General features: G+C 40.0%; 1 protein-coding gene and 1 pseudogene across 3 annotated transcripts; both read right to left on the bottom strand.

Moving 5' to 3' along the window:
- On the bottom strand, positions 5,549 to 6,160 carry LOC102176285 (annotated as a pseudogene).
- RTCA (RNA 3'-terminal phosphate cyclase) lies at positions 24,404 to 54,572 on the bottom strand. Of its 3 annotated transcripts, none has more exons than XM_018045820.1 (11): positions 54,267 to 54,572; positions 54,068 to 54,168; positions 52,203 to 52,346; positions 47,320 to 47,443; positions 44,283 to 44,341; positions 41,478 to 41,619; positions 40,996 to 41,120; positions 40,012 to 40,070; positions 30,498 to 30,592; positions 28,135 to 28,239; positions 24,404 to 24,777 (listed from the first exon to the last, which is right to left on the bottom strand). In XM_018045820.1, the coding sequence occupies exons 1-11, from the start codon at positions 54,309 to 54,311 to the stop codon at positions 24,676 to 24,678; spliced, it is 1,101 nt and encodes a 366-aa protein (XP_017901309.1). In that variant the 5' UTR covers positions 54,312 to 54,572; the 3' UTR covers positions 24,404 to 24,675. The 3 variants fall into 3 exon arrangements, with proteins under 3 accessions (XP_017901309.1, XP_017901310.1, XP_017901311.1); XM_018045821.1 differs by having other exon boundaries at positions 52,203 to 52,424; positions 54,267 to 54,571; XM_018045822.1 differs by having other exon boundaries at positions 52,203 to 52,361; positions 54,267 to 54,571.

The raw sequence follows: 55,063 nt of genomic DNA, 5'->3' as shown, positions 1-55,063 counted from the left end.
TAAATGTCGCTGAACCTCAGTCTCATCATCTGTAAAAGGGATGACACTGGTACCTACATATTGGGTTGTGAGAATGATTAAGTGTGAAGTACCCAGCTTTAGCACCAGGCCAGATAGTTGAGTGCTCAATAACTAGTAGCTATTATTAGACATTACACTGAAGTACCAGCTTATTCAACTACTGCCCTACAACCTTCTTTTGCAGATGAATCAGGTGAAAATTTTGCAGGTTTAACAGCTGAGTCAAAAGCAGGTAAGAACCAAGAAGTATTGGAAAACATTCAAGAAGAACTAACATTTCCTTCAGTTCAGTTCAGTTCAGTTCAGTCACTCAGTCGTATCCGACTCTTTGCGACCCCATGAATCACAGCACATCAGGCCTCCCTGTCCATCACCAGCTCCCGGAGTTCACTCAAACTCACGTCCATCGAGTCGGTGATGCCATCCAGCCATCTCATCCTCTCGTCCCCTTTCCCTCCTGCCCCCAATCCCTCCCAGCATCAGAGTCTTTTCCAATGAGTCAACTCTTCGCATGAGGTGGCCAAAGTATTGGAGTTTCAGCTTTAGCATCAGTCCTTCCAAAGAACACCCAGGGCTGATCTCCTTTAGAATGGACTGGTTGGATCTCCTTGCAGTCCAAGGGACTCTCAAGGGTCTTCTCCAACACCACAGTTCAAAAGCATCAATTCTTTGGCACTCAGCTTTCTTCACAGTCCAACTTTCACATCCATATTTCCCCCTAAAGATTTATGGTCTGTGAAAAGACTGCGAAGCTTAAGTATCAGGAAACATCTGTCTAAAAACATTCAGACTTTTGGATAGAAATTACAACTCAACATATTGTATCTCTGATCAAATGACTACTACACTTGTAGTAGCTTCTTCAGTTCAGTTCAGTTCAGTCGCTCAGTCATGTCCGTAGCTTCTTAGGTCTTATTTTATTTGCCTCTTGAAGGGAAAAGAGAAGGGAAAGAAATTCTATCTGAAATAAGCCTGAGATCTGTAACACTAGTAAAATGCTCTAAGTGTGTGCCCTTAAAAGTGATGATTATGAAATATTGTACTGTATATCTGGAAGGTGACATCAGTTTGCCTAGAGCACATTGCCACTTTTTAGAAGTGTTGTGAAATACAGACGCAGAACCTGGCTGAAAAAAAATGGAAACAAACTGTTATCTGTCTCCTGGCGGCAAGTTTCACTCCTTTACCCCTGCTCTATTCCTTCACTTCTTCCTCCTTTTCCCTGTGCTCTATAATCCTTTAGCTAAAGTCTGAGCCCAAGAAGGATCCCCAGTGCAGGAGAGTCGTCAATCACAGGAAACTCTGTATCAGCAGACATGTGTTCAAATCCCAGTCTAGCCACCCAGCTGCCTTCTTAACACCCTTAACCCAACTTGTATTTGCTTAATGTAAACTTTTCTGCTTTGTAAAATGAGGATGAATACGTAAAAGGGTTGTTGTACAGATGAAAAGAGAGAGCACATTTAAAGCATTCAGTACTGTGCTTAGCACACTGCCATCAATAAATGATAGGGAAACTAGAATTGAAAAGAGATACATGTACCCCAATGTTCATCATAGCACTGTTTATAATAGCCAGGACATGGAAGCAACCTAGATGTCCATCAGCAGATGATTGGATAAGAAAGCTGTGGTACATATACACAATGGAGTATTACTCAGCCATTAAAAAGAATACATTTGAATCCGTTCTAATGAGGTGGATGAAACTGGAGCCTATTATACAGAGTGAAGTAAGCCAGAAAGAAAAACACCAATACAGTATACTGACACATATATATGGAATTTAGAAAGATGGTAACAATAACCCTGTATGAGAGGCAGCAAAAGAGACACAGATGTATAGAACAGTCTTTTGGACTCTGTGGGAGAGGGAGAGGGTGGGATGATTTGGGAGAATGGCATTGAAACATGTATAATATCATATAAGAAATGAACTGCCAGTCTAGGTTCGATGCAGGATACAGGATGCTTGGGGCTGGTGCACTGGGATGACCCAGAGAGATGGTATGGGGACAGAGGTGGGAGGGGGGTTCAGGATTGGGAACATGTGGTGGATTCATGTTGATATATGGCAAAACCAATACAGTATTGTAAAGTAAAATAAAGTAAAATTTAAAAAATAAATAAATAAATAAATGATAGGGACTTCATTGTCATTCAGTTCAAGATATTCAACGTCTCTATAACTTTTTAAAAGACAAGAGGGGAAAACAAAATGCCAGACACTGACCCCAGGAATTCAGAGAGGTAGTTAATGAAATAATGTCTAAGACACCTATTGAATGATATGGGAGAGAGGTAACACACAAGTCTTGATAAGAGAAAAAACAACGCTCACTCACCAAAAACCTTCACCTGCCAACCTTCCTTTACATAACAGCTCATACTATGATCACAATAAAAAAGAAAATCAACATCCTTCACATTTAGCCCCCTCTTAGAAGCTGTTACTGGCCCTAAGACAAAGGTGTCTTTCCTGTCAGCCAAACAGGAATTGTACGGAAGTTACCCTAAAAATTCCTAGGACCTCAAAATGAAATACACATATACTGTTCTCAGAGCAAGTCATTTTAGAAACTTACTGGGACCAAAACCACACTCGCTTCAGACTAACCTGCTATCTGTGGGGCCCATACTTCCTCTTCTTCATAAGGATATCCGCTTGGGCTATATGGACCCCACATATTCTGAGTTAGTTACCTTTTCATTCTTCTGGGTGGCACAAGCCTGATGTACTCAGGTGAGAAGACAGAATTCTGCCCTATCACATGGGCAGACGTGGTGTTCAATTACCTTCTATCAGCTAGATTATAGGGTTAAGGAACTAGATCATATTACGGTCTCAGAGCGTTCAGGCATCGTAATGCTAATAGAGGTATGGATGATGGTGGACGGCTGCTTTGCCCTCGGAGAACACCAAACTGACAAAAAGCACAGGCTGAGCCTAAAAATCTTACCCCAAACTGCCCAGAAGCTCTTAGTAAAGCAGAAGTATAAAGCAATGAAAAGTAAAACTTAAGTGTAAGCTAATGAAAGCTGACAGCATCAGAGCCTGTTAGTGCCATTCTGCTATTTATAGTGCTGTGGCTCACTCTATCAACACAATCGTCGCTAAATTAGATATGACTAACGGTTTGGGTTGATCCAGCTTAATCGGGTCAGATTAATAAGCTAGCTGCACACTCCTGTGGGAGAACCATTCATCCTAAACTAGATGCTAATGTTTAATGTAATATTAAATTCTCTTTTCCCAAGTTTGGGCTGAATTATACTGTTAAATTCTTGCCTGGAGAATTCCATGAACAGAAGAGCCTGGTGGGCTACAAGTCCATGGGGTCACAAACAGTCGTACATGATTGAATGACTAACATACTGTTAAATTAACCTGTCTTTCCCCTCAGGCCTCCATAAGCCCGTAGCCAGTGGAGGACTCAGCTAGCTCAGGCTGTCATGCCAGCAACTTCTCAGGAGCTATAAAGCTCAGCTGAAGGGAGCACTTGACTCTAAGTTATAGATGCTAACCATTTCTGGTAGTGAAGGATGAAGAGCCAGGCGTCCTGGATTCAACTCCCTGTTCTGTCACTTGTTAGCAATTAGATCTTGGCCAAGTTTCTTAATCTCAATAAACTTGTTTCTTCATTTGTAAAGCAGAGCTAATACTACCTACTCTATGAAATGGCAACCCACTCTAGTATTCTTGCCTGGAAAATCCCATGGATGGAGGAGCCTGGAAGGCTACTACAGTTCATGGGGTTGCAAAAAGTCGGACACGACTGAGCGACTTCACTTCTTCACTTCTATAGCAGGGATACACAATCTCTGGGATCTAATGCCTGATGACCTGAGCTGGAGCTCATGTAATAATTATAGAAATAAAGTATATGATAAATGTAATGAATTTGAATCATCCTAAAACCATCTCCCTCCCTGCCCCCTGTCCATGGAAAAACTGTCTTCCATGAAACCTGTCCCTGGTGCCAAAAAGGTTGCGGTCGGCATCACAGAGTTTTGTTTTGTTTTGTTTTAAACCTCTGAAATTATTAGTATCATCCAAGACTCAGATGTTCAGTATTCCTCTTGAAATTACATAAACAAAAGCAAATGGAAAGAACCCAAGTCAAAATTCTATAATAAAAACAGCACTCCCTCACAAAAGCATGTAAAATTACAAGAATGTTATTTTAAAACACTGGCACTTTAAGAGAACAATAATCTCAAAAGCCACAAAATTGCCAAATTGTTCCCCAAAGTGCTAAGCAGATAAACATATGACCCTAATGAATGAGCTTGAGTTTTGTAAACAAAAGAAAAATTCAAATAAATCAGATAGTTCATATTGAAATACAAAGTGTCTTTTACCATCATGTCTATTCAATTTATAAAAGGGCAACCCATAATATAGGAAGATAAACCTGATTTTAAATGTGGTATACAAGTTTAAAAGTCAGTCTAATTAATTAAAAATACCTTTAACCGAGGATCTCGAGTTTCCTGAACAGTCTGTATTTACATAAATAGGAGAAGACATTTATAGCCAGCACTTTTTCCCCCAGAGCCTTTGCTGGGACACACAACAAAAAAATAATATGGCAGCCTTGTATTTTAAGCTCACGCTTTCAGGGATACATTCTCAGGTCTTTAACAAGGGAACTGCAAATAAAACTGCCATTACATGGTAATGGGAGTTAAAGAGTATAGAGTCTTCATATAAAGATTAGAACATACTTTTCTATTAGTCCTTCAAGGACAGACTTTCAAAATGTTTGATTCTAAATCCCATGCTGTGAGTAATCCATTACTCTTCACTTTGCAAATGTAACTGGGCTATGTGAAATCTGCTATTAACTGGTCAAGACTTAAGTTTCAGTTATGGATGAAAACTGTCTCAATTCAACTTTTATACCCTCATCATGGGTATGCAGGGTGCGTAGACAAAAGCTTTTTATTTATCAGCTAACTATATGAAAGATAAACACTGTAGTAATTCGTGTGATCCAAAATAGGCAAAAGCAAAAGACTAGCTTCCCCTTAAAAAGAAAAATTTTCAGACCTATGAAAAAGACAATACTAATTTTAAAAACTGTGTTTACTTAGAAGAATTCAGAATGTCAACAAAACAGCTGCAATTTTTTCTTTGTCTGTAATTACAGAGTGGTATTCAGTTAACAGAACAACAATTATTCGTATAAGCTGCATCAGAGACAACTGAAGATGAAACACTACCATCCCCATATATACCTAATTTACGCTGTGCACCAGCAAGAACCTGGTTCAAATTTCCATGCCTATCTACAACCCCCATACTGCACCAGGCAAGATAAGTGGTTACTGAAAATACCATCAGGACAGGGCTATCTAAAGACACATTTGGTACTGTGTTAACTATCCAAAAAAAAGACACTGCAGTTTAGAAACAAATCTTACACAGCCTTATATTTCGATGTTTTTCTTTAAAAGGATTGAGTTGTACACAGGGGGGTTAAACACGCTATAGACAAGAAAAAAAAACTGCACTAGAACCAACTTATTCATCATCATCATTTTCTTCTTCCTCTTCATCCTCTTCATCTTCCTCATCTTTCTCCGCTTCCTTCTTTTCCTTGCTCTTTTCAGCTTTGATGACTCCCTTTTTGCCGCATTAGGCTCCCTTTAATTCGGTACGCAGCAATATCCTTTTCGTACTTTCCTTCAGCTTAGCAGCCTTCTTCTCATGTGGCTGCTTGTCATCTGCAGCGGTGTTATTCCACGTCTCTCCGTTTCTTTGCAATAACACCAATGGAGAGGCAGGCCAGGATGGTCATGTTTGACTTTTGGACAATACTCAGAACAAAACAAGAAAAAGGCTGAAGGATGCCTCTTGGGTGTACTGGGATCCTTGAACTTCTTTTTTGTTTCCCCTTTAGGAGGGATATAAGTTTTAATTTCTCTTTCATAACGGGCCTTGTCTGCCTTTGCCATGTCTTCAAATGTTCCTTTCTCTGTAGCAGACATGGTCTTCCACCTCTCTGAGCACTTCTTAGAAAACTCTGAGAAGTTGACTGAAATATCCGGGTACTTCTTCTTGTGCTCCTTCTGGTAAGTTTGCACAAAGAATGCATATGATGACATTTTGCCTCTTAGGCTCTCCTTTGCCCATTTTTAATTATCTTTCCTTGGAGAGACAGAGAGTTGCCAAATGCCCGTCCAGTTCTCACTTGTTCTGGTACTGTCTCTATCCAGCATAGAGTTTTTGATGATTAAATGAGATAATCCACTTAAACTGTTTACAATGAATACCTGGCATATAGTAAGCCCTCATTGAATGTCAGCTGCAACTAACAGTAATAAACATCAGGCTACAGGAAGCTTTCTTGATAGTTGCTTTCTCAGAAACATACAGTTGACACATAGACTAGCCAAGGATTCTCAAGTTCAGAACTGTTGGCATTTTAGACTCGATAATTCTTTGTTATGGGGGACTGTCCTAAGCACTGTAGGATGTTTGGCAGCATCCTTGACATCTAACCACTATGGAGCACTGTCTCAGTTGTAACATCCAATGTCTCTAGACATTGCTGTGTGTCTCTGGGCAGGAGAGGGAAGCAAAATCAACTCAGTTTGACAACTACTGTGCTAGAGCAATTAACAGCTGCTATTCAGGGCATTGACGCTCCATCTTTGTCTTATCACTCTTGCCTAAATGTCCCATCAACTATGTCTGCTAGGTAACTCAATGATAAGCAAATCACATACATAAAAGGCTGCCTTAAAATGACTTCCTCCTTTGCTGTTAATTCTGTGAAGACACATAGTGTCTTATTATTTTTGCCTCAGTGGTCTCAGTATCCAGCACACAATGGACAATGAATGAACGATGAATGAATTATGAATATACCCTGTGCTTTTTTGTTTTATTAAACAACTCAGAGCAGCGCTCAGGTTTCCTCACCCTTGACTCCAGTCAAAACACGAAGGAGATAAACACTGAGCACACCCTGAAAACACTCACATACCATGAGGAAACATGATAAGCTGAGCCAAGCCAGGTAAGCAGGAGCAGGAGAGGGCAGGAACACCCTTGCCGCAGAGCTTCAGGGCATGGAATCAAACTGAACATCAGCCCATCTCCAGAAAATAGCACCAAGGGTCAAGCTGGAGAAGAGGGTCCAAGTAGGTCAGTGAGCAAAAGACTTGCAGCAAGTCCTGAGATGAGAGGGTTGAACCAGTGTAGTTACAGAGCAGAGCAAGGAACAGAAGCTCAGAATAATTATCTGAGAAATCCCATGGACAGGTGGAAGTGTATTTGGCTGGATATGAACATGTTTCAGACAACTTGTGACAGGGTCACTTCAGTTCAGCTCAGTTCAGTTGGTCAGTCATGTCCAACTCTTTTGCGACACCATGGACTACACCATGCCAGGCTTTCCTGTCCTTCACCAACTCCCAGAGCTTGCTCAAATTCATGTCCATAGAGTCAGTGATGCCATCCAACCATCTCATCCTCTGTCTTCGCTTTCTCCTCCTGCCTTCAATCTTTTCCAGCATCAGGGTTTTTTCAAATGAGTTAGTTCTTTGCATTGGTTGGCCAAAGTACTGGAGCTTCAGCTTCAGCATCAGTCCTTCCAATGAATATTCAGGACTGATTTTCTTTAGGATTGGCTGCTTTGATCTCCTTGCAGTCCAAGGAACTCTCAAGAGTCTTCTCCAATACCACAGTTAAAGCATCAATTTTTCAGTGCTCAGCTTTCTTTATAGTCCAACTCTCACATCCATACATGACTACAGGAAAAACCATAGCTTTGACTGTATGGACCTTTGCTGGTAAAGAAATGTCTTTGCTTTTTAATATGCTGTCTAGGTTGGTCAGAGTTTTTATTCCAAGGAGCAAGAGTCTTTTAATTTCATGGCTGCAGTCCCCATCTGCAGTGACTTTGGAGCCCAAGAAAATAAAGTCTGTCACTGTTCCTATTGTTTCCCCATCTACTTGCCATGAAGTGATGGGACTAGATGCCATGATCTTCATTTTATGAATGTTGAATTTTAAGCCAACTTTTTCACTCTCCTCTTTCGCCTTCATGAAGAGGCTCTTTTCATCAAGGGTCACTTAGGGTCTGAAAATGAAATGAGGCCCAGATTCCGTCGTCCATGGTTCCAGGTCCCCCTGCCAGCTTCATGTCCAGTACAGTTTTAATCCATATATTCTCTCTTCAGGTCAATAATAAACATGCTGAAAAAAACTTTTCCTTAGAAACTATTATTTCCCCAGTGGCCCATTAAATAAAGGTGTTTAATTCTGTAAAGAACAACTTAAATATGCTATTGAGTAACAACATGTATCACAAAGTTCAGCAAACAGAATTTTCAAGTGAAATCACTTGAAAACTATTTTCATATGAACCCCCAAAGTGATGCAACCATATCAGGTGATTGCACGGTATTTCTGAAGTACACAATGAGGATTCTTAAATCCCTGGTTATTTGTTACTGAGATATAAACTAGTAAACAAAGACACAGTTCTCTCAAGTCATGTCAGATATATCTACTGTCCTTTCCTTGCCCAGTGCTCCATTTTAATTCAGTTAAAATTTATTTTTTCGTTGGTTCTGTGTCCTTTCTTTTCAAAGGTATGTGGATTTGGATGTGATAATAAAAGCTTATAATCCAGGTGAGAAATTTCTTCTAGGGTCATATGCAGGAAAAGCTATATATTTCCTTTACAGAAATAGTGGGTTTTGGGGAGGAGATGAGAGGGGGAGGGGGACAGGGAATAACTAGTAACATGTCATGTCTCCTTTATCACTTTCGCCAGGAATCCTAGACCATAATTGGAAGAAACTCAGTTCCAGTGGTTCATTTGTGTTCTGCTTTTATACCTGGGGACACTTTCTATTCAAATTTTTATTCCTCTAAGCCTGATTTTTAATTTGTTCATAGCTCACCACTTTATTGTATGTGTTTATTACAAGTCTCCAAAAATATTTTGTGAAATGAGGCAAAACATGAACAAAAATTAAGCAATGGTCAAAATTTTATATTATGTAAATGACACTGTAAAATGAGAGACAAGGTTATCCTTAGTAATTATCAAATATAAATGAAAGGCAAGAATGTTAGACAGCATACAACATCTGTTTTTAACATTGAGTTTTTCTTATTTTTTTTAGGATTTCTGATAAAAATGCAGAAATGCAGAACCCTCTTGGAGGGTTAAATGCCTTAAGGCATTATCTGTAAGTTAGCAGCTTATTGAAGACTAGCTAATATGTGCACAGGATTTTATACAGGAGCAGGTCCACCAGGAAAAAAATATAGAAAGGGTAGGTAAGACAGGATCAACCTCACGTCTAATTTTTAAATGGTGCTGCTGCAGTCACAGTCACAAGGATCCACCTGGCAACACTTTATAGTTTTTGTGCTGTTGCTAAACACATCAATCATAGTGACTGCCCCACCCACTGCCCTCCTGAAGGGGCAACCCTGGGACCCACACTTTACCTCCTGAAGAGTTAGCCCTGACCAGAAGACAGTCAACTCTGACTCCCATCCTAGCCTATGATAAATACAAAAGACTTGCTATTTAGCCTAATTCAGCGGCAGAAAACTAAACACAGGGGAAGTCACTTCCGTAATTATCTTGCTTCTCCCAACATTTTCTCTCATTAAATTAGAATGGTCAATTCTGAGCTAAACAAAAATCTCTGCTCTTTAATTTTGCTTTCCATTTTTTGGGTAGTTAATATACAAACATGCTTCAGAATTCAAAAAAGACACCCTCCCTCCTGGGCCTAGAGCTTTTTAGTTGCCCAATGAAAGCAACAATATTGTCCATTTATAGCTAGCCTTCCAGAAATGTTCTATTAATTCTTAAAAACTTGAGTCTCAGAAGCTTTTTCAGTTTCAGGAAACTGAAAAAAACTCATTGTTTCCCTCTAAACTACTGCATTCAATTCACATTCCTAAATTCTATTTCAAAAGACTTGTGAGATTTGTTGCCCTTTCCCATTTTATCACTACTGCAAAAGTGGCTTTAATTTTCTCTCTCTTAATCTCCCTTCGTCCACATGGCCACCAGAGTAATCTTTACTGTCGTTGTTATTATATTATGAAATATATGTATTATAGATATGTACACTATAAATATATTATACATACCAAATGGCATAGATGGTATGTGTGTGCTTTTTAGAACAACATGTCACACGCCTACCACCAGCTTGAGTCACAGAATATCAGCAGCACTTTGGAAACCTGCTTTGCGCCTTTTGTTGCCTGTTTGTCTTTCCCTCCCTCTGCCCCAGGGTAATTACTTTTCTGAATACTGAATTCTCCCATTATCTTGAGATTTATTGTACCTCAATAAAGTAAATGAATAGTTTCGCATGGTTTTGAAGTTTTCATAAGAGAATTACATTGGATGTCTGTCTCTATGACATGTCAGCTATCTTTGTTTTCATCTCTCAAAGTTCCACTGTCTTTTAAGATATCTTGAAAGTGAAAATGAAAGCTGCTGAGTCGTGTCCAACTCTTTGCGACCCTATGGACTATAGAGTCCATGGAACTCTTCTGGCCAGAATGCTGGAGTGGGTAGCCATTCCCTTCTCCAGGGGATCTTCCCAACCCAGGGATTGAACCCAGGTCTACCACACTGCAGGAAGATTCTTTACCAGCTGAGCCACCAGGAAAGCTTAAGATACTGTCTATGTCTCTAATTAGCATTCAATCTTTTCCCTAGCTTTTGAACATATGGAAAATAGTCATAATATTTTAATGTTGTTATGCATAATTTCATTTATCAGTTCTGAGTGAGTTTCTACTGATGTATTTTTCCTAGACTTAAATTTCATATTTTCCTGCAACATTGACTGTCTGGTGATTTCTGATTGGACGGTAAACATTGTTTTTTGCCTTGTTAGGAGCTGGATATTTATATATTCTTGTAACTAGCCTGGAGATTGGTCTAGGCCATAGTTAAGTTAGTAGGAGACAGTTTGGCCCTTTTATATCTGTCTTTCAAGATTGTTGTGTGTGTGTGTGCTTAGTCGCTCAGTCATGTCCGACTCTGTGACCCCATGGACTGCAATCCGCCAGGCTCCTCTGTCCATGGAATTCTCCAGGCAAGAATACTGGAGTGGATTGCCATGCCCTCCTCCAGGGGATCTGCCCAACCCAGGGATCAAACCCAGGTCTCCTGCATTGCAGGTGGATTCTTTACTGTCTGAGCCACGAGGGAAGCCCCCAGTATTGTTAGGTAGGCCCAATTCAGTATTTATTCTAGGACTAATGATTCCTCACTTCTGAACCACGGCTGTTCTGAGTTCTCTATACCATGTCCTATGAATTATGAGGATTTCTTATTTGGCAGGAGGTGCAGGGGACGAGAATGGGCAGTGGACAGTACTTTTCATAGCCCCATGTGAACACCAAGTGTCATTTTCTTGGGTGATTCTTTCAAATCTCAGGTAGTTTCCTCCTGTACATGCAGTCTTCAGCAGCTCTCTGCATATCGGAAGGAAACCCTCTGCAGGTCTCTGGACTGCTCCGTGATGCTCACTCTGTCTCTTCTCCAGAAAACTCTAGTCATCCAGATTTCTTCAAGCTCTCAGTAGGTATCCTCAAATCAGAGGGTTCACCAGGCTACACCAGGGTCTTCCCTCCCTCTGCCATGGCCTGAAAACTTTCTCTTGGCAGTCATCTGGGGCAATCACAGGGTTCAGTTTGTTTTTTCTCTCTCAAAGAACACTATCCTTCATTGTCTAATGTTTAATATCTTGAAAATTATCGTCCCGTATATTTTTTTTCACTTTTTATGTTATCTCAGGCAGAACACTAAATTTACTTCATGTTGGATGCAAGTGGAAGCCAGATAAATTTCTTTTTATTACATAAATATCCTCAAATTTTAAAGTTGTAAGTCCCTCACACATAAAACTCTTATACAACTAAAAAGTTTTTAAATTTTATAAATCAATTATAATCAAATCCAAAAGAGAATCAGTAGCATTAAGGTGATTAATGATGTGATTTGGTTTAAACAAGACATGTTATTAATTGCTCCAGCATAAGTTTGCTTTAGTTTGGCTGTGGTGACTCACTTCTCCCATCAGTTCTCTGTATTTCAACCACTGAAAAATATTCATCTCATTCACTGTCCACTTTGTTAAGTCTACTCCTGCTTTCCTCGGTTTCTATGCAGTTATAAGTGCAACTGTGGATACTGAAATTTCATAACAGTATTTAGTTATAAAATGGGTACCCAGATGGCCATCAATATGCTTACCTTAATTTTTAAATAATCACTGAAGTGAGAAAACAAATTTTTTTTTAAATTTTAAATTATTGTGTAGAACATGCAGTTTGATACGCACTGATTCAATGACAAGTTGGTAGCCACACTGAAAAGACTAAAGATGTATCTGAGCCAAGAAAATTCTTCCAGGATAATCTCTACTTTATGTAAGGTGACTGACAATAAGGAGAACCTGGGACTGAAGTTACAGTGAGCTAAAAAAATACCTGCAAGAGAAAGGTGGGGGAACTCTAGGAGAACACCCAAAATACCTGCTAGAAAACAGCACAGGGTATAAAAGTGAACGTGATAGCAGATCAGCTACGAAGGAGGAAAACAAGGAGAGAAACTCAAGAGGAAGAAGCCAAAGAGCATCACTGATAGAAAACAAACAAACGAAAGAAGGGACAGGGAAAACCAGATTAGGATGTTTATGGACAATACAGGAGTGACAGAAAGAGCAGCATCTCCAGGGCAGGAAAGGAGAAGCTACACCAGCCGAACTGACAAAGGAAGGTCAGTGGAGCTTTTAGCAAAAGCCAGAGTACGGATCTAAATCACATACAGAATGCAACCAAGTTCTTTCACAGGAGGCAAGGTGGAGTTTTTCAACCCTGCACTGAACCAGCCTCTCTGGAAAAGTGACTTGCATCCCTCATATGACAAGAATTCAGCAAGACAGCAAAAGAGAACACTATATGGTGCTTCCTTTCTACAGAGACTTGAGCTGTTTTAAAGCCTTGTTTGTGGTTCTCTATATCTGCTTCTGGTTTCCTGAGTGCTCCCCTGGTTTGACCTATAACTTCTCCATGACCCTGGACTCTCACAAAAATTTTCCCACTGGGGACTTTTTAAATTGTGCTTCACTCTGGCCTTTTCACTGGTTTTCTTGAACCTGGTGACTCAGATGGTAAAGAATTCACCTGCAATGCAGGAGACCCAGGTTTGATCCCTGGTTCAGGAAGATCTCCTGGAGAAGGAATGGCTACCCACTCCAGTATTCCGCCTGGAGAATTCCATGGACAGAAAAACCTGGTGGACTATAGACCATGGGGTCGCAGAGTCGGACATGATTGACAGACTAACCCTTTCATTCTGGCCTTTTCATTGGCTTTCTCGAACCTGGTTTACTTTGTTTCTCCTTGATTCAGTGATGCCACCTGCCACCGCCCCCCCCCAGGGTGAGGCAAAGTCCTCCAGGAAACAGAAAGACTGATTATGGAAAAGGGAGAAAGAGCCATCAGAGTAATTATACTCCCAGTGGAGAAGTTCCCATAGAGACCTAAGAGATAGGTGGAATGCCAAGATCTGTTTAGTTGTTTGGCAAGTATGCATATCTAGGCGATCTAATAACTATGTAAACCAACTGAATGTTATCAAGTGCACTTGAAAAGTCTCAACTAAAGAGTGCTCATGCCTCAGAATCCCCACTACGCAGCAGGGGTCAGTTGTCTACACGGACCTAAACAATGCATTGGAGTGGACAAGTGGGTGCCAGGAAAATGAAAGAAAATGGGGAAAGGCAGGATTCTGGGCTCCTGGTCTTTGGTTGGAAAATCTTTCCCCTTTGCATTGTCCAGTGGTGACAGAGAGTGGGGAGAAACCTGAGACACATCAGGAATGAAACGAGACGCCATGCCCTGTTTTAGCTCAAAGGCTCCTGAGGACTCCAGCGTCATTCACTCTCCACACACTCCGCTGTGGAGGTGGTAACGTCAGGCTCAGTGTGACAGAACTCCAAGTTCTCTTCACTGGACACTCTTTCATGACAGAGTCTACTGAGGGCATTCACCGCATTTGTCTGAAAAGGTAGCACTTAGGTGGTAGGTCCAAAGATTGCCTGTAATTTAGGAGACCTTATAGCTTCACCATGTAGTCTCATTTCACCTGAAGAAATCACTGCCTTATTCTTCATTATTTTATTTAAGAATATACTAATTACTTAGAAATAAAATTCTGCCCAAGAAAGCAGAAATATTTTAATGGCTTTTATCTCTGTATTGTCATTTTTTGTTCTCTTCAAGTATCTGAATGTTTCCACTTAGTTTATAATAAAAATAGGATCCTAGTAAAATATACAAAGAATTTTAAAACTGGAAAGACCATCAGATTCTAGTGCTCTTTATTGTTATAAAAGAACCCAAGTCTAGAATGATTAAATATTTCAATAGAAGTCATTCCCTGTAAAAGCTCAAAAATAGTATTCCTGTGAAAAATCCAAGCCGCTAAGGACTTAGTTAATTCACCTAAAATCAAAAACTAACAAATGATGATGCTCATACTCAAATTCAGATGTCTCCACTGGCTTTGGAGACAGCTGCGATATGGTTGTGAAAGAGCAATCGGACACCAGTACCCGTTATGCTGTGCAGCCTTTTTCATGCAGATAGAGAACTATTTTGCACACCTAGATTGGTAATGTGAGTGCAACGACGTGCCACATTTTGAATCAATGCTAAGCAAAGGCAAAAAGGATTTGGAGTTGTCCACTTGTGTTTCTGGAATCTGATCCTACTGTAAACAGAATAACAACTTGCACCTGTTTATTCCCCCCCAGTCTTAAATTTAATTCTTCCTAGCTATTCCTCAGCCCTGCAGCTTCCTGGAGCAGTGTTTCTTTAAGGATGTTATGTGGACCATAATAAGTGTCATGCGCTTGAGCTCCTTTTTAACATATACAGATTCCTGCGTCCCATCCAGAAGTACCCCATATTTCTAGGATGGAGGGGTGGATTGGGAGTTGCCATCTTTATAAGTCTCCCTGGAGGCTTATGTACACTGAAATTTGAGTCACTGAGATAATACAGAAATGTCACTGACTGAGACTGTAACAGTTTGCCTGAAAATAATAGAACTGAAATCACAATTAGAACAGAGTTGCCTCTGGGAAAATCTTTCCTTAGTTACAAAGTTGAACTTTTTCAGAGTGCAATTTAAAAACTATCTTGAATTGCCTTCAGAATCTATTTTATGGATTACTGCAGATACACAATAATCTGGAAAATACTGAAAAGTGGAAAGAATCAGCAATTCCCACTAGACAGCTACTTTTAATATTTTGATATATTATCTTTTTTCTTTTCTTCAAGAAAGCAGCCTTTTTGTAACCTTGAGGATGACTTAAAAATGAACTCTTTAGTCAAAAACAGTATTTTGTCAAACCTCCTTTAGTACAAGGATAGTCACATCGGCAGAACTGATAGGGTCAGAGTAAAGGGACAGAGTAGGTGATTGAACAGTTAATCTCACTAGGGGCCTGTAGGTAGAAAAAATATGGGAGACCCCTTTAAGTTAACGACTAGTCAAGAAAGCAGGTTTGCTTAACCACAAAATCAGGCACGCTTGCTTAGCAACAAAATCACACAACAGCAACACAGGACACGCCCTAAAACAATAGTGGCATGAGACCTACACCCCGCCCAGTGAGCTCAGTAGTTAATGATCCCTAGAACATGCTTTCTGCACACATAAAAACAGTAGTTTGTGGACCTAGCTTGACCATGTAGAGACAAGAAAACTCCCCTGCTCAACCTGGAGGAGGAACCAATGATGGAAGCATGATGTCTGCCCAAGAGAGATAAAAGTTCTCCCCCTCCCCACTTTTTCTTTGATTATAAAACTGTAGCCAACTAAGTTCTCAGGGCGTGGCGTTTCTCACCTGTCCGCTTTGTAAACCTCACAAAAGTCCTGTTCTAATAAATCACTTCTTATCTATCATTTTACCTCTTGCTGAATTCTTTTCTGCACTGAGACATAAAGAACTGTGATACTGAAGCTCTTCAGAGCCCTGGGAAACACGTTTCAGAACCATGTGGTCAGGGATGATAAATCTATATCCTGACTGACTTCATTCCAGGGAGGACAAACTGCTGCCCCCTGCATTATAATCAACCTGTCAGGAAGCTGTCATCAACCTGTCTTCTGATCTTTAGAGAAAAGCACTGTGTAAAGGGCCCAGCATCAGTCTCTGCTATTGGCAGGTTACGCACTCAGCCAGACCAGCCTTGATGGGGTTAAGCCCACATTGCTGGGCCCACCCATAACCTTTGCTCCCACCACTGTGGCTAATGAGCAAGCACTGAAGTAACTGCAGAAAGAGGCTGACATTCAGAGTGGGTCACTTTGTCCACTTTTTAATTTAAAGTCTCTGCTACATGGATGCTATTTGCTGAGTAATGTGGGACATAAAATTTTTTCACACTCTGTATTCATTCTAAAAGTTTCATCTACATAACTCTTTCCCCATCCTCTTTGTCAGCAATCTGCCAAAACTTTTTTCTGGGTCTACACCATGTAAACAAACTGCCAGTCACTGTCCATGAATCGGAGTATCTGCACTTTTGACCCTCTCTCAACCCAGACACAAACATATTGCTCAAAGTTCTACCCACTGAGAGGATTTTCCATCACAACTGTCTTGCAGGGCCACCTTGGAATAGGGTTATAATGCTGCAGCCATCTGCCGCCAGTTAATGGCAACACATTGTGAAAACTATCTATAAACTAGGCCTTAGCTTTTTTTTCTTCTTCAGTCAAATGCTTCTGTCTTCAGGAGCTGCTAGGACTTCATCTTATTTATACCATTTCCACTTGATGGTGGATTGCTGATGCCTTCAACCAACCTTGTATCTTGGTGGATAAGAAAACATCTAGTTCATCATTGGAAGTTCAGGTCATAAAGTCTCTTAGATGTCCCAGATCAGAAGCTCAGTCTCTACCAGGATCCAGCAGCAAACCAAGACCTGTTTCTGAAAAGAACAGTTATCTATTTCAAAGCCCTAGTGCTCTGTGCTTTTGCTAGTATGACTGTTGTAGCCAGTCTCTAGAACTGTTCCCAATGGTCCTCACCTCCTATTACTTATGCCCTTAATCCCATCCCCTTGGGGATGAGCTAGACTGCATGCACGCATGCTCAGTCGCTTCAGTCGTGTCCAACTCTTTGCAACCTCATGGACTGTAGCCCACCAGGTTCTTCTATCCATGGGATTCTCCAGGCAAGAGTACTGGAGTGGGTTGCCATTCCCTTCTCCAGGGGATCTTCCCTACCCAGGGATTGAACCTGGGTCTCCTACATTTCCTGCATTGGCAGATGGATTCTTTACTCTTGAGCCACTGGGTAAGGCCATGAGCTAGACTAGTGGCTTGCTAATTAATATGCAGAAGTGATTGAGATATCATGGTGAGATCAGGTTATAAAAAGACTGTGGCTTCCATTTTTAGGCCAATGTCTGTCTCTCTCTACTCACGCTAGAGAAACCAAGCAAGCTGTCTTGCTGTGAGAAGCCCTATGGAGAGGCCCACAGTTTATCAGCCTAGAAGGAACGGAATGAAGCATGCTAACAACTATGAGTGAAGTTGGAAGTGGATCCTTCAACTCTAATAGTCTTAAAATGACTGTGCTCCACCCAGTAGCTTGGCTTGATTGTAACTTCAGGAAATGCTATGAGCCAGGCTTCCCAGGTGGCTTAGTGGTAAAGAATCAGCCTATCAGTGCAGGAGACTCAGGAGAGGCAAGTTCAATTCCTGGGTTGGGAAGATCCCCTGGAGGAGGAAATGGCAACCCACTCCAGTATTCTTGCCTGGAAAATCCCATGGACAGAGGAGCCTGGTGGGCTGCATCCCATGGGGTCACAAAGAGTCAGACATGACTGGGCATGTGTGCACAGAATCACCAGCTAAGCTGGTCCTGTACTCCTGACCAACAGGAATTGTGAAAAATAAATATTTGTTGTTTTAAGCTGCAATTTTTTGAAGCAATCTACTATGTCATAACAGATAGATATAATGATTACATATGGGTTGTTCTACACAATATTGCTTCTGAACAAGGAACTCATTTCTTAGCTAAAAAAGTGTGCCAATGAGCTCATGCCCACTGAGTTTACTGATTCTGTCAGGTTAAGACACCCTCAGAAGTAGCAGAATGGATAAAAGAGCCCAGTGAATAATCAGTCAGAGCACCTGTTGGGGAACAATGCAATGAAAGGTTAGGGCTCTATTCTGTAGGATGTGGGCTATTCTTGGGATCTGAAACTAATATAGGGTACTCTTTTCTTCCATAGTGAGAATACATTAAATAAGGGGTAGATCTGGGAGAGCATCCTCCACTGCAATAGTTCATTACAACCCCCCAAAATTTTGTTTTCCATCTTTGCAAGTTTGATTGTTCTTGGTTTTAGAGGCTTTAATTTAAGGCAGCATGCTCCCACCAGAGATCACAACACTAGCTCCAGTGAACTGGAAGATAAGACTTCCACTGGCTAAGTTGAACTTCTCATGCTACTGAAATAACAAAGAAGAGATCATTGTTTTTCCTGGGGCAATTGCTCCCAACCAGTAAGGGTAAACCAAGTGTCTGCTCTAAGACTCTGTCTGGAGCCCAAGGCATTCTCTGAGTTCTCTCAAACATGGCTGTACAAATTAAGGAAAAACTATAACAACATATTAAAGACAGACCACTAAGAACACATTTAGGGTACTGACAGATTTTCCAATGTTTTTAAAGTATACTATGCAATGATATGAAAATACAGAAAAACATGTGGATTTACCTCCTGAAATAATGTTCTATTAGAATACTCTTTATATAGTAGGAATAAAGCATTATTTTATTTGTCCATATTAAAAAAAAAACAACACAGACCACTAAAATTCAGATCCTTTGGGAGTAAAGATTTGGATTGCCTCCACCATGAAAAGAATCCTGACTGACTGTGGTGCCAGTTGAGGACAAAGGAAACAAAGAATTCAGAGTAGATAATGAGTGCACATGACTGCAGCAGCTATGCAGAGCTCCCTTTCTTGTTATGCATACACTGATATGTATTTACTTATTTTTTCCTTCCCTATTATTGTCCCTCTTTATTTTCTGTAAGGGCTTTTATTGGTGATTAACTTTATAATTTAATCTGCATGTTACAGAGTATTTACTTAGTTGGGATTGAGTAGAATAGCTTTTGAACTGCGGTGCTGGAGAAGACTCTTGAGAGTCCCTTAGACTGCAAGGAGATCCAACCAGTCCATTCTAAAGGAAATCAGTCCTGAATATTAATTGAAAGGACTGATGCTGAAGCTGAAACTTCAATACTTTGGCCACCTGATGCGAAAAACCAACTCACTGGCAAAGACCCTGATGCTGGGAAAGACTGAAGGCGGGAGAAGGCAGGGAAGAGGATGAGATGGTTGGATGGCATCACTGACACGATGGACATGAGTTTGTGTAGGCTCCGGGAGTTGGTGATGGACAGGGAAGACTGGCGTGCTGCAGTCCATGGGGTCACCTAGTCGGACACGACTGAGCGACTGAACTGACTGACTGAACTGAGTAGGACTGATAATAACATCATCCAGAAATAGTTATGGTGACTACTGGGACTTTAGGTGTCTTTCTTTTAAAATTTAGTTGTTTTTAGCTATGCTGCGTCTTTGTTGCTGTGCAGGCTTTTCTCTAGTTGCGGCAAATGGGGACTACTATATAGTTGAGGTGCACAGGCTTCTCACTGTGTGGCTTCTCCTGATGCGTAGCACAGGCTCTAGAGCACGAGAGCTTCAGGAGCTGCAGCTCCCGGGTTGTGTAGGGCACAGACTCAATAGTTGTGCAGCACAGGCTTAGCTGGGGTTCCCAGGTGGCACTAGTGGTAAAGAACCCACCTGCCAATGCAGGAGACACATGTTTGATCCCTGGCTTGAGAAGATCCCCTGGAGGAAGGCATGGCAACCCACTCCAGTATTCTTGCCTGGAGAATCCCATGGACAGAGGAGCCTGGTGGGTTACAGCCCACAGAGCCACAAAAAGTTGGACGTGACTGAAGCGACTCAGCTCGTAGGCATAGGCTTAGCTGCTCCATGGCAAGTGGCATCTTCCCCAAACAGGGATCAAATCCAATGTCTCCTGCATTGGCGGGTAGAGTCTTTGTCACTGAGCCACTGGGGAAGCCCTTTAGGTTTCTTTGAAGGAGAGGATGGAAATAGCATTGTAAAAAGGACAGCAGCATCTTGTTAAGCAAAACCAAAGGACGTCATTGCTGTAAGACAGAAATATGTAAACAGACACTAAATGACCCAAAAAATAGATTCTGCTAGCTATTCCCTGTCTCTCAGCTCCAAGCACTCCTCCGTTCAAGACTGCTCATGATGTTTGGGTGTATGTACTAAAATTTCCCGATGTCTTGCCAACAAGTTTCTGGTTAGATTCCGCAAAACGGAAGCCTACGGTGGAGTTTGGAAAGAGGAAGAAGGATTCTTCCTGCTTTCAGTTCCTGTCAGGCTTGCTCCAGCAGCAGCAGCAGCTGCTGCCACTGCCAACTATGACTCGAGCCTTTTTCGGCTGGCCCTGCCACATATCCTGCTGTGCTCCCTTGGCAGTAAGAACATTTGATCCACTGTGCTTCCTCACCGGCTGTACCATGCCACCTGAACCATCTAAGCACCTGTTGGGTTATATCCCCCTCATTTAAAAGTCTGAGTACCAACCATTATGCTCCTGAGGTCTGAAAATCAGCTGAAATGTACTCCTTGTGAAATGAACATCAGTCCCAGAGAGCCTCTCCTTCAAAGCTGTGCTGCCAAGTCAACTTCAGTTGTGTCCAATTCTGTGTGACCCTGTGCACTAGAGCCCACCAGGCTCCTCCATTCATGGGATTCTCCAGGCAAGAGTACTGGAGTGGCTTGCAAATCAGTATTAGTATTAGAAGGTCTCCAAAGACATAGAACCAATACAAGAAAGATAAACAGAAAGACATACACATACAAAGAAAGTGAAAGTGAAGCTGCTCAGTCGTGTCCGACTCTGCAACCCCATGGACTGCAGCCTACTAGGCTCCTCCACCCATGGGATTTTCCAGGCAGAAGTACTGGAGTGGCGTGCCATTGCCTTCTCATACACATACAGAGAGAGACTCAACAGATATTGGCTCATGTGATTATGGAGCCTGAGAGGCCCCATATCTGCAAACTGGGGACCCAGGAAGGCCAGAAGTGTCATTCAAAGGCCTGAGAGCCAGAGCCAGTGGTATAGGTTTCTGTCCAAAGGCCTAAGCATCACGAGCATGAAGGGCAGGGAAACAGTGATGTCCCAGCTCCAGGGATCAGGGAAAGGGCAAACTCAAGCTTCCCCTACCTTTCGGTTCCCTTCAGGCCCCCAACGGATCATATGAAGCATGCCCACATTAGGGAGGGCAATCTACCAATTCAAATGTTAATCGCTTCTGGAAACCCTCTCACAGACACACCAAAAATACTGTTTAAACAGATGTAAGAGTCAAGATTTTTCATCCTAGGTTTCAACAGTTCTAGCAAAGAACTTAATCAATGTTATAAATATTGTCATTTTAAAATAAAACTAATCCATCACTCCAAATTTATCCACTAGACTCTAAAAAATCATAGCTGTTTAATATCCACCATCTCCATTTAAAAAATACATTCCACCTCACCCACAATTTTATACTTAAAAGTTCATAGTCACATTTCTCTACAATAAAAAAATGTATGTTAATTCGTACCATTTTAAAATTTTCAGCGTACACAATTCAAATTTTTAAAAATTTCTTCTGGCTTGATTAATTACAATTAGCATTACTATACAATGAAGTATAAAAATATATGTTTTGATATACTGCTGCTGCTAAGTCGCTTCAGTCATGTCCTACTCTGTGCAACCCCACAGACGGCAGGCCACCAGGCTCCCCCATCCCTGGGATTCTCCAGGCAAGTACTACTAAATACAAAAGTAAAATTTATGGAAATATCTTTAATGAGATTGATGTTCCTTTAAAAAAAATAACATCACATATCTGTGGACAGACAATGTTAATTACTGGGATGAGATGGAGCTCAATGGAAATCAATAACAAAAATATTATCAAGTGTGGGGCTTAAAAATATATATTAATAATCATGTATATTATTTATAAATTATTAATAATATATAGAAGCTACAACACACTTCACATGGTAGGGATGAATACAGAGAAGAGACGTAACTTATAATTCTTAATAAGTAGTAATCTCCCAAAGTTTAAAGGAAATAAAATTTAAATTTTCTAGTAGCCTTTTGGCAAAGATACTGAAAATATTTCTCCTGATAATCAGAAAAGTAGATTTTATTTAAAGGTGTCATGTTTATCTTTGGAAAGTAAACATTTCATCTCCTTACTTGAAATCACACAAATATATAAAATAAGGCATTAGTTTATCTCTTAGTTTGAGTAGACTTCTCAGAGACTGTTTCAAATTGTCCCTTTATTTAGTGCCTTTGAAATTTTCTTTTATTCCAAGGGAATGCACTAGAGTAAAATTAAGTTGGGTAAAAAGTTAACTTATTTTTTGTAAAGAGGAAAAATGGAGACTGTGAAAGAGAAGCTAAAAAGGAGAAATTGCAAAGTACTACTTTGACCACAGGCAACTCTATTTTAGAAAGAAATACATAATTAGAGAAATTTGGAAATATATCCTCTAAAAACTAATGACATCTGCAAACCTGAAATTCATGGGAAGGCTTTGTGTAACTCAAGTGGTAACAATACCCCTGTTTGAAAGCCACTAGTCAAAGAATATTTTTAAAGACCATTGCACATATAGAGTACAATCAACATTTGTCCTTGTATTAGGTGGTTATTAAAAAAAATGAGACGCATACTGAAATACAATTTCAGATATAGGGGTAGAAACAGAAATATATTTTTTGGGGGGGGAAATAAATATCTGCTTCTTCTAATAAAAATTTCTTTGCAGTAGTCTCAGCTTTATTGTACCCAAGTTTTGACTTAACAGTCAAAGCTAAGATTAATTATAAATTCATCATGTACAAAGTTGACCTTAAATCTCTTGCTCCAAAATTCCCAGTCTTTGCATTCCAACCTACCTCTGTAACACTGCTGCCCAGCTTGTCAGAACTATCACCACTAGTCTTAAGACCCCAAATTTATCACAATCCCTCCAACAACTGTACTATCAGCATAGTTTTACTCTAAAATAGGAAAGCAGGGCTTCCCCGGTGGCTCAGTGGTAAAGAAACTGCCTGGCAAAGCAGGAGACACAGGTTTGATCCCTGATCCAGGAAGATCTATGCACCACAACTACTGAGCCTGCGCTTTAGAGCCCAGGAGTTGCAACTAGTGGGCCCATGTGCTGCAACTGCTGAAGCCTGCACGCACCCTAGAGTCTGTGCTCTGCAGCAAGAGAAGCCACTGCAGTGAGAAGCACGAGCACTCCAGCTAGAGGGCAGCCACCACCTGCTGCAACCAGAGAAAACACCACATGGCAACGGAGACCCAGCACAGCCAAAAATAAATAAATAATTAAAAAAAGAAACACTTATGTCTTGTTATAAAAATGAACTTATAAAATTTACTTCCTTAAGTACAAACAAGAAGCAATACTATCATCAGCATCTTTAAAACAAATTGAACCCAACTGTCTAAAGCCACAGAAATCACTGACAAGAATTACAATTATGTACATGGAGTAAATTTTTAAATTATGTTTTTTTATATAGACTGATTCTCCACTTTCTGAATGTCTTGTAATATAAACCTCTGTATCTATATCTTGGACTGTTTTAATCATTTAGTGGATAAATTTCAAGACAGAACTAAGTCTCAATGAATTCATTACTATACTACAGTACAGCATATTTAACTATTACATAAAACTAGTTTCATTTGAGTCACAACCTCAATTGCCTACAGGGACCAGGAAGTAATCTAAATGTGGAACAGGTTAGGTGTAAGATAACAGACAGTAATGAAAAGCACTCTGTTCTAAAGGCACTCAATTATTTTTAATACTATAAGCCAAACAAAAAAACACACCTGGAATTGATATGACCAAATTTACAAGGGGTAGAATTTTGCAATTCTCATTGTTTAGCTTTCACAACATATTCAACAGATTCAAAGCCAATATTTACCTAGTACCCAGATAAATATAATGAGACGATATATACAATGAGACAATGGTTATGAAATGTTACTGTTGACACAGCAAGTACATGTGTATAAAGTTGTCTCATTAAATTTTATGAGACCCTAGCTGTGATTAGAATTATATACAAATTACAGATCAAACCTACATCCCTAACTTATTACATTATATCAAAAAGAAAACCACACTTTAGATGAAAAGAATATTTTATTGCAATACTTTAATACTGAAACCAACTATTATACATATCCACCAACTCTTTTTCACTGTCCCTATCTATCTCAGAAGATAGTCAAAGTGAGATTAATTGGATGAAGCATTCTCAACAAATCTAGAACATTCTATACTTCAATTAAAGTTAGGTCCTTTAATAAATTACGTCTTATTCCATTGTTCTATAATATTTATGAAATGATTAGTGCAATAACATCACTGAAGTATCATTTAAAAGGCAAATACCCTATAGATTTGGATTTGTCATCCCGATTCCTTGGCATTCAATAATGTAAGCATCTTTAGAGGCATCTTCTTCATCTTCTGATTTCTTCACAGTAAATTTAGCCTGAAACCAGAAGAGCATTTAGTATATAAGTAATACGAAGAGAGACACAGGGGAGAGCCCATAACTCCTGCTAAAACAGGTAGGCAGTTAATACCAAACTCATTTTATTGAAGAAGCTAGAGATAGAAAGATCAAATGACTCATGAGAAATTCAATAGCCTACATATGAAAAACTTTATTCCAGAGGCATGGTCCTTATTCAGAGGTATACGAATCTGTGGCGTTTTGCCAGAATATATGTAACCTGGCTCCCATTTCTTACCCACTGAGTCAGAACTCGTCAGGAGTGCAGCTTTAAGTAAATATCAATTTTTAAATCTCAATACCTACTTTCTAAATTTTTTCTAAAACATGGCACTGAAGCATTTAAACTTCTTTTATCTTGTCAAATATCAAATTACACTTTAATTTCTCTCAAATTTTCTTGCCAATTTAATTCCCTAAATACAGTATTTAAAATATCTAGTTCAAAGGAGACAGGTGGAGAGAGGTGACAATTAACATCTTCCCTCATCATTATTGGGTTTGACACTGTACTTTTTACTTGTTAACTAATTCAAGTTTAGCTTTGAAACACCTGATCTGTATCACTATATTGTGGAAACATGATTTTTTTTTTAAAGCAAATATATTCATTCTAAGAAAATCGAATTAAAATCAAAATAACGGAGGAGGCTGACTGAATCTGTGACAGAGGGATTTGAAGTATGCATAAAACCTTTGAAATACAATTTGAAAACTACTTCTCCAAGGTCCTGTTGAACTGCAATATTTAAAAAGTATTCCAGTTTTAGGATTAGATGGCCGTGTGTGGACACTGAAATTTACTGTTGTATGAATAAACAATGAATCTGAATTATGAGCTAGATAGACTATTATATGTATACACATTTTTTTCAAATTACAAGCACTATATAAATACGCAAAAAGGTAACAATATGGAAATAATTTCTAGCCTACATATAAAATTATAAAAAATTAGAGTTGGAAGGAGCCCTAAGGGACACAGTCTCTGACCTTCCTGATGAATTACCTGCACTGAGACACAGAATGATGAAGCAGCCTGCCCCAGGTCACTGAGTTACAACACAACAATGCTGAATGAGAAACCAGAGCAAAAAAATCCAGTTCATGGCACTTTCCACTGTGCATTCAGTTCAAATAACATATGAGTGTCTACTATGTGCAAAGTACTGTAGAAAAAATGAATATACCCTTGTCTCTGCTATCTAGAGGATCACAGTCTACACGGGGAGACAGACTAATAATAGTTACAAAATAAAGCATAAGTAGAATAATAAAAAATACAGTTAATTATCTTTTGAATCAAATATAATTTGCTTTGCCTCCTATTGGGCCTTTTCCCACAATTTAATCAAAATCTACCTATTCTGTCTAATAACAAAAAAGTACATATTAAGAATCATACAAATAAAATGTGAAGAGTAGGGTAACAGTGGTTTTGTGCTTGGTACACCTCTGTTATGTTTCATTTCTTATTACTACATACATTATTTTTGTAACCTTTTAAAATGCTTAAGGTCAACACGTTCCTTCATAAAATTCTGAGTTATAAATTTTATATTACTTTATAAAATTATAAAGACTGTAGCAAAATAGAAATATGTCACACATCACTGAAAAAGGAATGAAATGATGCTGTATGTGTTAGCTGTTAAAAAAAAGAACAGAGAAACAATTTTAAGAAGAGGAAAATACCTAAATGTCAACAGTGGTCTTACTGGCAAAGGGGAGTTAGGGACAGGATTCTTCCTCTATTTTCTAAACTTTCTATAAAGAAGTTAGTTTCAGATGAAATACACATGTCATTTAAGAATCCTGTTAAACAAGGAATAAATATGAGATTATTCATGTTAAGTTCTTTTTCACTAAAAATTATACATCTAGGGAATTCCCTGGCAGTCCAGTGGTTAGGACTTGGCGCTTTCACTGCTGAAGACCAGGCTAGATGCCTGGTCAGGGAACTAAGATTCTGCAAACCACACTGTATGGCTGAACTTGAAAATACATTAACATATATATACAGCTACTCTTCCGAAGTTGAAAGGACTGGTAAAATGTTAGAATTTCAGCAAATATTCTACCAAAATAAAATCACAAGGAAAAATATATAAAATTTTTATATAATAATTTAAGTTTCAGTTCGGTTCAGTTGCTCAGTCATGTCCGACTCTTTGCAACCCCATGAATCGCAGCACACCAGGCCTCCCTGTTCATCACCAACTCCCAGAGTTCACTCAGACTCACATCCATCGAGTCAGTGATGCCATCCAGCCATCTCATCCTCGGTCATCCCCTTCTCCTCCTGCCCCCAATCCCTCCCAGCATCAGTCTTTTCCAATGAGTCAACTCTTCACATGAGGTAGCCAAAATACTGGAGCTTCAGCTTTAGCATCATTCCTTCCAAAGAAATCCCAGGGCTGATCTCCTTCAGAATGGACTGATTGGATCTCCTTGCAGTCCAAGGGACTCTCAAGAGTCTTCTCCAACACCACAGTTCAAAAGCATCAATTATTTGTCACTCAGCCTTCTTCACAGTCCAACTCTCACATCCATACATGACTACTGGAAAAACTATAGCCTTGACTAGACAGACCTTAGTTGGCAAACCAGAACTTTGACTAAATGGACCTTTGTTGGCAAAGTAATGTCTCTGCTTTTTAATATGCTGTCTAGGTTGGTCATAACTTTTCTTCCAAGGAGTAAGCGTCTTTTAATTTCATGGCTGCAGTCACCATCTGCAGTGATTTTGGAGCCCAAAAAAAATAAAGTCTGACACTGTTTGCACCGTTTCCCCATCTATTTCCCATGAAGTGATGGGAACGGATGCCATGATCTTCGTTTTCTGAATGTTGAGCTTAAGCCAACTTTTTCACTCTCCTCTTTCACTTTCATCAAGAGGCTTTTTAGCTCCTCTTCACTTTCTGCCATAAGGGTGGTGTCATCTGCATATCTGAGGTGGTTGATATTTCTCCCCCTTGTGATTTGATCTTATAGTTCCCATTAAAATGCCTTCACTTACTCTAAGGCAGTACCTACCACATATGGGGCTTTAATGGATGCTCTCTCGGGTTTGCTCAAAGTTCAGTCCTGCCCCTAAGAAACTATCTGGTCTTCAGCAATTAATTTAATCCCTCTGCCTCACATGACTCATAAATAAAATGAGATTAATAACAAATAGCCACCCACAACGGTCATGCAGAGTAAGATGATTCAGCTTCACTGCTGAGTTCAGTATCTGCAATTACAATTACTACTGAAGTTTTCTGTTTATTAAAATTTGACTCCAAATTGGCCATAATAAAGATCAATCACTCTTTCTGATGGAATACTCACCTTTGCTAGTTGCTCAGCAAAATGTATAGCTGTTTGGGTGTGGAGTGTAACTGGTCCTGTTTTTATTCTGGAAATTCCACTGGCTAACGCCATAAAAATGATCAGCTATTAAAAAAGAAAAACACAAAGAAGGAAACTCTCACACATTTACTTATACTTGGAGTTAAAAGTCTACTGCTTTCCGTACGAAAATAATACTAGATATCAAAATAGCTAAAAAAGTTTATTTTTTAATTAGAGGATAACTGCTTTACAATAGCGTTGGTTTCTGCCATGCATCAACATGAATCAGCCATACATATACACACATCCTCTTTCTTGAACCTCCCTCCCACCTCCCACCCAATCCCACCCCTCTAGGTTGTCACACAGCATGAGGTTTGAGCTCCCTGAGTCACACAGCAAACTCCCCCTGGCTATTCATTTTACATATGGCAAAGTATGTTTCAATGCTACTCTCCCAATTCGTCCCACCATCTCCTTCCCAACTGTGTCTGTAAATCTGTTCTCTGTGTCTCCACTGTTGCCCTGCATTTAAATAGGTTCATCAGTACCAGCCTTCTAGATTCCATATATATGCATTAATATACAATATTTGTTTTTCTCTTTCTGACTTACTTCACCCTATAACAGGCTCCAGGTTCATCCTCATTAGAACAGACTCAAATGCATTCCTTTTCCTGGCTAAGTAATAATTCAGTGTGTGTGTATGTGTGTGAGTGTATGTACACACACCACACTTTGTTTATCCATTCATCTCTCGATGAATATCTAAGTTGCTTCCATGTCCTAGCTACTGTAAATAGTGCTGCCATGAACACTGAGGTATATGTGTCTTTTTCAACTATGGATTTCTCAGATGGTAAAGCATCTGCCCGCAACGCAGGAGACCCAGGTTCAATCCCTGGGTCGGTAAGATCCCGTGGAGAAGGAAATGGCAACCCACTCCAGTACTCTTGCCTAGAAAATTCCATGGACTGAGGAGCCTGACAGGCTACAATCCATGGGGTCGCAAAGAGTCGGACACGACTGAGCGACTTCACTTTCACTTTCTTTCAGGGTATATGCCCAGTAGTGGGATTGCTGGGTCATACATGGCTCTAAGTGATAAAGAACCTGCCTGATAATGCAGGAGACATAAGAGGCGTAGGTTCGATCCCTGAGTCGAGGAGACCCCTTGGAGGAGGACACAGCAACCCATTCCAGTATCTTTGCCTGCAGAATCCCATAGACAGAGGAGCTGGAGGGGTCTACAGTCCATAGGGTCACACAGAGTTGGACATGAGTGAAGTGACTTAGCACACATGCACATTACCACTTCACGCTATAACTCTTTATTCCTAGTTTAAAAAAGAATTTCCATTTCTTTAGGTTTACAAAAATCCTAAGATGATAGAAAACCTGTGTCACCAAAAGTCTGTGGAATAGCACAAAAATGCTTAGTAAGTTTATAAACTTAATGTTTAAGAATACAGAGTTGAAAATTAATACATTTTATCAGACCACTTGTCCCTGCAAGCTAGTATATATAAACTGACAAGTTTCTTTAGAAGTTCTAAAATTACAACATTTTAACAGGTAAACAAATACACTAATACAGAATTACTAGACTGCAGAATAGTAAGAAGGAAGAGACTAGAAATAGGAAAACTGTCTTAAGAAAACTGGTCAAAAAACCTTGAAGAATACTTTTCTAAGCAGAGACATCCGATTGTGATTAAGGGGAAAAATTGGTCGAAAGGAAAATCTATCAAGACAGTGGACCATAGAAAGACTGCACTTGGAAATATTCATTAATATTTCTTAATGTGAGTAGGTGTGTTGAGTTTGAGCGGTGTGACATATCCAAGTGGAAACGCTGACAGGCGTAAGGGGTATAATGGACATGGAGCTGAGGAGAAAGGTCTGGGTCAATGATATAAATTTAGAAGCTATCATCAGCATACGGACGGTACTCGGGCCGTGAGACTGGGAAAAACAACTGAGAGACTAAGTACAGATAAACAAAAGAGGTGTGAGCTTAAGCACAAGGGCTCTCCAAAATTTAGAAGTCGAGAAGAGGCAAACAGCAGTAATAGTAAACTAGCAAAGGGGCTAGAATGTATGGCTAGCGATACAGAAAGGTAACAGTATTTCAGAAATCACATGAAGAAAGTATTTCAAGAACAAAGGAGTGCTCGGTGTGCCCAATGCTATAGCCAGGTTGAGTAAGATGAAAACTCAAATTTGTGGTATATAAATTCCAGAATAATACTTTAAAAATGGACTGAAAGTCAATGACTAAAATCTATATTCAATCTAACTGCCCAAGCCCAATATTCAAATCTAACAGGCTATGAGTTTTTACCCTGAAGTGGCATTACCTGATCTTGCAGATACTCATCCACAGCACCGCCATGTCTAAGATTTGCTAGCAGCATTTCAGCAGCTTCAATTCCAACCTTGTCTGCATTAACACCTACAACAGGCACAATATTAAAAAAAAATTAATTACTAAGAGGCAAAAAGTTTAACATATCCCAATTGGCACTGGCATAACATCTTTTAGGCCTCTGAACTCACCCATTGCAACTTTTAGGGTAAGATCTTCATGTACTGAATCTTCTGAGAGCTAAGCATATGCAAATACTTTATTAAATGGACCAGTGAGGAGGGTAGGGGAGGAGAACAGGCTTTGGCCCTGTTAAGAAGTACTAATTATAAAATCAATTTATATGACACTATAATACTATAATACTCTATAATACTATGCCTTGATTTCAAAATTTTATTTATTTATTATTATTTTTAATATTTATTTATTTGGTTGTGCTAGGTCTTAGCTGTGGCAGATGGGATCTTTGATCTTTGTTGCAATCTCTAGTTGCAGCATGTGGATCTAGTTCCCTGACCAAGGATCGAACCCAGGCCCCCTGCATTAGGAGCGTGGAGTCTTAGCCACTGGACCACCAGGGAAGTCCCCGATTTCAAAATTTTAAATTCACAATTCATATATATTACAATTAGTCTGCAGACAATTCTATTAGAATTGAAGGATTTTTTAAAAGTTCAGATAATTTTCACCTAACGAAGGATAAAGATTCTCAGGTTAAATAAACAAAGTTTTATTCTTTTAAGATTTGAACAAGTATTACCTTATTTGTTTCTTAGCAGCACTGACAGCTTGTAGGACCCTAGTTCCTTGACCAGGGATGGAACCCAGGCCCTGGAAGTTCTAACCACTGGACTGCCAGGGAATTCCCTGGTATTACCTTATTTTAAAAATAAGAATATTTGTTCCATTGTTCTACTTCCTGCTTCTCTACACATACCACAAATATTTGGTACAATGCTAAATACAAAATAAATCCATCAAATGTAGTGGAATGTCAGATGATTCCTTTTATTTGCTTTAAACTAAAAGAACCCTATGGGCTTCCCTGGTGGCTCAGTGGTAAAGAATCCACCTGCCAGTGCAGCAGACGTGGATTCGAACCCTGGGCTGGGCAGATCCCTTGGAGAAGGAAATGGCAACCCACTCCAGTATTTTTTCTTGGGAAATCTCATGAACAGAGGAGTTTGGTGGGCTACAGTCCATGGGGTCACGAAAGAGTCTGACACAACTTAGCAACTAAGCAACAAGAATAAAATTAACCCTTGGCTGCAAATGAAAAGCTTTTGAAAAATGAGAATGTGGTTCATTTTTATTTTATATTTGGAAATTCACCTAACTATATACATGTTTTGATAAAACGTCCCAGAAAATATAAATCAAATTTTAACCATTTTTTCCCTTACAGAAGTTACTATAACAATGTAATACATTAAACTACCTTTATAACATTAATCAATCATTTACATGACTGAATGTAATGGTTGGGAACATGTATGAATCTTGACTTTCTGGTAAACGACTCTGCCTCTTTCATATCTTCTTCTAGATGTAAATAGAGATGATAATACCTTAGTTGCAAAGTTAAAACCAGAGATAATATTTATAAAGCTTCTAATTTCAAGACTAGTTCATAATAAGCTGTTAGTAAGAATAGTTACTACTAATAACACACATGATACTATGTATGTACCATACTAAGTGACACAAACTGGCTCCTTAGCTAAGGAGGTACCAAAAAAATAGAGGTAAGTGCTAAGCTTATGGTATAAACTATATATCCAATGAGAGTTTAGAAAAAGAAATTATAGGTTCCAGAATAATTTGAGAATGTTTCGTGAAGCATGAAAGGACTGAAAGGACTTGAGTCCTTAAAGAACAGCTAAAATTTCCATGGAGAACGAAAACAAGGAAGCAATTCCTGGCTTTGTAGTATTAGAGAACAGTAGTTGCACTAAGGTTTCTCAAGGTTTCCCTGCCAAGTGGCAAACTATTTCTCAGAGCCATTCACATTCCTTCCTACCCAGCTGCCTTGACAGTGAATAACGGTATGAATGGACCTACAACATTACCAGCTATTAGTAGCAGTCTATGTTAACTGAACAAAATGAAGTAAGTATGATAATTTTTTTTATTAGTACTGTGTTCTAAATAAAAGAGCAAAATCCTAATTTCTTTGGAAAACCTAAGGTTTTTCTGACAAATACTCTTCTGGCATTTTAGAGGTTTCTTAAAATGGCCTCAATTTTGACAGCTTATAACAAATTAAAAAGATAGTCAATGATTTGAGGTTTCTTCTAGCTTATTAAAAGGACAAAACTGAACAGAGAAAGCCAAAGGACTGATTACAGCATCAGAGACATGCTCTGAATTACTACATATACTGAAGGAGGAAAAGAAAGTGCTTACTATAAGCTAGCAGTGTCCATACACAAGAAACAAGATTGATAAGCCAGAGGTATAATTCATCATAGCAGATTGCTTTGCCCCATAGTAAAGTACAGAACTGAAAGATGAGTGGTCAACAAATCACACAGATATTCAACAATGTGAAAACATATATTGTGTCCATATTACAATTAAATAAATGTGGGAACAATTCTTGTATGTAGATAATGGTCTGATCTCATTTTTCAGTTAAGGAAAGCAGAGTCACCAGGTAACATAACTGCAGACGTAGGAACAACTTAGGTTTTCTTGCTCTCAATTTCGTGCTCTGTTATAATACACTGCCTCTATCTAAAACTGCTAAGATTTAAAAAAAAAAAAAAAACTCTCAAATCTCACCTTTGCAACAGGATTAAAGAATGTTATAGCTGGAAGGATTTCAGAGATTCTTCAGACTAATTCTCTCACTCAATAGATATACTAAGATCAAAATAGTTTTAGTAACTGAGACAAGGACAAAAACATGATTCGTTACAACTTATTGTTTGTAATACATATGGTGATGTGGACAACCAGACAGTGTTGCTTCTGATTATAATGCTTAAACATCTAGAGTCTAGTAATTTTCTAGTTAATTTAAATCAGAAATAAAAAGAGATCTGGATATTGGGAGCCATGATATCCCCTTGAGACCCTTAATATATCGACTACCTACCAGGTGGCTCTGGAGAAGGAAATGGCAACCCACTCCAGTATTCTCACCTAGAGAATCCCATGGACAGAGGAGCCTGGCAGTCCACAGTCCATGGGATCGCAAGAGTCAGACACGACTCAGCAACTAAACCACCACCACCAGGTAGCTCAGTGGGTAAGGAATCCTTCTGCAGTACAGGATATGCAGGTTTGATCCCTGGGTTGGGAATACCCTCTGGAGGGGGTATGGAAACCCTTTCCAGTATTCTTGCCTAGAGAATCCCACAGACATAGGAGCCTAGTGGGTTACAGTCCACAGGGTCACAAAGAGTGGACGTGACTGAAGCTACTGAGCAGACACACTAAGAGAGAAGACCTCAAGGTACCTCTGCATTTGCTAGTTACATCCCCTTTGACTTGAGTGCCTGATTGGAAACAAGGGCAGGCACCCGGAGGAGTTAGGCAACTTTAGCAAGTAAGCAACTCTATCTTCTAATCCCTCCCACCACTGTAAGTCTAAAAACAAGAACTGTGCGTTCTATATGCGTGTTGTCCAAAACTACCTCATATGACAAAGTTTAAAAATGTTGATGAAATATTAGGAAAGAAAATTTTTCTGGGCTGGCAGAAGAGTTAATTCCAAGTATTGCTGATAACAGAGCAACGATCCCTTTATGATATCAATGCAACATATCTAAAACTATCATCTACACTGGCAGACTAACTCTACCTCCCATATTCACAAAGCTGTAAATGTTTCCAGGAACACAAGCTAGAAATCAAGGTCATTTCACTGCCTCCCTCACCTTCCATATCCAGCTGATCACCCTCCTAAATACCCTTATATCAGTACTCATCTCTCTAGCCTCAGTCATTGCATTCCTGGGTGTAGGCCCTCATCATTTCTGATGTGAACTGATATAACAGACTTGTCTTCCTGCCTCTACTATGTTTTTCCTCTCATCCGATACACAGCTCCTTACTTTCCAAAGACCTGGTCTTATATCCCTCCTTAAATTATGTTTTCAGGATGAAACCCAAACTCCTTAAGGCCTATAAAACTCTTCAAAATCTTGACATCTCTAATCTCATCTCTGTTCCTCCCTGTCCCAGATCCTCCACTCACCACTTATGTCTGTAGTTGCCCAAACAACATGAGCCCTTTCCTTTGTCCTCTTCTTTAGCTCTCCCCAGCCTTTTGTTTTGGCCACTCCACATAGCATGAGCGATCTTGGTTCCCAACCAGGGGTCAAACTCATAATTGAACTCATGCCCCTCACAGTGGAAGCACTGAGTCTTATCCACTGGACCACCAGGGAAGTCCCAGCTCTCACTTTTCTATCTGGCTAACTTCTACTTTTCCATAGAACCCACTGGAGGATCACTGAACAGCACAAGATAGATTTGGGATCAATCAGTCCCCAAAGAATTAGCTGTTCTTCTCCTGTGTTCCTAGGTGCCCTGGAGATAGAACAATCACAGCACTGGTCTGTCTCCTCTGCCAAACTAAGCCAGGCAGCAGAATTGGTGGTTCTCACTTTGAATCCTTCATTTATAGTACCTAGCAGATCTTGACAGAGAAGGCAATGGCACCCCACTCCAGTACTCTTGCCTGGAAAATCCTATGGACGGAGGAGCCTGGTAGGCTGCAGTCCATGGGGTCGCTGCAAGTCGGATACGACTGAGCGACTTCACTTTCACTTTTCACTTTCATGCATTGGAGAAGGAAATGGCAACCCACTCCAGTGTTCTTGCCTGGAGAATCCCAGGGACGGGGGAGCCTGGTGGGCTCCGTCTATGGGGTCGCACAGAGTCAGACATGACTGAAGTAACTTAGCAGCAGCAGCAGGTCTTGATACTCAAGGATAATACAAACTGAACTCACATTTCACTCAGTGCCTGCCAAGCATATTACAATTTCTGACATATGGGCTCTTAGTCTCTGTTTTATATTCTGCATTATCTTTGCCCTCTTAAGACTGTTAAAGATACGGCATATAATACCTCACCACCCATGCTGATTCCTCACTGCACCAAATAAGTAATGAATATACACTACATATACAGTTTTGATCACTATTTCTCAAATTTTATTGTACCTTAGAGAGCTTATTCAAACAGATTTTTGGGCCCCAAAGATTCTGGTTTCATACAGATGAGGTGGGCCCCAGAACCAGTATTTCCAGCAAACTCCCAGATGATGCTGATATGCTACCTGTCCGCCAACCACACACTGAAGAGCACAGTTTTAAACAATTCGTTTATGTCTGATCAACCGAATACGTTGATTTTACCTATTCTCTTACACTGGTTAAATGTGACACCCAACTACTGTCTAGATCTACCAACTGAGCAGATTACAATTACCTGAATTTGTGTATTCAGCAGTAATAATGTAGTTAAATGGCATGAGTGTAAGCATCTTTTAAAGATGTTATCAAGTAGGAAGAAAGTAATCAACTACCAAACAAATAGGGAGCTCAACTATTAATAGAAGTAAATGGCAATCCACCCCGGTATTCCTGCCTGGGAAATCTGATGGACAGAGGAGCCTGGTGGGCTACAGTCCATGAGGTCGCAAAGAGTCAGACACGACTGAGCGACAGAACACACACACACACACACACATAATGGCAAAAGTAACTTTAAATACTAACAGATGCATACATGCATCTCCTCTCCCAAATATGCCAAACACTACAGAAATTTCCCTTTCACTAAAACATTCAGTATTTTGAAATCAACACTGTAATAAGAGAGGCAGGGAAGAACCATTAGATCTTAAAGCCACTGGAGGAAAGTTGTATTGATACAGAATAATTAGATAGTCTCAAAGTATTATCCCAGAGTATTTATGAATTATAATACAAAGAGAAAGGGGGAAATTCCCTGGTGGTCCAGGGGGTTAAGACTCCACGATTTCACTGTAGTGGCGAAACAATGAAAAGGAGGACAGGAGGAGGAAAGGGAGAAACCTTTGTAGCAGACAGACCTGGAGGACACCACCATAACAAGTGACCACAGTCCGCTTTACTGATAAAGGACAGACTGACATTATGCGCACCTTGATTTGATTTAATGACTCAGCTGTAAAGAAACTGCCTACAAGGCAGGAGACCCAGGAGACATGAGTTTGATCCCTGGGTTGGGAAGATCCCCAGGAGGAAGAAATGGCAACCCACTCTAGTATTCTTGCCTGGAAAATTCCATGGACAGAGGAGTCCATGGGGTCACAAAGAGTCTGACATGACTGAGCACTCACTTATTCACTGATGTGATAGAATAGAATATACACAAAATTCACCTGTGCAAGAGTCTTACTAAAAATGTTTAACCTGAATAAATCTAACCATGGGATAATCAGATAAATTCACATAATGGAAAATCCTATAAGAAATTAGTTTTCAAAATATAAATATCATGAAAGGGGAAAAAAAAAAGGCAAAGAAACTATTCTGCAGTTAAAAAAGACACTAAACAGACATGATAACCAATGCTGTGTGTGCTCAAAAATAAGCAAAACAAAACATCTCAAATTGCTCTAAATATTTTGGAGGCAACTGGTTGCATCTAAATATAACAGATTCTTTAGGTATAAAAATGATAATGTGGGATTTCCCTGGAGGTCCAGTGGTTAAGACTTTGCACTTCCAAAGCAAGGGGTGCAGGCTGAACCCCTGGCTCAGGAAACTCAGATTCCCACACGCAGCACAGCGCAGTCAAACAATTAAAAAAAGGGGGTATGTGTTGATGCAAGTATTATTCTTTGGATGAACACACTGCAGTATTTAGCGGGGATACTGGGTACCTGCAACCTTTCACAGGCTTGGCTCAGAAATACACAACATGTAGCTAAATGTTCATAACCAGTGTATCTAGGAAAGCAGTATATGGACATTCACTAATCATTCAACTTTTCTCAGCAAGACTGAAAATTTTCCAAGTATAAAGTTGGAGGAAAGACTTAAAATTTAACTGACTCTAAAACAGAACCAGTTAACCATATCCAGAGTGCCTGAAAAACTATGGACAGGGGTTCAAGACATTGTACAGGAGGCAGGGATCAAGACCATCCACAAAGAAAAGAAATGCAAAAAGGCAAAATGGTTGTCCGAGGAGGCCTTACAAATAGCTGTGAAAAGAAGAGAAGTGAAAAGCAAAGGAGAAAAGGAAAGATATACCCACTTGAATGCAGAGTTTCAAACAATAGCAAGGAGAGATAAGAAAGCCTTTCACAGCAATCAAAGCAAAGAAATAGAAGAAAACAATAGAATGGGAAAGACTAGAGATCTCTTCAAGAAAATTAGAGATACCAAGGGAACATTTCATGCAAAGATGGGCTCAATAAAGGACAGAAATGGTATGGACCTAACAGAAGCAGAAGATAAGAAGAAGAGGTGGCAAGAATACACGGAAGAACTATACAAAAAAGATCCTCATGACCCAGATAATCACAATGGTGTGATCACCAACCTAGAGCCAGATATCCTGGAATGCGAGGTCAAGTGGGCCTCAGAAAGCATCACTACGAACAAAGCTTGTGCACGTGATGGAATTCCAGTTGAGCTCTTTCAAATCCTGAAAGATGATGCTGTGAAAGGGCTACACTCAATATGCCAGCAAATTGGGAAAACTCAGCAGTGGCCACAGGACTGGAAAAGGTCAGTTTTCATTCCAATCCCAAAGAAAGGCAATGCCAAGGAATGTTCAAACTACCGCACAACTGCAGTCACCTCACATGCTAGTAAAGTAATGCTCAAAATTCTCTAAGCCAGGTTTCAGCAATACATGAACCGTGAACTTTCAGATGCTCAAGCTGGATTTAGAAAAGGCAGAGGAACCAGAGAGCAAATTGCCAACATCCGCTGGATCATCAAAAAAGCAAAAGAGTTCCAGAAAAACATTTACTTTGCCTTTGCATTTACTCTTCGCAAAGAGTCAGACACAACTACGCCAAAGCCTTTGACTGTGTGGACCACAACAAACTGTGGAAAATTCTTCAAGAGATGGGAATACCACACCACCTGACCCGCCTCTTGAGAAACCTGTATGCAGGTCAGGAAGCAACAGTTAAAACTGGACATGCAACAACAGATGGTTCAAAAGTGGGAAAGGAGTCCATCAAGGCTATATATCGTCACCCTGCTTATTTAACTTATGTGCAGAGTACACCACGAGAAACACTGGGCTGGAAGAAGCACAAGCTGGAATCAAGATTGCCGGGAGAAATATCAATAACCTCAGATATGCAGATGATACCACCCTTATGGCAGAAAGTGAAGAAGAACTAAAGAGCCTCTTGATGAAAGTGAAAGAGGAGAGTAAAAAAAGTTGGCTTAAAACTTAACATTCAGAAAACTAAGAACATGGCATCTGCTCTCAGCACTTCATGGCAAATAGATGAGGAAACAATGGAAACAGTGTCAGACTTTATTTTTTGAGGCTCCAAAATCACTGCAGATGGTGATTGCAGCCATGAAATTAAAAGACGCTTGCTCCTTGGAAGAAGAGTTATGACCAACCTAGACAGCATATTATGGCACCCCACTCCAGTACTCTTGCCTGGAGAATCCCATGGATGGAGGAGCCTGGTAGGCTGCAGTCCATGAGGTCGCTAAGAGTCGGACACGACTGAGCGACTTCACTTTCACTTTTCACTTTCATGCACTTGAGAAGGAAATGGCAACCCACTCCAGTGTTCTTGCCTGGAGAATCCCAGGGACAGAGAAGCCTGGTAGGAGGCCGTCTATGGGATCGCACAGAGTCGGACACGACTGAAGCGACTTAGTAGCAGCAGCAGCAGACAGCATATTAAAAAGCAGAGACATTACTTTGCCAACAAAGGTCCATCTAGTCAAGGTTATTGTTTTTCCAATAGTCATGTACGGATGTGAGAGTTGGACTATAAAGCTGAGCACCAAAGAATCGATGCTTTTGAACTTGGTGTTTGAGAAGACTCTTGAGAGTCCCTTGGACTGCAAGGAGATCTAACTAGTCCATCCTAAAAGAAATCAGTCCTCAGTGTTCATTGGAAGGACTGATGCTGAAGCTGAAACTCCAGTAGTTTGGCCACCTGCTGTGAAGAGTTGACTCATTTGAAAAGATCCTGACGCTGGGAAAGATTGAAGGCAGGAGGAGAAGGGGATGACAGAGGATGAGATGGTTGGATGGCATCACCATCAATATTCATGAGTTTGAGTAAACTCAGGGAGTTGGTGATGGACAGGGAGGCCTGGCATGCTGCTGTCCATGCGGTCGCAAAGAGTCAGACACAACTAAGCGACTGAACTGCACTGACTTGAACCATATCCTTTTAAACTTGTCATTCATCATTCTATAATATTCTAATCCTGACAGATAATTAAAGAATGATTAAAGAATTGTACACTAGAACTGGGAACAGTGTACCCTTCATTTATCTGTACCTCGTTTACCAAGCGATGATCCAGCAAACAGACAGCCAGTAGATGTCTCAGCAATAATGCTGTATAAGGGAAAAAACAGTATTACTATCTATGCTACAAATATTCCAATATTACATGCAAATACAACACAGGAGAACAGTGACTGTTAATTACACAGATTCAGATCTGGCTAGGATATTGCAATAGCGAAATTCTTCATACAGAGAGCAACATGATTAGCATTCTCCATCTTCATCAAGGTATTAGTATCTTTCAGCACTTCTGACAAGAAGTCACACCAGATTCTGATTCACACACAGGTAAGGAATCGTCTTCCCTGAAATCATGTCATCAGCACTAAGTGAGACCATTTCAGAGGCATAGTATACAGATAATCTTAAATGTAAATGTCTTTCTACAGAGATGTTTGGTTTTCTTTTATATCAACAGTTTTCAGAACAGTCTTATATGAAGAAAATGCATTTACTTTAAACTCCTTAATAGAAGCTATGAAAAAGAGTTTAAAAGTTAAATATTCACAAAAGATAGTTTTGTTCTTCAAAAATATTAAAAGCATTTTTATAGCACTTAAATCAATAACTCCTAATGGGAAAATATACACTATTTCTTTTGTTAAGTAGACCTTTGCTACATCTAATACTTACTTGTAAACTGAATTCACACTTGAGATACAGAAAAGCAACTGGTAATATTTCTCATAGGATAATCTGATAATCTTCAAAGGCTAACTTCTGATTAGCTTAAACATTTAAGCTCACTATATAAACAGAAAGGCTCTTATAGTGTAGTAAAAAATAAACCATCCTCAGAAAAAAATTCAGAATAAAATTATCATAATTCATCATACTGTTGTTTTAGATAGGAATGCCCTTAAAAAATATGCCTTAAAACTACAAATTTAAAAATGACAAACATTTAATTAAAATAGGATAAGTATTTCAGGGTGCCCTCAACCAACATCCAGGAAAAAGTATATTGTCTCACATTATTCCATTTCCATTGCCAAAAGCTTGGTCTTTAGGTTCCTGAACAGGCTGGATGTTAACATACAGATCCCTAATCTCCTTCCTGATGCATCTTACGGCTGCTGCCGCCATATCTTTTGCTACCTATTTTGGTAAGACAAAAAATAGAATAAATTAATAATTATTTTGACAGTTGCTTTCAAGCCTTCAAAGACACAGAATTAATAATTTTTCTGTGCATCATATAAAACTCAATTTTAAAGAGTAAAGTAAGCACAGAATTTTAAGAAAAACTTTTAATGAAAAGATTTATTTAAAAATTCTTTCAATAATTTCAAACTTTAGATTATATAACACTTATCAAGACAAACGCATACTTCTAAGATCATCTAGACAACTTTATTTTTTGATACCTTATTGTATTAAAAAAATTTTTTTTGGAGTATAGTTGATTTGCAATGTTGTGTAACTTTATACAGTAAAGTGAATCAGACAACTTACTTTAAATGGCAAAACACCAGCAACAAAAGCTCTTCCATATATCTTAGTCACACAGCCACGGTCAGTTAAATTTATTGGGCTTAACTGTTTAACTGGCGACATTCGGACAATCACTTCACCACCTCCCTTTGGGTAGTAGCCCCTGTGAAAGGTATGATAAAATACATAAACTGACTGCATGACAAAAAAATAAAACTCAATATTTACAATAAAATAACATATGAGTAATACCAACTATATAATTCACGTTTTGCATTTCTAAATAATGTTTTAGATTTGTGCTTTACCATATGGTAGACTCAGGGCTTGTTGTTGTTTAGTTGCTAAGTCATGTCCAATTCTTTGTGACCCCATGGACTGCAGCCCTCCAGGCTCCTTAGTCCATGGGATTTCCCAGGCAAGAAAGACTCAAGCTCCTGTAACTATTTAACCCATTATTGACCAGAGATATGTTAATCCATCTTTTGTTACCAGAACAGTACTGACCAGAAGCATATCAATTCATTTTAGAGAGTGATACAATTAACATCACTGTGTGAAGCTGTTAGAGCTTAAAATTGATGAAGGGTTCATTATACAACTTACGATGGTTGTTATCATCCACATTTTGCTCCATTAAGTTTTTGTTTCTACCCTATGAATATTATAAATGTAAAATTTTTGAAAATGACATTTCACAAAATTATGAGTGAAAAATTTTTTGGCAAATTTTATGCAGATACTTTCTCTGATTGTCCATGTGACATATACACTAGTGTCTCAGAAAAGGATAGTTCCTCAGAATATAGTTCTGATTCAGACAATGTGAATACCAGATAAAAGCCAATAAATAACCTTAGTGATTCATTCTGATACAGAAAATGAAAATGAAACTCATGGTGCTAGAGAATGCTCCTTTGCTTCTGCAGAAGAGTGGACTGCAGACAACATTTCACAAAAACTGGAAGACTTAACAGGTGTGTCAGGTGTAACTACTGAATGTAATAGCCCACGAAATGTTAGTAAAATAACAAAATTAATTTTTATCCAGCCAACATAAAAATTGCCAGCCACAGGTGTTAGGTTTCTACAAATACCCCCTGGTCAATAATGAGCTAAAATTATTTATTTATTTTCTTTGCCACACATCAAGGCTTGAGGAGATCTTAGTTCCTCATCCAGGACTGAACCTGTGCCCTCAGCAGTTAAAGTGCAAAGTCCTAACCACCGGACTGCCAGAAATTTTATTTAAATTTAATAAAATTTAAAACTCAGCTCCCCAGTCCAACTAGCCACCTTTCAGGTGCTCAACAGTCATATGTAGCAAATGATTATCATCCTGGACAGACAGGGACAATCCCCTTAGTGCAGGAAATTCTATCTGGGGACTTCTCTGGTGGCCCAGTGGCTAAGACTTCATGCCCTCAATGCAGGGGGCTGGGGTCCAGTCCTTGGACGGGGAACTAGATCCCACATCCACACCTAAAAGATCTCACATCCCACAACTAGGACCCGGGACAGCTAAATGAAGGTTCTATTCAACCAGTGCTGTTTTAGAATAAAAGCTACTTAATGATAGCAGCTCGGTCTATTTTCTTCTTGCTATATTCCAGAGCCCTAAAACAATGTCTGGCACATTATAGGTGCTCAATAAATATATGATGAATATTTAGTAGCTGAACCATTAATAAAATTTTGCTGTTGCTGCTGCTACTGCTGCTAAGTCGCTTCAGTCATGTCTGACTGTGTGCGACTCCATAGACGGCAGCCCACCAGGCTCCCCCATCCCTGGGATTCTCCAGGCAAGAACACTGAAGTGGGCTGCCATTTCCTTCTCCAATGTGAAGTCGCTCAGTCGTGTCCGACTCTTAGCGACCCCATGGACTGCAGCCTACCAGGCTCCTCCGTCCATGGGATTTTCCAGGCAAGAGTACTGGAGTGGGTTGCCATTGCCTTCTCCGAACAAAATTTTGACTCACATTATTTACTATCTTTGTCTAGAAGATGCTAAGAACACACAGATAAGAATGACAATACTTCTGTCCACAAAGAACTCCCCATCTGGTAAGATAGGGGCTTCACGTGTAACTAGAACACTCATCAGGATGTGAAGAGGACTAAAACAGAGGTGCAATCATGAATTCCAACTGAGGCACAATCACTGACAATTCACACAAGAAACTACAAGTTTCATTTTAAGAGATACAGAATTTCCATGTTTTAGAAGGGGAAGAAAAACATGAACAAAGGTAGGGGAGTCTGAAAGTTCATAGTGTATTTAGGGAATGGCAGCAATTGTGTAGTTAGAATACATGGTATGCTGAAAGGAGGGGGAGGGAGAATATAGCTAGAAAGGTAAATTGGAATAAGACTGCAAAACACTTACATGCCACACCAAGAAATGTGGCCTTGTTATTCTGCAGCAGAAGGCAAGCCTTATAAGAGAAATAACCTGAATGCCCAATGTGTCTCCTAGGAAAAGAATTCTGGTTGCACTGTGGAAGAGAATTCCTTTTAGGATCCTGCAGCATCCCACTCCAGTAGTCTGCACACAGTGAGCATTCAGTCTGTGCCGGACACAGATAACTCCACACTCAGTGCAGCCATTCCCTCAAAAAATATTCCGCCAAAACAAACATCAAACATAGTATGCATCTGCTTTCAAGTATCCACACCCCTGCTGTTTATTGTTTTAAGCCATAAATTATTATTTCCTACAAAAAATGTATTAAGAGGATTACAGAAAAGATAGTTCTCCAGGATCTAACTTTTCCACTATTTTCAGCACAAGTAGCGGGTCAAAGGGTTAAGAAATAAGCACCTTACCTCATTTTAATGTCACAATTAAATGTGAAACCAAATTTTTCAACAATTGGCTTGAAAACCTGAAAAATCAATTTATTTGTTACCTTAAATATCAGTATTTGCTTATTCAACAAGTATATTTAGTAAACAAATGTGCTCTGTACTGAGGTGATAATGAGGCACAGTAGATAAACAGTGATATAAAAATGCGAAGGCTAATTCTATTTTTTAAATAAAATAACTGAGATGCAGCTAAAATTAAAAGTTTAACATTTAACTAATAAGGGCTGTGCAAGCCTATCTAATGAGAAAAAAAACACAAAAAAACACCCTAGAACTCAGGATTCTTGATCCTTGCAGTTTTACTCCAGAAGCCATTTCCTAATCTTAATATAACATACCATAAGAAATCTGGGGTGCTGAAAAGCATTCCATTCTGTTTTCTCAATTTTTTTTATACAGTTGAAATTTCACTGCATATACAATGTTTTATCCTTTATTCCCTCATTTAACATTATAAATAAAAGCATCTCCCAACATCATAAAATATTCCTCCTAAAAAGGATTTGAATGATTACATGGCAATCCAGAATAATTTATCTAACCATTCTCCAAGTTTCCATTATTGTATAACTATATATATTATATAACAATAATTATATAGCACCCTGCTCTAATATCTTTAACATTATTTTTGCTGCATTTTATAATATTTAATTAGGGTCATTTCCTTGAAGTGGAAAGGTGAATATAGATTAATTTTCACTATATATCCCATCAAACTGAATTTTAAGACTATAACATCTATTAAAGTGGAAAAAAAAATTAACTAAAAGCTGAGAATATCAAGTGCTGGAAAGGATGAAGAAGAGCTAAAACTCCCCTACAGTGTTGGTGAAAACGCAAAACAATGCAGCCACCTTGGATGTTAAAACAATTTGGCAGTTTCTCATAAAGTCAGACATAAACTCACTGTTACAACAGAGCAAATCCTCTCTAGCTATTTACCCAAGAGAAACAAAAACTGATGTCTAGACAAGAAATCTGTATGTGTTTACAGTGACTTTACTCGTAACTGCAAAAAACTGAAAGTAGTCCAAATGTCCTTCAACTGATGAATAGATAAACAAACATCCATATAATAGAAAACTAGCTTTTACTGCCGATACAAGCAACATGGGTAACTCTCAGATATATTTTTTAATTTATTTTATTGAAGTAGAGCTGATTTACAATGCTGTGTTAATTCCTATTATACAGCAGTGATTCAATTATATGGATATATATATGCATTCTTTTTCATATTCTTTTCCACTATGGTGTATCACAGGATATTGGATACAGTTCCCTGCGCTATACAGTAAAACTTTGTTGTTTATCAACTCTACATACAATTAGTATCTGCTAATCCCAAGCTCCTAATCCATCCCTCCTCCACTCCCCTCCCCCTAAACAGATGCTATTATAACTGAAGAAAAAAGACTATAAATACAGTAATATTCCTTTATAAGACACTCTGAAAAAAGGCAGAACTATGAGACAACAGACCACTGATTGCCAGCGCCAGAGGGGGTGGGACTGACTAGAAAGAGGGATACGGGAATTTTTTACAGTAATTCTCTATCATCATTGTGGTGGCAGGTTCACAACCATACATCAGAAATCAAAGAAATTCACACTAAGGGTGAGTTCTAGTATAAATAACTACACCTTAATAAACCTACGGGAAAATGATGATACCACCTTTCCCTCCCACAAGTTATATAAGCATGCCAATATTGAATTTTACTTTCTAAAAATTCATAATCAAAATATGGTAGATATTTTTTAAAGAAATTTATTGTGGTAAGAACATTTAACCTGAGATCTTACTCTCTCAACACATTTTTAAGAGTATAACATAATACTGTTGACAAAACTTACAATGTGTACAACAGATCTCCAAAGTGTATTCATCTTACTTAACTGAAAATTCATCCACGTTGATTATTAACTCCCTCTGCCACTAGTAACCATTCCATTCTTTGAGTCTGTAACTTAACTTCTTGTGATATCTTATGTAAGTGGAATCATGTCAGGAACTGCCTTTATCTGACTGGCTCATCTCACATAGCACAACACTGTCAAGGTTCCACTGTGCTGTCACATAATCTAGAATTTCTTTCTCAATGCCAGTCATCCATTGTACATATATAACACGTTTTTTTTTTATTTCTAATAATACTTTATTTAAAGGACAAGTAGTGGGCCAGACAGACAGACAAACAGGGATAAAGCTATATACATGGATATATAAAAATAGTAAATGTATAGATAGAACATCTGTTGAAGAAAATTCAAAGCAATAAACTATTACCAGTGGCTATGACCTTCAGACACTATCTTACAGTGTGCATACACTACTTCTTTAAATAAATTTTTCTAATATTATGTTTTCTGTATGCCTCATTTTATATATTCTTTCAACTGTTGATGGACATTTAGGTTGTTTCCACATCTTGGGTTTTATTAATAGTGTTGCAATGAACATGGGAATGCTAATATCTCTTGGAGATCCTGATTTCAACTCTTTTGGATAATACCTAGTGGGACTGCTGGATTATACGGTAGTTTCCTTTTTAACATTTTGAGGAACCTCCATGCTGTTTTCCCTGATGGCTGCACCATTTTGTACTCCCATCAACTGTGTGCAAAGGTTCCAATTTCTCCATATCCTCACCAATCCTGTCAAACATGGCATTTATTCTTATTTTGAGTTTTTCTTCCAAATCATAATCCCTGTATTCAGAAAATAACTTATATGATAAGTAATATATGGTATATGCATTATAAATAATCTAATGTACATGAGGTTTTTAAAGAATTCACTATGAGCACTGTCCTAAGATATAACACACAAATCTAAAATAATTATCTTCTCCCACAATAGAACCAGACTCCATTAAGAAATAAAAAGGTGTGTATACAAAAACACTCAGGATGTATTTAAACAGAGAATGGAGTCTGAGAAGACTATATGAGATCCTCTTACTTGGTCAGTAGCAACAAAAGCTCTTACCATGGCTGTGTAATCAATCTGTGGTGCCATTTCAGCATTAGTCCCACCTTTCAAACGGAGTTCTGACGGACAAGCAGCAAAGAGAACACAGGGCATTGAGACCTGCATCAAGAGGCATACACTCCTAAGGAGAAGGTAGAACAGGCTTAGCTGCGTTTTCATTTTGAAGTCTCAAGAAAGAGACGTTACTATATCACCATAAGCTGAAGCACAGACAACTGACATGCTGCTGCTGCTGCTGCTCAGTCGCTTCAGTCGTGTCCGACTCTGGGCGACCCCATAGACGGCAGCCCACCAGGCTCCCCCGTCCCTGGGATTCTCCAGGCAAGAACACTGGAGTGGGTTGCCACTGCCTTCTCCAATGCATGAAAGTGAAAAGTGAAGTGAAGTCGCTCAGTCGTGTCCGACTCTTCTCACCCGACCCCATGGACTGCAGCCTACCAGGCTCCTCCGTCCACGGGATTCTCCAGGCAACAGTACTGGAGTGGGGTGCCATTGCCTTCTTAACAACTGACATGCCCTCAACTTTAAAGTTAAAAACACTCCCACTGACTGAATGATAACATCCTAAATCTTAAAGAAAGCTTGGTATTTCACAATAGAAGGAACTGGCCTTAAATAATAAGCAAATCTGGGTTTGAATCCAATACTAAATACATTAGCTATACGACCTTTGTTGTTGTTTAGTCGCTAAGTCATGTCCAACTCTTTTGCAACTCCATGGACGATTAGCCCATCAGCTTCTTCTGTCCATGAGATTTCCCAGGCGAGAATACTGGAGCGGGTTGCCAGTTCCTTCTCCCAGGGATCTTTCCCTCCCAGGGACTGATCCTGCATCTCCTGCATTGCAGGTGGATTCTTTACCACTGAGCCACCAGGGAAGCCCATTGTGTGATTGTATGTTAAGTTCTAATACTTGTGTTTATATTACAAAGAAATTAAAAAGAATTAAAAATAGCAGCATCTTTACAATGTTTTTATAAACGGATTCTTACAAGTAACACTTTATGAAATTGCATTCAAAACTGTCAAGGTCTGCAAATATTCTAATGACTGTACCTGAGTCTCCACCATGCACAAGGCATCATTCCATATATTAAGATAGAGTTTCTACCATCATGGCATTTGTGATAAGACAGAGTAGTATTTTACAAGAACTGATAGCCAAATATTTCACACTGAAAAAACTTCTCAGGAGATTATCCTTGCTACAACTCAACTCTGTCTGGTTCTAGAAAGTGAAGTGAAAATCACTCCATCATGTCCAACTCTTTGGACTGTAGCCCACCAGGCACTTCTGAAATTCTCCAGGCAAGAATACTGGAGTGGTTTGCCACTTCCTCCTCCAGGGGATCTTCCCAACCCAAGGATCAAACCCGGGTCTCCCACATAGTAGGCAGACTCTTTAACGACTGAGCCACCAGGGTAGCTACTGTTTGGTCCTTAGAGTCAAATAACATGAGAAATCATAAGAAATAATTACAGAATATGTAGCATTTTATGAAATAAAATGGTCATATTTCCTAAAAGAGCTGTCATCTCCCTTTTCCAAAGTCAGGAGAAAACAATCATATTAATACAGACTGCGTTTGAAAGGGAATGCCAACACAGCCTCTACATACCAAAAGATAGCCTTTATTTAACTGTCCTATGGGAATGATACATGGGTACTGAATTATACATTCTCTATCATTGACATTCTATTTATTAATTAAGTAAATACTTAACACTGTGTAATGTTAGGTGCTGTAAGAGAAACTGCATACAATATAATCCCTCTTTTTAGCAGTTAAGCCTAGGGGCAAGTGAAAAAGACTTGGAAATGTTCAGTTTACCATAAACCGTAAGTTTACAACTGCTGAACTTCTGTTTATACCCTCTGAGAAACCCAATACAGTTAAAGTGTTTCTCTTCCATCCAATAAAATCAGAGTCTAAGAAGAGTAAAGAAAACCTTAATTTTAAAAAAGTATGGAACTGCAAGGGATTCCCAGGTGGCTCAGTGGTAAGGAATCTGCCTGCCAATGCAGAAGACACAGGTTTACTCTCTAAGTAGGGAAGAGCCCCTGGAGGAGGAAATGGCAACCCACTCTAGTCCTCTTGCCTGGAGCATCCCATGGACAGGAGTCTGGTGGTATATAGTCCACAGGTCCCCAAAGAGTTGGACACAATTGAGTGACTAAGCACATACACACAGGAACTGCAAAGACAAAGATAGACATTTGAAAAAACAGAGTACTACAATCACAATTAGGGGTGAAAAGGCTATAATTCACTTAAGATGTGTTTTGTTGCTAGGAATAAACTTGTTTTAGTCTATTGAATGGAACTGGATTTTCAACTTTAAACTCATTTCTCATACATTCTAGTAGATTAGAAGCCAGAAAGTCTAGATTCTAATTCTAGTTCTGACCCTGACTCTATGACCTCTGGGTCTTCATTTTCTCATTCACAAAGTAAAGGAAGGGTTGGAATACATGGTTTCTATCTTCTTTCCTACAGATTCAAAACTCTATGATAATGTGTTCGACAATTTTTAGATAGTTGGCTAACTATAACTTTCCCCTCTTTTTGTACAAGAGAATGCCTGAAATAAGAAAGATACTTCAGTTCAGTTCAGTTCAGTTACTCAGTCGTGTCCAACTGGTTGTGACCCCATGGACTGCAGCATGCCAGGCCTCCCTGTCCATCACCAACTCCCGGAGTTTACCCAAACTCATGTCCATTAAGTCAGTGATGCCATCTAACCATCTCATTCTCTGTCATCCCCTTCTCTTCTTGCCTTCAATATTTCCTAGCATCAGGGTCTTTTCAAATAAGTCAGCTCTTCACATCAGGTGGCCAAACTATTGGAGTTTCAGCTTCAACATCAGTCCTTCCAATGAACACTCAGGACTGATTTCCTTTTAGATGGACTGGTTGGACCTCCTTGCAGTCCAAGGGACTCTCAAGTCTTCTCCAACACCACAGTTCAAAAGCATCAATTCTTCGGTACTCAGCTTTCTTTATAGTCCAACTCTCACATCCATACATGACCACTGGAAAAACCATAGCTTCGACTAGATGGACCTTTGTTAGCAAAGCAATGTCTCTGCTTTTTAATATGCTGTCTAGTTTGGTCGTAACTTTCCTGCCAAGGAGTAAGTGTCTTTTAATTTCATGGCTGCAGTCACCATCTGCAGTGATTTTGGAGCCCCCCCAAAATAAAGATACTTCAAAATGATTCAATCCCCATAAGAAAGTTATCATTTGGCAAACTTCACCTGAGGCCTACGAGAGGCCTTTTTTAACATAAATCTATTCACATCATAACTGAAATTTCAATTGTCACTGAACATTTCCTTAAGCTAAAAAAATCATGATCTATTGAAACAGTCATTTCTGAAACAAACTGGCATCACGTTTACAATACTATTACTTATTTTATCAAATTTCCTAGTAAATGTATAAGATTTTGGTAAAAAGATGCTGTTTACAATAGCCATCAGCCAATAACACAGAAAACACAAAAACTGCTCTCCATGTTTTATCAATAAAAGGAGATATTTTTGGAAAGTAATAAAGGCTCAACTTAATTGTTAAATATCCATTTTTCAATGAGGATAAAAAGAAGATCATAGGGACTTCCCTGCTGGTCCTGTAGTTAAGACTCTCAGCTCCCAATGCAGGTGGCCCAGGTTTGATCCCTGGTCAGGGAACTAGATCCCACATGCTGCAACTAAGACCTGGTGCAGCCAAATAAATGATTAAATATTTAAAAAAAAAAAAAAAAGAAGATCATATACAAAAATTTCTATATATAGTTGCATAAGTCTCTATTAAAAGAGGACAAAAATACCTAGACTAAAAGTAAAATATGGTTAATAGTTAGCTGCAAGCCAAGAACTAAACAGACTACACCACAAAGACTACTTATCATTACAAAGCACAAAACTACAGTCGCTTTCAGATATTCATTTTCTAAATAATAAAAACTAAAGAAGCAAATATGCTATACTATACATGAGAGAAGATGTATAGATGGGGAGTCAGTGACAGACTTTATTTTCTTGGGCTCCAAAATCACTGTGGATGGTGACTGCAGCCATAAAACTGAAAGTCACTTGCTCCTTGGAAGAAAAGCTATGACCAACCTAGACAGCATTTTAAAAAGCAGAGACATCACTTTCCCAACAAAGGTCTGTATAGTCAAAGCTATGGTTTTTCCAGTAGTCACGTATGGATGTGAGAGTTGGACTACAAGGAAAGCTGGGCGCCGAAGAATTGATGCTTTTGAACTGTGGTGTTGGAGAAGACTCTTGAGAGTCCCTTTGGACAGCAAGGAGATCAAACCAGTCAATACTAAAGGAGATCAGTCCTGAATATTCATTGGAAGGACTAATGCTAAAGTTGAAGCTCCAATATTTTGGCCACCTGATGTGAAGAACTGACTCACTGGAAAAGCCCTGATGCTGGAAAAGACTGAAGGCAGGAGGAGGGGATGACAGAGGATGAGACGGTTGGATGGAATCACCGACCTGATGGACATTTGCTTCAGTAAACTCCAGGAACCGGTGATGAACAGGGAAGCCTGGGGTGCTGCAGTCAATGGGGTTGCAAAGCGTCAGACACGACTGAGAGACTGAACTGATACATGAGAGAAAATTCTAGATAGGTACACTAATAACTATAGTAACAGCTACAATTAATAAGCCATTAGGTATTAGGTATTTGAAACTTTACAGAGGATCTGTAACTCTGAAATGTGTTTTATGTCCATTTTAAAAGTGAGAAAACCAAGCTTCAAAGAGGTTAAGCAACTTGTCCAGGAAGTGGTAGTACCTATATCTGCATCCAGGTCTAATTCAAAAACACATAGTCAAATGGAATGTAGGTGACACATACCCCGCTGTCTTGGTATCTGCTGTGTGGACTCCACCTTTGATCTTCTCTGGTGTAAACGTTATTTCTGTTGAGCCGATTTCTGCCCCCTCCAGTTGCCCATCACACAAATCTCGAATCATTTCCAGTCCAGATAAATGTTGAGGCCTTCAGGTCATAATACTGCATCAAAACGTGTGCCTTCAGACTGCCTATATCCCCACACTTTATGACACATTTATAAAACTGCAATGGCAAGAGAATAGCAAGGTCTAACCACAGGAAGTGCCAGAGTGTCCTTCTGGTGTTTTAGGCACCTGGACTGCCTGCCAGTAGGTATCTTTTTAAGGGTTCCTTCCACATGTTACTTTAACTATAAACACATATGCTGATAATACTGTTGCAAATTAGAAGCATGCAAAAGAGTAAAACTAATAAAACAACCCAAGTGCCATCAGTCTCACTTGCACTTCACTGAGTAATCTATGTACCTATTATGGGCTGAACTGTGTTCCTCTAAATTTCATATGCTGAAGTACCTCACAATGTGACTGTATTTGGAAATAGGGCCTTTAAAGAGGTGATTAAATTAAAAGAGGCAGTCAGAGTGAGCCCCAGCCCATTCTCACTGGTGTCCTTACAAAAAGAGAAGATTAAGACACACCAGCAGGGAATATGTACAGAGGCAGGAGCACAGGGAAGAGGCCGCAAAAGGCTGATTATGTTCAAGTCAAGGAGAGAGGCCTGGAACAGAATCTTCCCTTAAGTCCCTCAGAGAAAACCAACCCTACCAGCACCTTCATCTTGGACTTCCAGCCTCCAAAACTGCAAAAATCAATTTTTGGTTGTTCAGGCCACATAGTCTGTGGAATTTTGTTACTGCAGCCCTAGGAAACTAATTAAGTACCTAACACAGCCTCAATGAATTAATTTCCCTATTGATGAAATGGGTTACTGCAAACTACTGCCATGACAAAGAGAACTACTGTTCACACATATCAGTAACCGCCTTTTAATAATTTCAACATGGAGTCTGAATAACAAACTAAGAGACAGCTGATCCATTAGAATGAAATATATACAAAGTACAAGTACAAAGGAATTAGTTTGGCTTCACCATGACTTAAACTAGTGGTATGCCTAGCTTCCAGATGACAGATGAAACACAGTCAACTGTCAACATTTTCCCCTCTTCACAACGGATAATCCTGGTCCTATCCACAGCTTCCTAGAGGTCTGAATGAAAGCCGGAATGACGGCATCTCAGGCTCTTTATGAGACTAAAACGTGTGAACGCAGAAAAAGGCCCGGTTTAAAACAGTGAATTTTTGTTTGGCCCCAGAGGATGTTCTGCTCTGATCTACCTTGCCCGCTGGTACGAGCTTTCCGAGTCCTTGTAATGACCGATGAGGTGGGAAACATTTTAAATATAACTCATCAGGAAACGAGACAACTTTAGCTAAACAGAGAAAACATGGGCCTATTTCCTGAACTTGCTCCTTGAGGCTTTCAAAAGCACCCAAGCCCGGTTACCGAGGCCACAGCACCATCCCCAGGCCGCGGAGCCCTCAATCCTAGGGCGGGGATCTTAGCCTCACCATGAGCTCCACGTCCTGCCCGCCTGTTCCCCACCAATGGCCTGTTCCCCGCCCCGCCACCCTCCAGTCCCAAGGCCTGTCCCTTCTTCTCCCCCAGTCCGCGGCCCTGCGCACCACCCCCTCAACCCTCCAGTCCCTCGGCCTATCCCCTCCTCTCCCTCAGTCCCTAGCCAGGCGCCAGCCTTCCACCCTCCAGTCCCACGGCCTGTCCCCTCTTCTCCCCCGATCCCCAGCCCGGGGGACCCACCCACCCCTAGTCCCAAGACCAGACTCCCCGGCGCCCCGACTTACCTGAGGCCCGGTGTGCTGCGGCCGGCTCGGATCTTCTGCACCCGCAAAGGGAGGCCCAGCAGACAGCTCAGGGCCGTAGACACCCTCAGGATCTGCCCGCCCTGGTGCCGAGAGAAGAAGAGAGAGATTAGACCCGCAAGCTCTCCGCCGCAGCCCATGCGGCAGCCGCACCCCGCCAGGCCTCCTGCTCGGCACTCACCCCTTCCATGATGCCGCCGTCCACCTCCACCCGCGGCCCCGCCATGGGGAGCGTGCTGGGGCCCGGCCCCCCGCGACGTAGCCTCGGCCGGAACTGGAGAAAGAGGATACGCGGACTCCTGCCCCGCAGCTCCGGAGCCTGAGTCCTCGCTCCCCGCTCAGGAGCGCCGGGCTCCGGGGAAAAGCAGGGCACTCGCCGGCTCGGGGAGCGCCCAACTCCGCAGACACGAACGCGTACGCACAGCTCCCAGAAGCCGGGTTCTTCCTGCCCACAACCAGTGCGCGTGCGCGCGCCGCGCCGCTTAAAGAGGCGGAGCCCAGAAAATTCCGACAAATCGGAAGCTCTCCGGCAGAAGGGGTGGTGGCCGAGGAGGTGCCCTGGAGCATCTTAGGAAATCTGTCCCTGGTAGACTTGCACCCTGAACACAGCAAGACGGGCAGATGGCGGAAAGCTGCCCTTTCACCTCTAGCCGTATCTTCCAGTTGTCTCCCAGGCTTGTGCAAATACCTGTGTTTATCACTGTTTTCTCGGGGATCCTGCCGTACCCAAACTGGAAACTCTTAAAACCGAAGAGTAGGAAAGGTCCCTGCGATGCACTGACCACCTTCTCTCTGGTTGGGTTTGCCTTCTCTGCAGCCCGGCCCTTGAAATGTGTTTCCCTGGCGCATTGATGATACCCATGAGCCTCTCTTCACCGGTGTCTGTTTCTGTGTGCGCGCGCGTGTGTAAAATATCCTTTTTTTTCTCCTATGAGACATCAGTTCTTTGGGGATGAATGGAAAAGGACAGAATCAGAA

This window comes from Capra hircus, chromosome 3, assembly GCF_001704415.2.
Source record: "Capra hircus breed San Clemente chromosome 3, ASM170441v1, whole genome shotgun sequence".
NCBI classification, from domain to species: domain Eukaryota; kingdom Metazoa; phylum Chordata; class Mammalia; order Artiodactyla; family Bovidae; genus Capra; species Capra hircus.
The sequence above is the reverse complement of the archived record's forward strand: the minus strand, read 5'-3'. Positions and strand labels throughout refer to the sequence as shown.

Excerpts from the sequence above, each read along its gene's own strand:
- RTCA (XM_018045820.1), bottom strand. The coding sequence starts at position 54,311 with ATGGCGGGGCCGCGGGTGGAGGTGGACGGCGGCATCATGGAAGGG. Across the intron at positions 54,169-54,266 it reads ACGGCGGCATCATGGAAGGG|GGCGGGCAGATCCTGAGGGT; the intron begins GTGAGTGCCGAG and ends TCTCGGCACCAG. Across the intron at positions 47,444-52,202 it reads GCAGATACCAAGACAGCGGG|GAGTGTATGCCTCTTGATGC; the intron begins GTATGTGTCACC and ends CCTTCTCCTTAG.